At 35.1% G+C, this 72,089-nt stretch overlaps 2 protein-coding genes and 4 pseudogenes across 2 annotated transcripts; 1 reads left to right on the top strand and 5 right to left on the bottom strand.

Annotated features, from left to right (window-relative positions):
• Nucleotides 1-5,221: 5,221 nt before the first annotated feature.
• On the bottom strand, nt 5,222-7,236 carry LOC115984921 (annotated as a pseudogene).
• A 10,253-nt stretch (nt 7,237-17,489) lies between these two features.
• Nucleotides 17,490-18,123, bottom strand: LOC115987902. Its single transcript, XM_031111511.1, has one exon. The coding sequence runs from the start codon at nt 18,063-18,065 to the stop codon at nt 17,583-17,585; it is 483 nt and encodes a 160-aa protein (XP_030967371.1). The 5' UTR covers nt 18,066-18,123; the 3' UTR covers nt 17,490-17,582.
• Nucleotides 18,124-26,261: 8,138 nt separating this feature from the next.
• On the bottom strand, nt 26,262-43,973 carry LOC115987899 (annotated as a pseudogene).
• A 13,428-nt stretch (nt 43,974-57,401) lies between these two features.
• Nucleotides 57,402-58,712, top strand: LOC115984920 (F-box/kelch-repeat protein At3g06240-like). Its single transcript, XM_031107904.1, has one exon. It carries the CDS (start codon nt 57,402-57,404, stop codon nt 58,710-58,712), a length of 1,311 nt encoding a protein of 436 aa, XP_030963764.1.
• Nucleotides 58,713-60,102: 1,390 nt separating this feature from the next.
• LOC115987904 lies at nt 60,103-64,515 on the bottom strand (annotated as a pseudogene).
• Nucleotides 64,516-68,478: 3,963 nt separating this feature from the next.
• LOC115987901 lies at nt 68,479-71,565 on the bottom strand (annotated as a pseudogene).
• Between the last annotated feature and the right edge of the window lie 524 nt (nt 71,566-72,089).

The following is a 72,089-nucleotide window of genomic DNA, read 5'->3' as shown; positions in this document are numbered from 1 at the left end:
CATTACAATGTCTTCTTTCTCCCTTTTATAGCTTTGGTTGAATTTTGATTTTGGCTAATACTTAGTTTTTTTGGAAATAGGAGTTTTAGTTTATTTCAATACACATTTTACACAGCTTTGAATTTGAAAATGCCTACCAATTTTGAGTAATAAATTACTATGAAGTCTATCTTTTATTCCTTTTGTTTCATTTCAATTCTGGCCAAGATAATATTGTAATTTTGTGATAAATTTTTATTATTATGATAATCTCAATATTATGATAATCTCAATATTATGATAAATTTGAAACTTATAAAGTTTTGTTGTATATCAAATATAACACACTATAACAAAAGTTAGAAAAATATAGTTCACCTTAAAAAAATATTAATTAAATATATAAAATATAATAGTACGATATATTTGTACTTTGTTGATATAAAAAGATAAAAAGTACTTGTAGAAATCTTTTTAAAGGATACAAAATATTTAAAGTAATCATTACTTTTTATATATTACACTCCATTACAAAATATTTATATATTCTCACGTATCGCGTGGATCTACGACTAGTTTTATGTATAATAAGCAAGTGTTCTACTCATATTCAAAATAAAATTTAATGAACAAATTTTGACTTTTAATATTTGATTTATGGTTCAACACATCATGCTTTTTTCTTCTTTATTTTTATTTATTTATAATCAAACATGTAGAAACGATAGAAACATACTTGGAATTATATATTACTCCAAAAAAAAAAAAACAAAAACCTTGTAATCTATATATACTAGAAACTACATTGTAGTATCCTGTAGATTGAATTATTCAAAATATTGCAGACTAAGTGTAGCCCCTGATGTTGTGAAATGGACTATAAATTCCAATTTAAAAGAAATAATTGAGGATCATGACATGGCCAATGAGGCACCTTCAATCAACTTTAGCTAAAGACACAAAAATACTTTTAACTAAAGTTGCTAACTTCCATGCTTTTCTACTCTCAACTTCTTCTGCATGCCAACTTTCAGTCAATAAAGCAAGTTCCAGTCCTTATTTGCAACACCTTGCTCCAAAATAAATATTACTATCATCCATAGAAGAGAATTGTAACTTACAATTCTCCTATGTTCCAATAAATTATCAGTACTAGGCGTACATTACATTAAGCCAATAACATACTATTGTAAGAATCAAGAGTCAGCCCGATACATATTCTATACACTACCAAAATGGATGACTCAAGATTGTCTAAAAATATTACACAGTGCATCAAGTTCAAAAGGAGTTAGTAGTACATACTAAGATAATATAATGACATAGTAGGAATTAGCACATCATCATAACAATTTAGTTTACAACATCGTCATACTTAGCAGTACTGCAAGCACGATGAAAAACAAACACCAAGCAATGAACCTAAGCTTCACCATTTTCTTCGGTTGGTCTGAGGGGTGGACCTTGTCATGTATGACCCTCAATTCCTCTCGCAATACACATAGCTCTTCTTGTAGTTGCTGGAAATCATCCGCATATGACACTGGCGTCTTCAAGGGAATACACCATTGAAAAAACCGACATGTGTCCTTTGGGCAACATTGGAAAAGCCTGTACCGGTTCTCATTTCGTTTATCTGAAATCTTCACACTTGCTTTCAAGCCACAGAAACAATTGCAATTTCGGAACCGAAGACCATCGTCAAGATCGTCATGCATTGTGTCTGCCATCTGCAAGAAGAAGCCACAAGCCTACTCACTTACACATTACAAAATGTAATCAAGACTATTAAACAACCATTTGAACCTGGTATCCATTCGTGCAACAAACAGTAGGAGACAGTTTGGGCTCCACAATTCATTGCATGAGGTCCATTTCAGTGTATCAGATAAAATATTTATTTACAAAGCGTGGAATAAGAAAGCAACACTTTTAATTAAAAAATAATTGTAACTGCAAATCAGTATGTTTATAATTAATTAAGAAGGGAAAATGTTCACAATTTTATATACATTTTTTTTTGAAAAAAGGGTTGCCAACTTATATATATTTAATATTTGTGACGTGAACGAACAATGTTACTAAATTTGGTCAGTTGTGACAAGTCATGTTGAGCATTAGTCTATATGCAGCAAACATTTCAAAGGAGTCCTAACTCTAAAAAGCTACAACTAACATGAAGATTTCATTTTGAAGCATATGACATAAACAATCAAAACAATTAACACAGAGAGAGCTATAAAGGAAAACCAACCAAACGGGCTGTAACAAACTGGCAAAGCATGCCGATGGAAAAGAATATTCTTTGCCAAAAAGGATGTGAGTGGATTCCTCCACCATCTTATGCCTAAGATGCAGATTCGAAACTATCGAAAGAGCTTTGTGAATGCTGTGGTAATCTGCTCACTTGGCTATAAGACTAAATAAAACAAGTCACTGAAGTTATCTACATGAGAACCATATATCTAACTACTTGAGAACTGAAAGGTTCTTCCTGCTATCCTTGGTTTAAATTTGAAAATTGATTCATCACCAGTTTCATCTTGCACTGCCAGGTCACTGCCCACTGCCACTTTGGACATCTTAAGGGCTACCCATGATTGAGCACAAAGAAGATCCAAACTCACAGACTATTCCTCAAGCAAGCTTGAAACATCTAACCACTAAACTAACCTGAAGTCATTGTATTTTGCATGCATATATCAGCTTGCATAATGATACAATTGTCAGAAGGAGAGAGTTCAATTCAGACCCAATCATTTTTATCAAAGGAGTATAGTAGAGACAACACCCATGATCTCAAGAAGGAAATAAAAAAGTGATGCTCACTGCTATTTATAAGGATTGAAGACAATATCACATAATGCTCTCGGCATTTCATATCAATATTAATATGCAATCACATATACATTTCCAAGCTCAATCACTTGATGAATGCACACAACTCAAAAACAAATACTGCTATATATATATATGCATCTCTAGACATAGCTAGAAGCTTTTACAAGATATAGCAAAAAATTGTACAAAGGAAATGCCAAGTAAATATACACAATAAGTGAGCCTACTGATTCCCACACGTTAGTCCATGGGTGACCATTCCCGTCCAAGTTGTTCCCCACACACAAGTCACACTATTTTATGACATTGTGATAATTACAAAATTTAAAGGTAATTACAAAATTTAAAGGATTCGACAACCCCACCTCAAACAGTTTTTACCTCACAAGACCTTTGTTTTGCTCACTATAATTGAGGAACACAATATATCCATCATATCCAAATTCAAATCAACATAATTCAGTAAAATCTGTCACAAATTCACTCCTAATTAAACTACACCCAATCAACTAAAACTAACAGTACAAATTCACGAATGAAACTAATAATAAGCTACGGACAATTTGGTATTAGCTTCAAAATCACACTGAAAATACCCTTAAATTTCAAACAGCAAGCAAGATAAGATTCAATTTGGTTGCTGTGAAGCCCTACGGAAAACCACAACAAATTATTAATATATAGAGTTGGCAGATTTGTTAGATTTTTTTAACCCTCCTGTTTACTCTTCCGACGCTTTCTCGGCAACCAAACAGAGTGTTAAGAAAAATGGAAATCGACTGGGTTGTGAATCAAAACAAATTTACAACAGCAACAGATTTTGAGGAAACCCTTCTACATTTCGATGCAGTATGGCATGTATATTTGGATTGTAAATCAACTATTCTCTCAACAGCAAATAAAGAACTGGAAAAATGGGTTTTCCCGATTGGTGAGGAAAAACAAAGGAGAAAACCCAAAAACAAAAAACACAAACAAGTGGACACATCTGAGTCAAGAAGGGAATATTCAATCTTTACACAAAAACCCATTGAGAAGCAAGGTGGAAGTGAGATTCGAACCTGGATCTTCGAGTGATTAGTCGGCGGCGACAAAAGCTCGATCTCGGGCCCGATCTTCGAATGTTGACGGTGGAGATGAGATACGACGACCGTGAAGCCCAGCCGTGTATCTTCTTTGGCGTCAATGGAGATGAGACGGCGTGGGTTTGGCTTTTTCGTGGAGATGAGGACGGCTTGGGTTTGGCTTTTTCGTGGATCTTCTTTGGCGTCAATGGAGATGAGGACGGCGTGGGGTTGGCTTTTTGGTGGAGAGAAGATACGACGACCGCGAAGCGTAGCCGTCGATCTTCTTTGGCGGCAATGGAGCTGAGGACGGCGTGGGTTTGCTATTTGGGAACCCCTGAGCTCTGAGGAAAGACTGAAGAGAAAGGGGTAAAGACGGAAAGATCTTGGATAAAGCAGGGATAAAAATGGGATTACAAGTTGTTATTTAATATGGGTCAGCTTTTTTTTATCAAACAAAACATACATACCAAACACATATTTTACATTTTTTGAACACTGAAAAACATTGTTTAAACTATAATACCAAACACATTTTTTTGTTTTATTCACACTAAACACACATTGTTCAACAACACTTTTTAAACCACAATTTTCACATCTTTTTAAACAACAATTTTGGAAAACTATAACTAAACGAGCTCTTAATGATTGAAAATCGTTGGTTGTAAAATTGTAAAACCAGTTATAGCTTTACAGGAAGCTCACAATTTCATTTTAACTTCTTGTCGTGTCAATGGGGACATAAGGTTGTAATTAACTCAAAAAATGTGGATTTCAGTTAGCTTAACTAATAAAGTCTCCGATGGTTGTATAAGAGATTTGGGGTTCATTCCCGCCTACACCAAAAACTGATTGGTATCTTGGTCTGATGATAAAGAGCTATCAATATATTATGCACTCAATATATCCATCTTCTTTCTCACAATGAGAATACCCCGTATAACTTTGGGATTTGTACATTAAACGTTATAAGAATGAGAATCAGAGAATACATATATCCTTTTTCTCACAATGTGCATACCCCATAAAACTTTGGGATCTATACATCAAACAATATAAGAATGAGAATACATACATCCCGTGTAGAGGAAAATCATTGCAACTTGAGGGATGACAATATCTAAAACTTTAAGCCTTGGAAGGGTGAATTGACAATGTTACAAGCTCCTCAAGTGAAGTAGTCACATGCACTTGACTGTTCTGATTTTTGAGTGAGGAAGGGCTATGCTCTTGAACTAGAAGGGGAGAGAAGATCTGTCTGAGAGGAGACAAAATTGTAAATTGGAGCAGAAAAGTCACCTTTTTAACACATACCTAACATAACAGAAAGATTCTTTCAAAATAAAGGATAGACCCAAACAATTGTATTGCATATAATCACTTTTAGAATAAGAATTTGTAGTTTAGTTCACTGAAGATATGAATTTTCTAAAAATTTACCAAATGGTACATAAATCCTTTAGCAACCAACCAACCAAAAAGTGGGGCAAAGCTACAAAAGCGGACAACGAGGACTTCACAAACACGATATAATTCATAAGACATTTAATATGGGACAAAGAAGTTGGAGCTTAGGTCCACAACATGTATCAAACTGCACATCCTCCTGACTATGGTTGTGACTGCGTTGCAAATGCATTGCTAGACTTAAGATTGACATCAACCATGTCTTCTTGATTGGTCAAAAAAAGTGTTTCCATTCCAGGTAAGGCTGCTGCAATCTTTCTAAAAAGTTCCTGACAAGGGATTGATAACGAAAACTAAGTTGCATGACTATGAGGTTTTTAGAAATACAAAAACAATAAGATATTTTGCTATCATTGTGTTAATCAGATTATGGCAACATAAATAATTGATCAGACATGAAATATTTTAGGAGACCAGAAATTCAGCTAAGCATGAAATAGCTGTTGTAACCATCGAGTATGTATGAACTCTTGTCGTCTAGATATTCTCCTTTATTCAGAAGAGACCAATAAAAGAATTTTACTCTTTGAAAGAGAAAAATAGCAGAATCATTGATGGTCAGATCATTAGCATGATTCACTAAAACCTTTTCCTTTCTGAAAATGAAGTCTGTAGTGTTTGGAGTGAGCCCAAACAAAATCATGTGCATTTACATTTTATCAACAAGCCTTTAACATTTGTATATTTTGCTATCCAAGTAGAGGAAACTAATTGCTTACCTTAATATTAAAGTTGACCTTGGCACTAGTTTCAATAGACAAAACATTCAGGTCGTGATTGCTCTAGCTTCTCCTTCCTCTATAGAAACTTGCCTGCCCAAACCATTCACATGATGCCAAGGTCATAAGCTCAAAAGATTGCACCAGAGATCAACATGGTGAGTCATTATGAGATTCACTAACAATGTTCTGTGATCACCTTGCCTTAGAATCATCTAGATAATTCTACTAAATATGAGATGCAAAACCCCAAATAGCCAAAAGCATAGCAATTTCCTTGATGCCATTCATCTTATCATGGAAGACTATCATGAAAGCAATAGGAGTAATAGCCAAAGAAGCTGTACTGATAGAGATGATACAATTACAAATTAAGTCCACAATAGTACAACACCAATAGAACAAACCTACCAAGCCACAGTTGTCCAAACTAAGGTCATAACATAAGAAACTCTTCCTCCACCAAAACCTACCATTTCCATACAAAAAGTCTTCCATTTCCCACAATAGAAACACAAGTGGCAACAAGTGCCATACAGATTTGCATTTCCAGAACCACTAAATATGTTTCCCTATTCAGAACCTTTTGGAAGGGAAAATGCATCAGGGACAGGGAAAGTGAGTGAAGTGCAAAAGCTCTAAGGGTATAAAGGAAACCAATTATATTTTGCCACTTAGAAACTCCTGATGGTCCATCAGAGTCATCATTGACTACAATCAGGGAAGATGAAAATGAGAGGACAACCAAAGTTAAGAATTAAAGCAGTGAACTTCTTAGAACTGATTAAGTGTGAGAAAACTGCATTAAAAGCTGTTTGTGTTGCACATGAGGGAGTAAGTAGAGGCAGGGACAGAATACATCATGTTGTTCTATCAACAAAAACAAAACAAAAAAATAAAAACAAAAAAGGAATACATCATGTTCTCAATTGCTATGAGCACTCTAAGAGAGAAGTAGATCAAGGCAAGAATTTTAAAAGAGTGTGGGGCTGAAGAAGTTGAAGGCTTCTTGAAGGAAGGAATAAGAAAGAATGGGATCAAAAGTATTGGGAAGGCAGCAGTTTGGACAAGAGTAGCCATCCATTACTATTTCCACCTTGGTCATAATTAAACCTCTGAAGAAGAACAGCAGCAGCTTGACCCATAATGAGAAAGAAAATGTTTCAACTAAAGTGGCAAATTGCACAACATGGGACTGAGTTTCAGACTTAGATTTAAGCAAGTATACCCAAGTACATCTGGAATAATCATCCACAATTGTAAGAAAGAATTTTAAAACATCAGTGGTAGGAATGGAGAAGAGTCCCCACAAATTAGTGTATGAGTTCAAAACAAGCATGAGAAACACTAGTACTGGAACGAAAAGGAAGCCTTTTTTGCTTAGCAATTGGACCAATCATACAGAGATCATCTTTATTGCTATTTAAAATAGGAAGCACCTTATTAAGAAGGGCTAATTTCTCATTAGAGGGATGACCTAAACAATAGTGCCAAGCATTAAATGGACATGTATGTATAGAAGAAACAACTGATTTGAACATATCTGATTTGAAGTCTTGCTGCAGGAAGTAGAGACCACCATGTTCTTTACCCAGACAAATCATGCTCCAATGAGTAAGGTCCTGGATAAAGCACAGGTTAGAAATGAAGACGTAGCAGCAGAATAAAGATTTTAAAAGGTGACTAATGGAAATCAAGTTGAAAACTAAAACAAGGTACACAAAGTACACCAGTCAAGATGAGAGTTTCACTGAGTTTAACTGTGCCTATATGAGTTACTAATGCTGTTTCCAAAATAGGTAAATGAGCAACAGTATTGATGACAAAAGTAATGGTGGTAAGATGAGGGATTGAATGGACTATATGATCAGTTGCTCGTGTCCAAGATCCAATCTTTAGATGCAAAAGCTTGTCTATCAACAATACTGGCTGAAAAAATGGAATGTTTGGAATCTATGCTAGAAGGAGTAGAAGGGGAAATGGTATTACCTGTGAAATTGTTAATGAAATGGGAAGTAGCACCACCAGACTGAAATTGAGCACCAGAATTCATCATAGTAGATTCATAATCAGAAGAAGTTTAATATGCAGAATTGGTTCAATCAGTGATTGACTAAGACTTCATAAAGCTCAGAAGTTGCTCACATTGAGCTTGTGTAATAGGACATTGAGAAAGATGAAGCCCTATCATTCACCACTGGAACTAGAGGAGCAGATGGTGTGCTTGAAGAACCACCATTGGAGGAAGAATTGAAAGGAGGAGGTGAAGTGTAAACATTGTTAGCTGCAAGTACAAGCACACTTACAGGCTTGAAAATTGATTAACTGTTCTGAAAGAGACTTGAACCTGTAAGTCTCAATTGAGAGCTGGCCTTCTGTCAAAGATGATAATTCCCTTTGAAGCACAAAAATCCTTAGAGCATTGCCTGAGAAAACCTATCTCACAAATTAAGCCACACTTCTTTGACATTGTTAGTGTACATTAGACTTGAAGCAATTTCTCTTGAGATGGAATTGATGATCAATGAGAGAATTGTCATATTGCATTTCGTCCAAGAGATGTACTCTATTGGAGAAGCATCAGGAATGGCTATAGTTCCATTCAGAAAACCAATCTTGTTCTTCGCTGTTAGAGATAAAATCATAGCTCTTGGCCAAATTTGATAATTCTCAGCACCAGTTTTTGGTTAAGAAACCAATTGACTACCTAGAACATCGCTACTGCACAGAAAGAATGGATTAAGAGATGGATCTTCCATTCTTGCAAAAGCTTGACCAATAGAAGAAGAAGAATTTGTAGTGATTGGATTGGTAGAATTTTCAGTGGAAGCCATTGATCAGCTTAGAGCTCTGATACCATGTTAAGAATTTCACTCACTCACTCAGAAGCAACAAGCTAAATAAAATGGAAGTCTTATTGATGAAAAATGAGAAAAATGAAATCAGTCCCCAAATAATTAGAGAGGCACTAGCTAACGAACTATACGTATTTACAGGAACAAATGAATTAATTACATGTGGATTATCTTAACAGCTAGTTAACAAACTGTAACTAATAGCACGTGATTCATTAAGTACATTATCATTAACTAATTGAAATGGATTCACTTCTTGTCTGGACTTCTTTAAGTCTTAGCACCAGTTTTAACAAATACATACTAAATCGTGAATACACAGACATGCACACAAATGAAATCTAGAACAATAGAGAATGACATGACAGAAACAGAAACAGAAACAAAGGCGCGGTAAGAATTGATGGTCAAGAGATACCAAAGAGCAACAACTTTTAATATCTTGGATCATTAATTCATAAAGATTGAGAGATTGTAGAGGATGTGAATCATCAGAAGAGAGAGAGAGAGAGAGAGAGAGAGAGAGAGAGAGGAAAAAAGAAAAAAGAAAAAAAGATTAGTTACCATAATTAAAAAGAGTATAAGGACATTCAAACCCCTTCCCCAAGAAAAAAGGGAAAAAAAGAAATCCTAATTTTGCTTCTTTTTATTTATTATTATTTTTTTTTATAGTAATGGAAATAATTAAGATGAAGACAAAGACTCTCTCTCTCTCTCTCTCTCAATAACGTACTTTATGATGGAATTAAATCAAAGAAGCATACAAGTAGTAGACTTAAAAATTACAGATGAAAATTCATGCGATATAAAAATTCTGAAAATAGAAATTACAATAGGAAGAAGAAGAGATACAAACATCACAATAAGCTGACATCCAGTCATACAAAGTTCTCAAAAAGAGATTCTTAAGCTCAAGAGTAGAAAGATCAACAGTGTTGAAAGTCCAGTTATTCCTTACTTTCCAAATAATTGACATGAGACAAAAAGGAGTTGCAATCCACACCAGCCTACTCTTATGTCACTCAAACAATAATTTCCAATCAAAATACATGAAATTGCCTTCTTATTGTTACTGCATCATGTAAAGAACTCCAAATCATGCCAAGAAAAGAAACCACAACTTGTGAGAAATGAAGTAGAACTATAGAAGGTGATCAACTATTTACTCACAGGAATCACACATACAACACAGTTCAGTAGATTAACATTTCTTTGACAATTATCCAAAGTTCAAATTTTGTCCAGTGCAACCATCCAGACCCCCATAAAAAAGGATTTCTTAGGCACTTTATTACACCACTCCACAGGAAATTACATATCAACTAAACTCTCAAAACCTTGTAAAAAGATTAGACATCAAATGTACTATTTCGTTATGCTTCCAAAACATTTTTTTTTTTTTTTTTTTATAAATATTTAAAAAAAAAAGTGATACTTGAGGAAGGGGAGATTTGAACCCTAAATGTACAAGAGATGCCAATTGAGCTACAACTTACAAGGCTCCAAAACAGTCTATCAACAACCTCACCCACTGTAATGTTAGAATATAATAGGCCCATCAAAGAATTGAATGACTTTAATTCCTGGTCTTGAAAATCTCTAACAATCCTAAGATTTCAAGAACAAAAGCCCGTCTTCTGAGTACTCCACATAAGAATTAACGGGAACATCCTTTCTCCTTATCCATAGCTATTAAGAGCAAATCAGGAAATGATTCTCTTCACGCTATTTCACATCACATAATATGCCAAAATTAAATGCCCCTACCATCTTTACTACAAACGTCACAAACCCAGAAAACCTCTCTAACCAGTCCTAATAACACGCCTTTGACCAAGTTTGTTGTCTACTAGTCCTAAGAAACTCCATATTTAACTTGAATAACATACCCCTAAAAGTGGTCTCTTATGTTTATTTATTTATAATAAAGTGACTATTTTTTTTTTTTTTTTTCATTTTTTTCTTTCCACAATCTTGTTGAAAGGGACTTTGTTGCTTGACATAACAAGTGACTAGATAAATGATTCACTTGTCCTCAAAGTTCACAGATTAAAGGATAAGACTATTTATGGATACTTTATACAAGAAGAAAATATCTACAATATTAAGAACAGGAAAAATGGTTTGTGATAGTTTTTAGACCCCTTAAAACACAATAGATTTAACCTAGGTAATTAGCCAAATTGTTACTTAGTTCAATTTAACAAATCTACGTTATCACAATCACAAAGATCATATCATATAAAGCAGCGGAAAGATAAATAACACAAGATATGATCACCCAGGAAACCAAACCGGTAAAAACCTGGGGAGGATTTGATCTAGCTATCCTCAAGGTAACCTTGAATCAACTATCTTGAAAGAATCGAAGTTCATACAATAAGACTTACAAGCTCTCACGCTCGACTTCTTATTGCTACCAACCAGTAGAACTTACTAACATGACCACGTGCAAGCTTCGAATCCACGGACTCTTCTTTCTTGGATTCACCACCAGATACAAGCACACCCGCTTGTGTTTTCTTTAAGCTTTAATGGCAGCAACCGAGTTGATCATCAAGGTGTAGATAAAATCTTTTCCTTGAAAACCCTAAGTTTGTGTAAAGGAAAACTCCTCTAGATCTCACAAGAGATTTACACAAACAGCAATATGAGCAACACTAAAACGTGGCTAGAGTTTGCCTTTTATATTTAGGACAAATTAGAAAACCCTAAAACGTTTTAAACAACTAGGGCTGAGTTGGAAATCTGCAGAAAAAAACATTTGGCTCGAGATTCGATCGATCGAGCCTAAGCTTCGATCGATCGAGCCAGGCCGAAATGCATAATTCTTTCTGCATTAGCTCGATTCCAACTTTACATAAAATACACAACTTTGAACAAAACTAAAACACTTCTAAACACATTGTTTTGATCATGGTTTGCCAACAATACACTTAGAGTTCTAAATACATAAATATCTAAGTCTTTAGAATCTAACAGTTTGCAATGTGTAATTAATGGAGTTCATGTATATGAGATTATAACAATATTGGTAATGGTAAGGAAAAAACAGGACAGTAGTGATAAACAAGATCAAATGTTGTGTTTTTTACTTTGGGGGGTTTGAAAGACTCCCACTTGCTAACACAACTTACAAGAGGTCACCTAACCATAAAGAGAAGACAAAAATGTACCATTGTTAGCAACTACCTAAAGAATCATGAAAACTGCAATAATGGCTCATAAGTCATAATTCAATAGTAGTGTGGAACATTAACTCGTAGCACATAATTCTATAGGCATCAGAACATACCAAGAAACAAACCCTAACTTAAATTTGTGTCCTTGGACCTAGTTTTAGTGAACTTTACTTGCATTGAATTTTTACACTAATAATGGATAATTGGAAATAATGCATCCACCTTTCTTGCATATTTTCTTAGTTTTAACCTTTTTATTTGATAATATATCGCTCGTTTCTTTCTTTTTTGGGCAAGTAATGTAATATAAAGTTCGCCATAAGGGTGTGCAACACAATTACTCATGGAGTATGTGAAAGGGCACACCTAAAATGGAAAGAATGTGAAGAAAAAGTAAAAATCAAATTCTGAAGTTCAATGATTGATTGATAGATATTTGGAAGCACCCTACACAGACACACACTAAAAATGGTACCTCCAGGTTGAAAAAGGTATATAGTTAATTACTTAGAAAACAACTAAAATAAAAACATATTGTCATGATTGTACTATTTTAGAGCATCAGTTCACTTATTTCTGTAAATGTCCTCTTCATTATGATATTATATGTAAACCATTATACTATTTTTAGTTACAAAGAATGGGACGTGACAATACCTCTGCTACATGTTGGCCAAGTAATCAGGAATAAAAAAGTATGTAAAGCATGTTAAATGTTAAAAGATGCATATAGCAAGGAGGGTCAAAGAAGTTTTCCAACATAGGTCCTGTGACAAATGGCACCCAGAAGACATCATCACCTGAGTGTACTTAACACATTTGAATTGCTTTCATTGCCAATGCTATGACTTCTTGAAATCAAAAGAACTACTAATGCATCCAATAATCCGAGCTACTCTTTGACGACAAAAGTTGAAGAAAAAGCCATTTCCAAAATTACTAGTAGGTTGGCATTTTTTTAATAAGTTACTATAATTGGCATTGACAATTGCTCTGGTGTGATTAGCTTCACCAAACAAAAAAAAAATGGTAATTCAAATTAAGGCACTGGATTAATAATGCATGTGAACTAAAAATGTGTTCCAACACATATACTAATTATGGAGAAAATAATATGAATGTAATTGATCAAAAAAACTTACTTGAGGCAATTCAAACCATCCACATAAAACTTAGGAGGTTGTAATTCCATGCTTCTCTCTAAATAAATTCGCAAGCTCCTTCATCAAAAGCCGATTGCTTTTCTTCTGTTCTGGATTCAGTACCTTGGGACATATGGTCATCGTCCAAAAGGCACGAAGGCTTTGAGTTTGAGTTTCCATTTTTTACAGGTGTAGTAACATATTTTTAATTCACCTTAACATCAGATTCTCTCTCATTGAGAATTTGAGATTTTACATCAGAAGGTTGAGCACACGGTGTAGCAGGTTCATTATGAGTTGTAGTTGTAGGTAGGGTGTCAGAATCAAAAGCAGTTTTGGCATCTGGCATCAGGCACTACTTGACAACATTTAGTTTTGGAAACTGCAAAATCTGGTTCAGTGGTCTCAAGATGACATGTGGAAGATATTCTTGTTGTCATTGCTGCAATCACTGCCTGTATTACTCTTCTGAGGCAAGTCATCGAATCGGAGTACCTTCCACTGGCACAGAATGACAAGGAGACTCAGCCTTTTTTAATTGGTAAGTTACTCATGCATCCAGTGGATCTTGAACCGATGACCTCACCCTCCACCTTACAAGGGGAGGAGGTTCCAATTGAGCTACAGTTCATTGGCAGCCTTGTGGGATTCATGTTCATCAATTTGTACATTGGGATTGGGCAGAAGCTTCCCCTCATCTGAAGCAATGCCACTACCATGGCTTCATTTCCACTCTCCTCATTCTGCTTCAACTTCTCCTTGGTATCACTCACCTCCGCTTTTAAGCACACCACTAACAATAAAACCACATGTATTTCTATTCTATCTAAAATTATACTCTTTGTTACTTCCTCAACTGAAGTGCACTTTAAGCAAAAATACACTTTGCTCTTTATAACTTTGATTAATTGTCATTTTTGTCCATTAACTTTGAAAATTTGTCATTTAAGTCCATTAAGTTAAAAAAAAGTATTTTTAAGAGATTTAGAGTCCGTTTGGGAAGTGACGAAAACTTTTAGCTTATTTGATTTTGTAGCTACTTTTTGGTACTATTTATGGATTTCATTGTACTATTTAGTTGGCTTTTAACTTTTCTTTTTCTACACTTTCAGCTAAATAAATTGTTCCCAAATGGACCCTAATAGAAACTTTTTAATCACAATGTACGAAAGGACTAAAATGACTGTATCATCAAAGTTAATGGACTAAAATGGTAATTTTAGAACTTAATGGAATAAAATGACAATTGATCAAAGTTATTGGGAGTAAAGTGGAATTTTTTTTTTTTTGGCCTATTTTTACTACTTTCTATTATTTTGTAAAATAAAATAAACAGGAAAACAGAACAAGAAAAGTAAGGGTATGTTATTTACATTTTTTCACATAGCAGTTTGTTGAATTTTGACCAAACTACACAACAGTCTACTACGACGGTGAAGTAGATTGCAAATGCACAATAAATCTTAACCTATCAATTTGCATAATTATATCAATTTTCTGAATTTTTATCTTTCAAATAAAACCCTACAATTTTTTTCGTATATTTAAAAATAAAAATAAAACGTTATACATAGCAATTGAAGAAGGATACTTCCAGTTCTGAGTTGTATATCCTAAGTTCAACAAATTGTCAATTGTGAAAGGGCGTTTACTTGCCTCTTTTTTTTTTTTTTCAGTTCCAAAATAATAATAACTAGTCGCTAACCCGTGCGATGCACGGGAAAGTTGTTGATAATAACATGTCAATCAATTGACACAACTTCCCTAACATTAAAAAAAAAAAAACCAATATCAAGGTATAAATTATATACCAAAGCAATAAAATCTATCACATACAATGAGATATCGTGGTAACCAAATACTTGAGATCATAATTTAGAAAATATATAACTTGTATAAGTACACTCCAATACAATTAATTACAGATAAATTAAATTCCAAACAACACTAGCACTTAGGATATCAGCACAAAACAGCAAATTGTACAAAGCAAATATTCAATATATGGTGTATCATTAACAATAGTAATAAGAATCAAACACAGCTTACCTTGATTAGATCAACAATAGAGCATCACATTTCTTACCTATCTTCCTCCTTACGACTCTCCATGTATTATGGCTTCTAGAACTCATAAGAAATTTCATCAAACACCATGTGTACATGTAAAAGAAACAACACTTAATGAAAGTGAACATTACTAAAAATGTCCATACTCAACTTTAAAATAGTAGCATAATAGTCATAAATCAATCCAAAACTATAAATCAATCCAAGTACAAAGAACTTGGCCATTTCATTGTACTTGGATTCCAAGGCCAAGTTACAACCCACAGCTTGGTATTTGTTAATTAAGGGCAGGTAAAGAGGAGTATTATCCTCCTTATTTTTCTCCCTCAATGGTCCAGTAGAGTGATCTTGCAGCTGCTAGTAAGTCCATATGACCAAAAGTTTCACTATATGTAGATGGCCAGCATTTACTGCTTCATGAAGAGGAAGGTTGCCGCTGGAGTTCTTTTCTGTGACAAATTTTTGGCACAGTTGGATCCTGAGGATTGCTTGTACAAACTCTTCATCGTCTGAGCTTGCAGCAGCAAGATGAAGGATTGTATTCAATTCAGGGGTTTTGTCATAGAGAGGAGAAAGTTCCATATCATGCCTTCTTTTTTGGATTAAATCAATGTCCCTATCTGTTATAGCCTTGTACAAATCAGGATCCATGCTTGTTGCTATCATCAAAGTTCTGCCAGCTTTGTCTTCTGACTTGCTGAGAAATCCATCTCTCTCCACCTTAACTGTGCCTGAGTTCCCACGAATTCTCTGCATCTTAGAATTAGTAAATGCTGTATCCATCTGTGCTTGAATAACTCTGCCTGAGATCCTGGGAGCTCTCTGCATCACAACATTAATATATCCTGCTGTTGCATGAGCGGTCCGCAGTGCCTGCAATACTGTAATCAAGAGATGTTACCATTAATTTACAAAATAAGATAACCTAATCACGAAGTTTGCCCAGTATATGTATTGAGGCACAGTGAAAATGAAAAATTCACCATCAGTGGCAGTGTGAAAAGTTTATTGCCTGTCAATTAGAGAATTGTCATGGAGGAGGATAATGTTGCTTTTTTGGAGCAAAGCAATATTCTCACCTTTTTCATGCTCGCACAAGCTGGAGCTACTCACACCATTTTCAGCTATCATTGAAGGGCTGTCATCAACTTTGACTGGCTTGTGGATACCTCGATTTCTCTGCAACGTGTAGCTGCTCACACTGTGTTCTTGAGCTATGTCCAATACACGATTAATGTTTGGAGCTGTACATAATAAAGGAAAGGTAAATACTTGACTGTCCATAGAAAAATGCAAGAACCCGCAACAAAGTGAAATAAAATAGAATACCATAGAAAAATCTTAGTAGAAATAACATAAAGTAATTCACAATTGGCAAATCAACAAAGCAAATTAACAAAGGTATCTAAAAGGAACCTTCACAATTGATTGTGCTTCCATTGTTTTTTTCCTCCACACCCAAACAGATGCTCAATTTGGTTAAGTTTGTCTGATCGTGAAAATACTTTGGAAGCTTTATATCAATCAGCTACGAAATCAGAGAAAGAAATCAATTTAAAAAATAATAATAATAATTTAACAAATCCTTAGGTGTAAATTAATTGAAATCAACAATAATCAAACTGAAAGCAATTCAAACATTAACGAATTAGTAAAAATAAAGATGCGATTCATACTAACGGATTTAATCATTTTTTTTTTTTTTTTGGTTTCCCACAGTGTTTCCTCAAGAATTACCTTCTTTGGAAGAGTCGGCAGTTTTAATCAAACTGAAAAGCAATTCAAACATTAACGAATTAGTAAAAATAAATAAAAGTTAAAACGTTTCACAGATATCTAATGCGATTTGTGCTAACGGATTTAATCGTAAAGAGAGAAAAGAATTACCTTCTTTGGAAGAGTCGGCAGTTTGGGCTAATACCTTAGAGGGAATTAATCTGGAAAAGAACATATTCGATACAAACAGATGCCTAGTAAACTAAAATTAAAACAAAATCAAAAAAGACAGCAACTATTTTATTTTGCTCGTGCTATACAGAATATTCAGGAATAATCGAGATACATAGAGCACAATTCGATTCAATCAATTTTTATATTTTAAATCAATAATTACTAATTAAGAATTATCACTCAGAGATGTTAATTCAATACTAATCATAACGCACAACACATACTTTAGTCTCGAATTTCTCTGATCAATTCAAAACCCTAATTAAGAGCGAATTGAATTGGGATTTGAATTCATACCTCACTCGCTCACTCACGAAGAGGAGTGTTTACCTTCGCAATCGGGGCTCTCGTCGAAGTTCTTGGAGGGGTACTTGGCGCTGACCATGCCGACCTCGAACACCAAGTCTTCGCCGGTGGATCGGATCCCGGTGATGGACCACCACCTGAACAACGCACGGACCCGAATCCCGTCGAGCTCAACGATCTTACCCGAAACGATCTTTCCCCTGACTGTCCTGGAATAGGTGGCGAGGTAGTTGTCCGGCGGGAGAGTGATCTTGCAGTCGCCGCCGAGCTCGACGGAGAAGTCGCCGGAGGTCTTGTTTATGGAGTAGCCATGGACTAAGGAGGGTAAGAGTCCGACTGGGAAGCCATAGTTGGTGAGCTCAATGTGGGCCGCGGATAGGGATTGGGTCGGTTTCGGGTTCGGGTCGGAGATTTGGGCAGAGATGGGTATGAGGAGGATGAGAAGAGCGAGGGTGGTGGAGAAGAAGAAGAGGGATTTTGGGGTCATGGTGTTGAGTTTTGAGTTTGACTGACTGATGAGAAGAAGAACGCGGTGTTGTGTTTGCGTGTGGGGGAACGGCAAAGCGTGGTTTGGGTTTTGGAGGAAGGAGAAGGTAGAGCGTGTTAAAGGCTTAGGGTTCCTCTGATTTTGCGTTTAAGTATTTTTTTGGGTTTTAGAAAAGTTTTTTATTTTTTGGTTTATGATTTTTTTTTTTTAAATGATGTGCTGATGTGGAAAAAAGTTTCTTATTTTTTGGTTTTTTTTTTTTTAAATGATGTGCTGACGTGGAAAATTGTGGGAGCTTCAAAAGCTTCGGTTTTATATATATATATATATAGATAATAACAACAACAACAACAACATTGTAAATACAAAAAATAACAGAACAAATTCAGAGTTTACTTACGAGCAACAACACGCACTCCTCGTAGACCCCTTTTTTTTTGTTCATCAAAACAAATCAACACGAACTCCGTGAAAGTCTCGAAGACGAAGACCCCTTTTTTATTTATCTATATATATATATATATATATCTAAAAGCCGAACTGTGCATTTATTGTTTTACGCGTTCCGATTCAGCCACCTCAACAGTGACGCCATTATCTTTTATTTATTTCTAATTTTTCCTATTTATTTTTTAAAACAATTTTTCATTTAATAAGGTGACTTAAAAAATCCAATATTTAACAATTAAAATATTTTTAATCATTATTTTTATTATTAATTTTTCAAAACTCTCCCTCCCTTTTATCTCTTCATCTCCCCACTACTTTCTACCTTAATATCATTCATTCTCTACCCTTTTATCTTCCTTTATTTTGACTCTTCTTATTCTTAACATATTACTATAAATTTGACGTTATCTTTTTCATTCTATACATAGTTTTCTCACACAAAAAAAGTTACTTCTCTCTCTCTCTCTCTCAATTTGTTTTTCATTTTTTTTATTGCATTCATACTTAAGTTGATGAATTTTTGTGTTAATTAGAATTCTACTTTAGGTTGATGCAATTTAGTTTTATGTTTTAAGTTGTTATCTTTTCTATTCTCTTTCATTATTAAATATTATCCTACTACATTATACATATAGTCTATAATAATATAATGTTATTATATTACATAAAATGACTTGGATAATTTAATGTTTATTGTTATATATATATATATATTATTATTATTATTATTACTCTTTTTTCTTCTTATCTTATTTTATTCAACATTTAAATTCAATCACATCCTCCATACTTATGCAACACAAATCAAGAAAATGGCTAGACATACACTTTCCTTCCTTTACTATACATTAGGAGAATCAAAATACTTGTGTGATAAAAGGTCATATAATTTATAATTTAGATAGCACTCTTTGAATGTGTCTAGGTCTATAGATTGAGCAATTTGTAGTCTTATATGGCTATTGAGAATGGGATTTTTGAATCAAGACTAAAAAAATATGGACTACTAGATATCATTCAGATAAAAACCTTTATCATGACTATATTAATTTTTTTTGCCACAAATTTAAATCACGCAAACTTAATAATTTTATATTATGTGTTATCATCACGTCTGCTTCTTCTTCTTCTTCTCAAAAATATTATGTATTATTTTTAAAGGATGCCAACAATATTGATCTTATGAGAAAAGTTATATAAAGTATTGAGGAAAAAAAATGTTTTATATTACAATCTACTAAAAATGCTTTTTTAAAAATTTAAACCTTTCTATTTTTCATATCACTAACATGTTTTTACAGTTACCACATGTGATAACTTAAGTTTAAATATTCTTATGCTGTTTCGGCAAAAAGAAAGAAAAAAAAAGTTGTCACAAAACATGAGTTCACGTAAGGCCACCAAACTTGATAATTTGCAAATGATGGAACCATTTACAACAATATTTGCATAGTTATATAGTTCTAGGTAAAGCAATCAAGCAAATTTTTAGTCTTCAAAAAACACATATCTACCAATGGTTAAACGTTCACTTTGAGTAGTTTTAACTTTTCATATAGTTTTATCTCTACATATTCATCTATTTTAATTTATATTTTTTTAACAAAACTTTAATTTAGATATTTATAAGTAAACAATGAAATAATGATTCATGAATAATAAATAAAAAAATAAAAAAATCATCTATACATGTTTATTTTGTGCGGTCTACTATAATTTAGATGATTATAACTTAATAATGAAGTCTATAAACAAGGTAATTAAAAAAAATCATATTTCTACAATTCAAAAAGTTCCCATTTCTTTCTTTCAAAAAAAGACCTTTTACATTTCCTTGGAAATTTTTTTAATATTTTTTTAAATTTTGACATACCACTAACCTAACTGCTTCATACATTAAAAAAAAAAAAAAAAAATTTAATGCTCATTATTACTTCCGTTAAGATATTATAGATGTCTTAATTGATTGAGACCAAACTAGATAAATGCCTTTCATATTTCCTTAAAAAAAAAAAAAAAAAAAAACCTTTGATATACCATTAACGTAACTACATCTATAACTATTTAACTTATCAATAACCATAAAAATACAACTAGAGAGGGAACATACAAAGTAATCAAGAATAAATGACAGAAGAAAAAATGAAATGAAATCAAACGTCAATAGTAACCATTATTTGGAAAATAAAAAAGTGGCCAAAAGGAGTAAGAAATAAAATAAAAATGACTATATAGAGGACATTAAAAACTTTATAGTGCAATAAAATCAACCACTACATTCACTTAATTAAATCAATAATCAATAATTAAATATAATAATACTAAATTTAAACTTAAAACTAATCAAACTCTAACTAGGGAAATTATATTTCCCTTCATAACTAAAAATGAGATGTTCTTCGGTAACTTAGAAATTATATTAGAAATAAAGTTGAAAATTTTTATAACCTCATTTTTTGACATTTCATTTAACCTTTTATATATATATATACACACACACACACACACACACCATGACTTAAAAAAATCTAATGAACAAATTTCCCTCCTATTTAATGTCTATGTTGTGCAAATTATTAACCAATAAATATATAATAATGGTAATAAACGATATAAACAAGATTATAAAAAATATGATAAAACTATTTTTTTAAAATTATTTACAAAGTATAGGAACTAAAAATTTTTAGTTCCTAAAAATTATCACATGCAACACGCGAGTCTACGACAAGTATATATTAATAGCCAAAGTTAAGAGAAAATCCAATTAAATTCTAAATTGGAGTCTAATTTTGCGCCATGTGTCTCATCTAATTTTTAAATTTGTGTGTCAAGTAAATTATTAGGTGCAAAAATTAAAGAGTCTAAGTTCAATTAGATTCTAAATTGAATTTTAATTGGTGTTTAATTTTACGTATGTGTTCCATCTAATTTTTTAATTTTTGTAGCAAGTAAATTATTGAATGCAAAAATAGAAGAGTCTAGATCTAATTAGATTCTAAATTATATATATATGTAATTGTGATTGTTTTTAAATGTATCCGTGCATATGCACAGGGTTACACACTAAAAGTAGAGACCTCATGTTGGAGAGCATGGAGTTGTGCCAAGTGGCGCATTCCTTGAAGTTTTGTTTTTTTTTTTTTTATTTAGGCTTCTACTTCAAAGAGTTTGCATTTATATCAAATTATTACTTCATTGAATCAGCTAATAGAGTAAATGTATATACTAAATATCTATAGTTGTGCATTAATTATTTATATTAAATGAATTTATAAGATTATTTTTATAAACTTTATTTAAGAAATAATTTTTAGTTGGAATAATAATATTAGATTTACAACATTGACATTATTCCTCATGTTTAGTTGTTTTGACAAAAATTAACACAAAAACTAAAAAAAAAAAAATTAAAATTTGTGAATTCACTAAAAATTAATCTTAACCCTTTAAATTTCTTGATTCCTTTTAGTGACATGTGATATATATATATATATATATATATAGACACACACACACATACATATATGTATGTATGTATGTGGAACTAACATTGTAGTATTTATTCTATGTAAATAGAAAGATAATTAATAATGAATATGTTTATTTTGTTATATTAATTATTTTAAGCATAATGAAATTTTAATATCATTTTTCTAAGATTTATATGAGAAAAAAATGATTTTTTTTTATGTGATGAACAATTGATTTGAAATACGGTATTCTTACTAAAATTTTAGTTGACTTTGCAACTATTGAAACAATGTCCAACAAAAAGGGAAAAAAATAAATAAATTTACTAACACAAAATCCAAAATGTAAAAGAAATAATTTGAAGGATATTTGCATTTTTTGTAAGCATGAAACATGCCTATTTATATGACCCAATATATCATGCAATTTTCAATTTAAAAACGCATATATATACTATGATCAAATCACTACACTATTCTTAGTGTCTTTCTATATTGTCTATAAAATAACTAAAGATTACCTTTTTTTACAAAGAAAGTTATTGAAATTTTTTTATATACATCGATAGTTGAGTGTGAGGGATTTGAATTTGAATGTTTCTATTAGAAATTGAGATGTCAACCAATTAAACTAAATCTTATTGAAATATTGGCGAAAACTAATAATGAGTTGCACCACACATCGTGCAGGAACTCATGAGCTAGTTTATTCATAATAACAGAACACATACAGAAATAGCATTAAAGCAGATACTATTTAATTGGGCCAACCAAATAGGGAGGCCCAATCACAAATTGTTTTTCTTTTGAAAGCCCAATAACAAGCCCATGTCACTGCTAATCACCGTTGTTCTTAAAGTCCAACATTATTTGCGCAGCCACCAGTACTTCATCGATTTCCCTCCACAGCTTTTCTAACTTCGGCTTCACCTCTGTTTCCACCCACTCCATTCCTTGTTCATTTTTTATTTTAACAATTATTTCTTTTGCCTCAGGTGAGAATAAATCTGCAAATAAACAAGTGTCTTTGCATCCTAGTTCGTTTGACAAGGCTACTTGACATTTTGAAGCTTGCAATTCTTTCTTTTCATTCTTTGAAGAGGACGACCCTGATTGCTTTTCTTCTCCTATAGCATTGATGAAGTCACACCACTTTTGTACATGCTGTTTCTTTGCTTCCTTGGTAGTATTAGCATTATTCAACATTGCTCTCATCACTTTGACTGGGAAATGGAGTATGAGTTTCTGAAACATCTCTGTATCTTGAGGTGGAAAAAATTCTGCGAAACAACAATCATCTTTGCATCCCTTTTTCATGATCTTGCATGCAGCACACGTCATAATATCTGTTTCAGAAGCACAGAAAGACAAATACAAAGTCATTAGTGTCCATTTGCTAATCAAAATTGAGAATCTATATATTGTGTATGGAAACCTTTGCTCGATAATATTTCACTATGCACTCTTGTATGTAAAAGAGACAACCTAAGAAAATATCACAAACAACTAAGAAAGTGGGAAAACAAAAGCGATCCAGTTTGTGAGTGAAATCCCACATTGGCTAATGATGATAAAAACAAGGTTAATATAATGTTGGAGAAGAGTTGAAAGACTTTGAAACATGAGAAGAGTCTACACTACCACCGTGAGGACCACCAAAGGGAAAAATATGAGAGGCATATGTAAGAAAGGGAAAAATATGAGAATATGAAGATTAGGACTGAAATGAAGAAAGGGAAAAATATGAGAATATGGACTTCGGAACCTCATACAAGATATGGACTTCGGAACATACATAATACTGAGAGGAATATGTATGAAAGGGAAAAATATGAGAATATGGACTTCGGAACCTCATACAAAACTTTTTAAATAGGAGGTTGGCAAAATCTAACACTACCCACAAACCCAATATGACTAGTGGAAAAAATTTTGAGAAACAACAATTATCTTTGCATAAATTGATTAACTATCCAGTGCATTAACTATCAAGTGCATTCTCACATAAAAAATGAAGGAGTTTGATCAAGTTTGACTTCGGTACATATAGAAAATTCATGCCACAAAACTCTTTAAATAGGAGATTATTTTTTAAATGTGAGAAAGAGTACACATATAATCAAATAGTTTGTTCAAGTGATTTCTCACTATTTCAGAGAAAGAGTACACATTGACTAGGAGTTTACATGTATAATCAAATAGTTTGTTCACAGGAGAAAGTTTAGTGAGTGAAGGAGGTAAGATTCCTATTTCAAGTGATTTCTAGGAGAAAGAGTACACATTGACTAGGAGTTTACAAATATAATCAAATAGTTAGGTAAGATTCTCATATTTAAATATGAGAAAACTCATTCTACACATATAGAAAACTCATGCCTGTAAATCTGACATAAAAAAATCTAACATGACCCACAAACCCGATACGACTAACCTGTTTATAAATAGGTCATGACAGAGTTCAAGTCATATTCGGGTCAACACAACTGACCTATTTAATAAACGGGTCGTGTTCGAGTTCAACATGCGAACCTGTCTGACCTATTTTGCTTATAAAGATATTAGCTTTTGTTATTACTATTGCTTAGTTTTTTGTTGTAATTATATGTTTATTACTATATTTATAGTTGTAATTGTATTTTTAATTTTAGATATATAAGAATTGATAACATGTTATTCAAGTCTGGTATGACCTATTAATCAAACTGGTTATTAAACGAGTAATTTGTATTGACCTTTACATGACTTGTGAATTAAACAGGTTAACCATGCCGTGTCGGGTCAACCTATTTAATAATCAGGTTGTTTTAGGGTTGAGGTTCTTGACACGCTTACTAAACAGGTCGGATTCGGGTCAACCCATATAGCCGAATACTTATAGCTCAACATGACACAAACCTAACTCGCAAACACGAATTGCGAACCCTAATAGTACCCATAGGAGAAGAGTGAATATCCACAAGAGTGTGAAGAGTATAGGAGAATAAATAGGAGAAAACTCATTGAAAAATAGTGAAGAGTTTAGAAGAAAATTAGGAGAAAATTGAGAAGTGAGTCATCAATTAGTGTCACTTTTCTCATCAGTTAATGTGATATACATTTAAAAGTTGTTTAAATTTCTCAAGATATTATTTTTTTAGTCAACATTTCTAATTTTATAATTTTAATTAATTTATTTGTAACTCAAATAATTATCAAATTAATTATGATATTATTATAGACTGAACTTAAAAATCTTGAACCACTCATTTTTCTATTTCATTGAACAATTTTGTTTTTAAAACCATGCTCAAAAAGTTTTTTTTTTTGGTATAAGCCTAATGATAGATTGAATTTTAGACCTCTAACTTTGTGGCAAGTCTTTTAAGTCAATTGAACTCATCACTATCTTTGAATGAATTTATTTATAACAATTTCAAGCACTTTTATTATTGAAGTCTGTGTCTAACTTTTATCTTCTGGTCATCATTAGAGGGATGAGTATCCACCATCCTAAAGCCTTGGTAAAAATTGTAAAAGCTATTACAACCTTACAGGAGCCTCACAATTTTATTTTAACTTCTTATCATGCCAGTGGAGGGCATAAGGTATTTTATGAGCTCATCATGAATTTTTTGGCTTTGCATACTTCTCTTAATCTCTCCAAAAGTCAATTTTAAGAATGAACTTAACCAAAAGAAACCATTTCATGCATCTAATTTATACATCCTCCTCCTCACAACATGTGCATCTCATATAGCTTTGGAATTTGTACATTAAACATTATGAGAGTGAGAATACATACATCTTGTGCATAGGACAATCAGTGCAACTAGAGGGATGACAATAGCTAAAACTTTAAGCCTTGGAAGGGTGAATGGGTAATCAACAATGTTACAAGCTCCTCAAGTGAAGTAGTCACATGCACTTAACGGTTGTGACTTTTGGGCGAGGAAGGGCTACGCTCAAGAACTAGGTGACAAAATTGTATATTGGAGTAGGAAAAGTCACCTTTTTAACACATGCCTAAAATAACATAAAGATTCTTTCAGAATAAAGGATAGACCCAAACATTTATATTGCATATAATTACTTTTAGAATAAGAGTTTGTAGTTTAGTTCACTGAAAATGAGTATTTTCAAAAAATTTGCCAAATGGCAACTAAATCCTTTAGCAACCAAAAAAAGGGGACAAAGCTACAAAAAGAGGACAACGAGGACTTTACAGACACATGATATGATTCATAAGACATTATGGACGGGGCAAAGAAATTGGATCATAGGTCCATAGCATGTATCAACATGCACATCCTCCTGACTGTGGTTGGGACTGCGTTGCAGCTGCATTGCTAGACTTAAGATTGACATCAACCATGTCTTCTTGCTTGGTCAAAGAAAGTGTTTCCATTCCAGGTAAGGCTGCTACAATCTTCCGAAACAGTGCCTGAGAACAAGAAAGAAGATTACATAAGAGGGTTTTTTTTTGTTTTTTTGTTTTTTTGTTTTTATTTTGCTGGGAAAGAAATAATCATATGTTGTCATTGTGTTAATTAGATTATAACATAAATGATTGGTCAGACATGAAATATTTTAGGAGACCTGAAATTCGGCTAAAGCACGAAACAGCTGCTGTAACCATCGAGTATGTATGAACTTTATCTAGAATATTTTCCTTATTGAAAAGAGACCAACAAATGAATTTCACAGTTTGAAAGAGCAAATAGCAGAACCTTTGATGGTCAGATCATTAGCATAATTCACTAAAACCTGTTTCTTTCCAAAAATGAAGTCTGCAGTGAATTTGAAGTGCACCCAACCAAAATAATGTGTATTTAATTTCTTGCATCAAGCCATTAACATTTGTATAAAGTAGCTATCCAAAGTGGAGGAAACTAAATGCTTACCTTAATATTAAAGCCGGCCTTGGGCCTTGGCACTAGTTTCAATAAACATAACATTCAAGTCACGAGATTTGGCTTCTCCTTCCTCTATAGAAACTTGCCTGTCCAACCATTCACAAGATGCCCAGGTCATAAGCACAAAATAATGCAACAGACATTAACCACAATAAGCATAACTAACATTGAAAAAATATCCATTAGGAAACTTTGAACTGTAAGTGATCTCCTTAGCATCCATGTACATGAAAAAGATATTCTCCATTACCAACTTTGTAAATTGTGTATGTATGTCATTTGCCAATAGTAGTTAAGAGTTAACAATGTAGGAATTAAGGTAGACCTCAATTTGGTCAGGCAAGGATATAAAAAATGTAAGAGCAAAAATTAAACAGGCATACATATCAAGACATTCTAGAGCATAATTGCAGTAAATGTAGAGCTCAAAGTTAGCATAAAACCGTCATTTTTTCCCCTCACTTTTTGCCAGTGAAAGACTTTTATATTTTTGTCTTTCTAGCTGGCTTCACTTCTAACTGAACTGATTTTGCTACCATTCACAATGAATAATGTAAGAAGTAACCATAAATATAGTAGAGGAATTGAAGTGTCATTTCTATAGTCAGCATTTGATCATGGAACAGTCTGACCAACTGAAATTGAAAATAACACAGGAAATCAACTTTATCCAAAACAAATTGCAGCCAAGGTAATAATCAATACCTTTTCTCCACTAGATTTGTTTTGTTGCCAACAAGTACAATGATGACATCACTGCCTCGCTCTGTGTGAACCTCTTCAATCCATTTGGAAGTATTTAAGGACTGTCTGTCTAAAGAAAAAATGTGCCTAAAATCATTACAAAATTTACTAAACATATAAAACTCAATTAATCAATTTAAAAACATTAGGCGCAAAACTATTAAGCTTTTGAATGAGCAGCTATGAAGTACGGGTGCGTTTTCAGATTCGGGTTCGGGTGTAGGTGTGGGTGCGGGACTTGGCAAATTTTGAAAAAATAAGATGCAGGTGCAATGGGGTGCAGCGATTAAAAAATTATTAAAAATATTTTTATTTATATATTTTATATATTGCTAAGCATGTTTTTTTATATAATAATAATAGAAAACTCATATAATTATAAAATAAATAGATATTAATAAGTACACAAAATAGTTTGATACTTGAATTATTGATAGAAGTATTAAATAAGATGAGGCTTCCCATCAATAAATAATAGAAAAAAGATGTGGCTTAGTGGCTCACGTATTTGGTTAGCCCAAAAACAAAATAAAGGATATATGTGGCGGTATTAATAGGTGTAACTTCCCATTAAAAAAGAAAAGAAAAAGGGAAGATGTGGCTCATGTGTTTGGCTAGGCACAAAAAAAATAAAAAAATAAAGCTAGCCTTTTATGTTAAGGCATTTAACAAAACTTATTCAAAAAAGAAACAGGCTACGGCTCAGGCGAAAAAAAAAAAAAAAAAAAAAAAAAAAAAAAAAAAAAAAAAAAAAAAAAACGAAGAAGAAGAAGAAGAAAGGGGTTATGGCTGGTGAAATTGTGACGGTGACAGCGTCTATTTCCACCGATATTTTCAGTTTTTTTTTTTCTTACCGCCGATTTCCTTTTTCCGGCTGAAACACAACGATATTTGGCCAATAGGATCCGATTCGGCCCGAATCGGTGCGAATCCCCCCCCCCCAAAAAAAAAAAACTCAGACGTGGCACCGACGTGCGGGCAGCATCGTCGGTGGCCGCACCCCACATCGGACGCCGGTGTGGCACCCTTCCAGTCACGTCAGTGCTTCCCAGATAAGCAGCCTCATAAGCTTGATGTGAGCTATTATACTTGTCAAGAAAAAAAAAAGGGAGTTTGATATGAACCAGTGCCTTTGTGCAAGATGCTACAATTAACTTCAATCATTTTTTATGATGCATGAACAGAACAAGGATATGCAAATGGATGATTGAGACCCCAAAATACAAAAAAAGTTTCCACAACATAAAAAGAAATGAGTCAAAGAACATACTTGCAACATCGTACACAATAACTACCACAGAGGAATCCCTAATATAGCTCGCAATGAGACTCCTGAACCTTTCCTGTCCAGCTGTATCCCTATCAAACATTTCAAAATTTGATGTTTAATATGTGGAAATAAAGAAAACATTTCGAAAATGCAATTCAAATAAGTTCAACAATGAAAAAAATGAATGAAACAGTAATACCTCACAATCCCTTTGTTGAGGTCTAAGAAAGATCACAGTGCCTAAGCCCAAAGAAGTGAGCCAAGCCCAAAAGAAAATAAGCCAAGCCCGAGGAAGCAGGTGCAAGGGGACCACAAAAGAGAAGAAATGGCAGGCCCAAGAGGCTTGAAGCCCAAAGAAAAAGAAGAAGCATCAAGAAGGAAAAGAAACCCACGGCAAGAGATTAAAGAAAATAGCCAGGATCCTCAGCAACCACCAAGAGGCGCGGATCCTTCCAGGTGCATAAGCATAGTCAAAGGAAGATTAAGATAGTTCGAAAGAAAAGGACAAGAAAAGAAAATAAGAAACAGAGTAGAAGCCACAAGCGCCAAAAGACCCAGCAAAAAAAGAGGAAATAACCAGCGACCTCTCATGGCACAAGTGGGAAGCGCCTCTGGAACTAGAACAGAGAAGTACGAAAAGGGGAATGGCAACGGACGACTTTCAAATCAGTAGAATGGGATTCTGCCTAGATGGAAAAAAAGGCAAAAAGGGAGAACTGCCAAACGGTGAGATCTAGAAGGGCATAACCTCAGCACATCCCGAAATAGGTAACCAGCCATGGACTTTCAAAGGAATCAAAGCTGAAAAGAGGGGAAGAATGAAAAAACAGGGAATAGAACCTGCTGAGTGATGGGCACGGCACATGCTCTGTTAACCATAAGACAAAATAGGGGAACCAATGGTTCCCCTGGGATTCTAGAATTTCACTATAAAAGGGGGGAGAGGTTACGAAGAAAAGAGAGATTTTTGGGAGAGGTGAAAAACTATCGATAAAATTCTGTAAAAGAAGAGAAAAACTAAGGGAAAGTTAATAACATTGCTTCCCGGTATCCTGTAAAAGCCACTATTGCACATACTCGGATTCAAAGAAAATCAAACTTTGCAAGTTTTGAAGGTTGAAATAGCCATTCAAGACTGTAATTTTTGAGCTTGATTGAACCTTGTATCACGTCTTAGTGAGCATACTGTAACCATAACAAAGAAAATATTAATGAAATATGTCTCATTGATTTAAAGATCCTTATAACATTATTTTGTGCTCTTTTGTTGATCCTGTTATTTGCATTTACTTTGCTGTTTTGATATGTCTTTCAATACGAATATCCTTACTTGTCATTTTACGTGTATTATAGGAAGCATGCCATGTGCATTATTTGATTCTTAAACAGCCTGTTAGTTGCGGTGAATCAATGCCCGGTCCACCAAACCACAACTTATTTAGGCCCGGGATCCTTGGGCCTGAGTGTCACAAAAAAAGGCACTCTCACATTTTGGCGACTCCACTGGGGACTGGGCAAAGAAGAGGGAAGAAGCAATCCCTTCACAGAGCATGCTTTCAAGACAAAGAAACAGCAAAGGAACTAATGTGCCACCTACAGCCTCTAAGCCTGTGGGAGAAAACGAGGTAGCTTCCAGACAAAGAGGCGAGGTACCCCTGGTAGAACAGGAGGTTGTGTTAGGACAAAGACATACAAGGCAGGAACCAGACCTCATGGGCAAGATGACAGCAATGTTGAAGGATCTGGAGCAAGAAATTCGCCTTCTCAAAGAAGGCAGGACACAGGAAATCAGGGACAATGTTCCCCCTGCTGGTAACCAAGATGGAACGTAGCCAAAAGGAGGATCAGCAGTGGGAGGGAGAGCCAACCCCCAATACTTAACACTGGCAGATGTTAGTACCCTCCTGGAGCAAGAAAGGGAAGAACTCTCGAGGATCCTTAAGCAATTCTCTTGGGATCCCCCGTTTCCTTCAGAACTTCTTGGCAAACTATACCCTAAGGGGTATGAACCCCCAAAGTTCCATCCTTTCGATGGAAGAAGTGGAAGTGCTATGGAACATGTGAATAGGTTCATTCACACTATGGGCCCCTATGTAGGAGACAGAGAACTATGTCTAAGGGAATTTGCCAAATCCTTAGTGGATAGGGCATACACTTGGTACACCACGCTGAGACCCGAGTCCATCAAAACCTAGGATGAAATGATGGAAAGATTCTGTGCCAAATATTATCCCGATGAGGACAAGATCACTTTCCAGAACCTTCAGATGGTAAGGCAGAGACCTGGAGAGGATCCTGTCCAGTTCATTAAAAGATTTGAAGATGTGTCCCTAGATTGCTATGGGGACCACGAAGAGAAGGAGCTCGTGGAAACCTGTATAGCCAACATGTTTTTTGATTACAAGCTCAACCTTGAAAATCTGTGTATCATACAGTTTGCTGACTTGTTACAGAGGACCAGAAGGACAGTACAAACTATGAGGACAAAAAGGATGCCCGTGTCCCAAGTTATGACAACATCAGTAGGAGAGAAAAGGAAGAGGCCAGATGGGAAGGTGTTCGAGGAACCACAAGTAATCCCATGTACAGTTAAAGAGTTAAACCATGTCTTAGACAAATGGATCGGAGATGGAGTTGTTAGGCCATTTACTGTGTCCAGGCCACCAACTGAAGAAGAAAGGAAGAACCCTTTATTTTGCAGAATCCACAATTATGTCAAGCATTCCACCAAGGATTGCTGGACCCTTCGTAGACTCTTCCACAAAAAGCTGAGGGAAGGAACCCTGTAACTCACTCAGAAGTACAAAGAAACCCCTTGCCTAACCACAAAGGAAAAGGGGTGGTAGCAGTAGTAATCCATGGGAACCCGGCAGAAGTAGGAGAATCCGAAGGATCCTTCCACCCGAGCACAGTCAGGACCTTCCAGAAGAATCCCAAGTTCAAGTCACTATTTAACCAACTAGGATTCGGGCCAGAAGCAAGAAGGGTGGCCACAGAGTCTCTCATGAGCATAGTAGCAAATTCAAGAATGAAATACTTTACAGCAGAGTCACATGCTAGTCGAGCTTTCCTGGAGACAACCAATGCAATAACCTTCACTGATGAAGACATGGAGATTGAACACCTGGACCACCATAGGCCCCTTTATCTAATGGCCACCATAAATGGTGTCTAAATCAGAAGAGCACTGGTGGACATAGGGGCGTCACTCAATCTCATAGCCTTGAGTACCCTGAAAGCTGTGGGCTTAGTTGACAGAAGGATTCTGAGGGCTCCCATGGAAATAACAGGATTTGGAGGGTCGGTGGAATCAACAGAAGGATACGTGTAGCTAGCCTTAAGGGTAGGGCCAATAGTAGCCCTGACAAGGTTTCATGTGATTAATGCAGAAGTATCTTACCATGTGTTGTTGGGACGCCCGTGGCTTCATAAACATCGCCTTATTCCATCTACGTTCCATCAATGCATTAAAGGGAGACTGAATGGGAGGCCCATGAGAATCTTTGCCAATCGTAACTCTTTCAGTCAGGGAGAAGTAAACTTTGCAGAAACGATGTTCTATGATGAGTTAGAGCCAGATGATGAGAGCCCCGCCCTGGGGACTCCAGGGGCACCTATCCTAGAAGAAGAAGAAGGACGGAGGGGCACTCGTGACCTGAGGAACCTTCTGGAAAGAAAAAGACAAAAAAGGGAGCTCAACTCTTCAGGATCCCAAGAATGTATGGTGGTGCGAGAACCTGGAGGGAGGCTAATCTACCATTTGTGAAAGTGCGCGGGACCTGAATGCATTATGCAAAAAGGCCCCGGACCACCAAGCTGCATGATGACCTAAGAAGAAATCTCAGAAGAACTAGTCAAGAAAGCCCAGATTCAGCTTGAGGAAGAATTAAAGGAAATAGATTTAGGAACCGAGTCTGGATCCTGAAAGCCTGTCTTCATTAGCAGTCAGTTGGTGGCACAAGAAAGGGAACAATTGGTAACCTTATTTCAAAAATACAAAGATCTGTTCGCATGGACCTATGATGAAATGCCTGGTTTAAACCCAGGATTGGTAGTTCATTCTCTTAACGTGGACCCAAGAATGAGACCAGTAGTTCAACCGGCTAGGGTCTTCCACACTGAGGTAGAAGCTCAAATAGTTCAAGAGGTCAAAAAGTTGCTAACAGCTGGTTTTATCAAACCCATCCAACACCCAAAATGACTTTCCAACATTGTACCTGTGAAGAAGAAAAATGGTCAGATCCGTTGTTGCGTGGACTTTCGCAACCTGAACAAGGCGTGCCTTAAAGATGAATTCCCCTTACCTAATATCGACCTCCTTGTAGATTCAGCTACAGGAAGTTCAATGTTCTCATTTATGGATGGGTACAGTGGGTACAACCAAATCCGCATGGCTGCCAAAGATGCAGAGAAGACGGCATTCAGAACTCCAATCGGGAACTTTTACTACACTGTAATGCCCTTTGGCCTAAAAAATGCGGGGGCTACGTACCAGCGAACCATGACAGCCATTTTCCATGACATGATACATAAGGAGATGAAAGTTTTTGAAAGATGCAAGAAGTACAAACTACGCATGAACCCCATGAAATGTGCCTTCGGGGTGTCTGTTAGAAAGTTCCTTGGGTTTCTGGTACATCACAAAGGCATAAGTGTAGATCCAGCTAAGGCCATAGCCATCACCACGATGAGAAGGCCGACTACCGTGAGGGAGCTCAAAAGCTTCCCGGGAAGGGTCTCTTATATTAGGAGATTTGTGCCTGGTTTGGCCTCAGTTACGACAGGTTTATCCAAACTGTTGAAAAAGGGAACTGAGTTTACCTGGGGAACGGAACAACAGGAGGCTTTACAAAGAATTCAGTACACCATGAATCATTTGCCCACTCTCCAGGCACCAGTACGTGGGCGACCTCTGTTGTTATACTTAGCATCAAATTCCCTGGCAATAGTAGCTTTGCTGGCACAGGAAGACGACCAGAGGAATGAGCAACCTGTTTACTATGTAAGTAGGACACTCAAGGATACCGAGACCAGGTACCCCAGAATAGAGAAAGCCTGCCTAGTAATCATCTACTCATCCCAAAGGCTAAAAAGGTACTTCTCAGCTCATCAAATCCTTTTGGTGACCAAGTCCTACCCCATAAAGGCACTCCTACACCAGCCCCTTCTCATGGGAAGAATAGCACAATGACTAGTCTTGCTCTCTCAATATGAATAGGCATTCGAACTCCCAAAGCTGTCAAAAGCCAGGCTATAGCAGATTTGCTGGCTCAGTTCCTAGGAAAGGAGGAAGGCCCGCTGAGTGAAGAAATCCCTGGTGAGGTGGCAGTAACAGAGATCCCAGGAAAGAAATGGACCATAAGGTTTGACGGGTCAGCTATGACAACTTCAAATGGGGTAGGAATCGTACTAAGTTGTGAAAATGGGGACACCATACCCTTGTCTTTCAAGCTTGGTTTCTCGTGCTCTAATAACGCAGCTGAATATGAGGCATACTTAACTGGGCTGATTATAGCACTAAGTATAAGAGTAAAGCATATGAGAGTGTTGGGAGATTCCAATCTTGTAGTTTCCTAAGTGAAAGGTGACTTCGCGTTACGGGAACAAAGCTTAGCAGCCTACAGAACTTGGGCACAAAGGCTGGAGTTGGAATTCCAGACCTTTAGCATAGAATACACTCAAAGAAGTGAAAATAGGTTTGCTGATGCGCTCGCGACTCTGTGATCCCAAATACCATTCAAAGGGAGAGACACGCTGATAAAAATAGGAAGGCAGGAACATTCTATTGTAAGGATCCTCCAATGGATGTACCCCGGAGAGTCCAAACAGTGGGATTGGAGGAGCGAAGTCAAAGAAAAGATGAAAAAGGCAGGACTCGGAGGAAACATTAAAGAACTAAAGGATTACACTCAAATAGAAGGGGAATTGTATAGAAGGCTGTCAGGTGGAATCTTGTCCAGGTGTATCACCGAGAAGGAAGGAAAGCTGAAGCTAGAAGAATTACATACCCAAGCTTGTGGAGTTGCAGAAAAAATCAACCTATATAGAAGGATGCAACGCTTGGGGTATTACTGGTCAAATATGAACAGGGAGGCAGCAATTATACAGGAAAAATGTCAGGAGTGTTGGTTGGCAATAGATAAGGAAGAAAGCTATACTGTGTTTGTCGCAGAAGATTGGCGAGTTCCATTCATAGAATACCTGGCTCAGGGGATCCTGCCAACTGACAGGACACTAGCCCATAAGCTCAAGAAACTAGCGGACAAGTATTTCCTACAGAACGACATCTTATTCAAAAAAGGATACAGTGGGGATCCCCTAAGGTGCCTAGGGCCAAAAGAAGCTAGGGAAGTTGTCAGGGAAGTTCATTCCGGTGATTGTGGGAGTCACCTAGGGAAAAGAAGGCTGTACAAGTAATTATTGTTGTTGGGATACTACTGGCCAACAATGAAAAGGGACTCTGAGGAGCTAGTCAAAACATGTCACGCTTGCCAAGTCCTAGGAGATGCAATTCACACTCATCCAAATGTTCTACAGGATATGACAACACCATGGCCTTTTCACACTTGGGGGCTTGATCTCATAGGGCCTATAAACCCTCCATCCAATGGTTACATATGGATCTTGGCAGCCATCGAGTACTTTATAAAATGGGTAGAGGCCATCTCTTTGAAAAAGGCCACTGGAGCAGCCGTAACAAATTTTATTTGAGACCACATCATTACAAGGTTTGAGATCCCCAGAAGATTGATTAGTGACAATGGGACCCCATTCATAAACAAAGACATGAAAGGGTTAACTGAAGCATAACACATCAAATATGGGAGGTCTACCCCATACTACCCACAAGGAAACGGCCAAGCTGAGGCTACCAATAGAGTGATGTTGAAGATCCTTAAGAAGATGAAGCATGAGTACGGAGGGAAATGGAGTGATCATTTGGCAGATGTACTCTGGGCATGTAGGAGCTCTGCAAAGACAGCCACAAGATTCTCACCATTTTCCCTAGTCTATGGAACAGAAGCTATTAGCCTCGTGGAATTAGTTATTCCTACACCAATGGTAGTCCTTGAAGAAAGCCAAGAAGAAAATGAGAACGCAAACAATGAAAGAAGGCTGGCAAATCTGGAAGGGGTAGAAGAAGAAAGAGAGCTAGCCAAGAAAAGAAGCCAGAGGTACCAGCAAAGAATGACTAGAGCATATGCACAAGCAGTATGCCCAAGGATGTTCACTGAAGGGCAATTGGTACTAAGGATGACGGAGCACGTAAGGAGGAACCTACCAGGACCCTCCAAGTTCACCCCAAAATGGGAAGGAGCCTACATCATCAGTGCAGCCCATGAAAGTGGGTATTACTACCTTACCAAGGAAGATGGGACAGTCCTGACAGAACCCATAAACGGTAAATGGCTGAAACAATACTATACATAAGGACAAAGGGATCTCAGCATGTCAGGATCCTTTTGCCAGCTTCACAACCCGCTAAGTGTTTTTATTTTTCTCTTATTATTTCTTTTAGCTTTTGTCATGAATTCTCGTCTAAATGATTTTGTTCAGGAACCTATGATAGATTGACACTCTGTGGTCAGTACTCTATTAAATGATTTTCTCTATATTCCTTAAAAGATGACCATATTTTAATGAAGTTCATTTTCTTCAATATTTGAGTTTTTTTTTTTTTAAATACTGTAAAGTCCAAGTTTGGACAGATTTAAGGAAGGATACCTGAGTAAAAAAAAAAAAAAAAAAGGGTATGTAATACCCTTTTACACATGGCTCAGGATTCACCTCACAGATGATTTCAAATACCCCACAGACAGTTCCAAGCGCATAGGTCTAGGATCACAGGCAAAAGTAAAATGCCCAAGATACCTAGCCTAGCACTTGGCAAAAAGGGGAACCTGTCAAAGTTCACGAACTGGGACCGTATCTCAAAAATATACATAAAAAAAATAATAAAAAAAAGAAGGAAAAGATACCTAGTGTACCCAGTTCAGTATCTGCACAACAAAGTAACCACCGGGTATCTGGTCCAGAACCTACAGTGAAGTCTGTAGGAACCATGGTCCAGGACTTAGGAAAGAAAAGAGAAAAGTCATGTATAAAAAAAAAAAGAGAACATGTATCAAAAAAGAGGGCAATGTATCAAAGAGAAAAGCAAATCCACATACTAAGAAATTAGAAGCAGTCTTGAAACACAAACACAAAGCTAAAAAAAAGAGAGCAGTGTTCAAAAAAAAAAAAAAAAAGAAACTTATACAACCCCAAATTATTTATACGGGTCTAAAAAAAAAAGGAAGAAAGCTAAGGAATGAGGCCGGCCAACAAGGAGCCATCTGGAGGAATGACGGGCATAGTCGAAGAAGAAAGAATCCTCTGCCGCTTGACCTTCAAATCTCGTAAAGCCTTGTGAGCATGAGCCAAAGTTTCCTCAGCAGCAACAATCTCAACATCTATGCTCCTGGAGGTTTGCCTCTGAAACAACATGCAGGCCAACAGGCGCAAGTGATCCAGCAAAAAAGACAAATTGAACTTGGCCTCTAGAAGGTCTTGGACCACCCTTCTCCACTCCAAAAGCCTTTCTTCAGATAAAGAGTCCACAGAAGAATCCCTCAACGAAACCAGCACATAGCAACTCCATCAAAATATTACCCAGAAAAATGCCTCCCCTAAAACCACTGGTGAAATCTCTGTGACTCTTAAGCAAACTTTCTAACAGCGACAGGCCTTCAACGGCATAGAGAAACGCAGGAAGCTGCCATAAGAAGACCCAAAAGAGTAGAAGTGGCTGGCAGGAAGACTGTTGAACTCCATAAGGTCAAAACGAGCTAGGAAGGAGGAAAGCCTTGAATCAAGATCTGGGACAGCCACTCCCGGAGCATCCCCCATCGCTGTGTCCCCACCTGCAGAGACTGAAAAACTTGTAGTCTTTTATTTTGACTGAAGATCAGCAATTTGAACAGATCTCACAATTCCCTCAGGAATAGCAGGCTCAGAATCTCTAAGGCCTGTATCAACATTCGTAAAAGAAAAGAGAAAGGAAGAACAAATTTAGTCTTAAAAAAAAAGAAGGAGAGGAGTGACAAAAAAAAAAAAGAAAAGAAAAGAAAAGAAGAGCGAACCAACACCAGCTTCTTGAGGCAGAGCCTCTTCCTCCTGATCCTCTGATTTCCTCAAAGATTCTGGGAAAGGACATAAAGCAAGTTGAAGAAAGGATGAAGAACCTGTGGCAAAATGGCTAAAGGAGGGAAGAGATGCAGGGGGATTCGCCATGAAGAAGAAGAAAAAAAGAAAAGAGGGTAGGGAAAGAAAGAAAGAAAAGGGGAACACAGTGGAAACAATTCACACTCACCTTCTGAGTTTTCTGATTCCAAGGAGGAGGTAACACTAGGAGCAGACCTCACACTAAGGAGAAAGGAAAGAAGAAATTCAAAAGAACGAGGAACAAAGAGAAATAGAGATGAAACACTATTTTAAAGGGAAATATGACTCACCTATTTTTTTGGATAAAGGTGTGTCTCCCAAAGTCTCTTTAACTGACAATGTTTGAGGAAACACAGTTCTGATGGGACTAGTAGTACGCTCAAGCTGAGGACTTTGAGATGCAGGGATCTTAGAAGCTTCGGGATCCTGAAAAGCCTGGGCACCCTGCATCGGTTGCCTGGTTTCCTCAGCCAGACCACCACTAGGGGGCTCCTCCTCCATAACAGGAAATGCAATAGAAAGGGCTGTAACAGTTTCTTCTTCTAGAACTTTGCCGGTCATAGGAGGGGACACCTCCACCTAAAAAAAGAAAGAAAGGGGAAGCAGTAATAAGTGAAGACAATGGGGTGACACAACAACACAGTACCAGAACAAACGGAGAAACATGAACAAGGAAAATACATACCACGTCATCACCAGAAGATTGGCTTTTGCCCTTCTTGAAATCAAACTTGCGTTTGGACTGCAAAGGAAACAATCACTCGTCAGCAAAGAGGAAGTAACTGCAACAATATGAACAAATGAAAAAGAGAGAAGAAGGAAAGAGGTCTTGCCCTTCTCTCTCTCTCTATAGATTCTCTGGAGGTTTTTTGCTTACTACGAGTACACCCAGAGGGTCCTAAGGGGGGCTGGGATACAAAATCAGAAGATCCTAAAGAACCATGGACTGAAGCAGTCACAGGAACCTGGGAAAAAGAAGACTCTACCTTGGTCTTCTTCCGAGTCCTTGAAGCCAAAGGTTGTCCGACCTCCTTGTCTTCTTGGGATACCAAATGTGTCTGAAACTTCCCAGTTTTTCTTCTTTTCGTCTCAGGACTAGTCTTCACACCCTCTGTACTTTCCTCAACATCAACTGTTTTCGTCTTTTTCGGCTTGACATCCTTGCCTTTACCCGAAGTGGTAACAGCACCTATTGTCTCCACTGCACCTTTCTTAATAGGTACTCCAGAGGAAGTACCAATAATGAGACTGCAACCCAACCAAGTTCCAAGAAAATCTTGTGCATAAGTCACCCAACCTCCCCTGGAGGCATGCCATTCTGCAAACCCAGTCTTGCTGCTTACGGCAGCAGAAACAATCCCAGCAGTAGGAAGGGATAAACACCTATGGGATGTCGGAGCAGAGGCAATACCAAGACTTGGGTTTTCCCGAACTAAACCAGAGCCAACATAATCGACAAAAGACTTCTGTATTCTTCTCCAATAACCAGTATAGCCGCTAGAAGCAAAAACTCCTCTCTGGGAGTTAGGTACTACAAATTGGGGGCTCCTCCGTGACCAATAAGAAAAGGCTTGCAGCCTTAAGAAAGGATCCAAAGAAGGAAGGGACGGCACTATGTCCTTAAAAATTGGAGGAATGTCTTGGTCAAAACCAAACTGCCGGAGCACTCGGTGTGCTGAATAATGGGTATATCTTGGACCACTCAAAGAAGGCACAGGAAGCCAAGAGGGGCTAATGCAAGCAAGATAAGCCAGAATGCCCTCATCACCACGACGCAGGTCAAAAGTATTACCTATAGAAGATAAAAAGGAAGACAACACAGAATCACACGCAAAGCCAGGACCAAACTCACGAGGAGATCTCCAACATAAGTTCCCTGCTTGATCAAATAACTCAACAAGATTGAGGCCACCACCTTTCAAGCTAATCCAACGAAAAATAATGGGAAAAGTATCAGTCAAATTACCACAAAGACCCTTCACTATGTCAGGGGATCCTTGGAATTTATCCTTTACAAACTTCAAGTTCCTACACTTAGCCAAAGTGGCTGCAGAACGGTCCCACATAAAAATCTAAAGAATAGCACAGTGAAGAGACGAGGTAATCACATAACAAGAATCACTCTCAGCCTCATCTCCATGAAGTTGATCCAATTGAGAATAAACATAGCCTAAAAACAAAGGGGCTAAAGGATATTGGGTACCTCGAGCCAACTTGATTGCTAACGGAAAAAATGAAGACTTAACCCCATACCCAGGGAACTCGCTGAACAAGAACTTGCTAAGCCAAAATGCCAGAAAACCAGCCCACCTAACTTCCTTATTCTTCTCACAGGAAAAGGTCATCATCCATCTCCCTATTCTAGCCGGTTTACCATCGAAAGAGGCAGTACGACCACCAAAATGGCCAAACAACTTATCTTACACTACAAGATCCTCATTAGAAAGGTTAATATCAAAGGGACTCTCATCACCAAACATCGGGAGAAGGAAGTTATTAACCACATCCTCCAGGGTAATCGTCAACTCACCAACAGAAAAGAAAAAAGCAGGAAGGGAAGGGCACCAACGGCGTACCAGATGCCTGAGCCCCTTGGGGTCTCTGAAACCCTCAAGATTTCTGGAAATTGCCACTGCTTTTAGGATACCAGCGTGTTCCAGGCGACCCACAAACTCCACATTAGACAATTCCTTGTCTACCTAGATGGGCCAGCCTTGGATTTTTTCCGGGACAAAATCAAAAAAGATAGGCACCACCTCTCGAATTCCTTGTCTAATTTGAAGGTCAAAAATCTCTCTAGGGTCTGGAACCTGGGCGGAACCAGCAAAACCCGCTTGACCAAAAAACATCCAGGCATGAGGAGACGGAGGAGCCTCACCATGAGATACCTGAGGAAAAAATGGACTGGGAGAGTACCAGGGGTCCCGTAAAGGGAAGGCCGGACGTTCAGTAACTTCGTGAGAATCACTCAGAGCGGAACCAGAAGAACCTTCGCCCTCAGAAGGGCTTGGGGTGCACTCTCTTCTTTTTTGGGAAGAAGAAGAAGCCATTGGAACATTGTGAATAATGAGAAGAAAAAAGGATTGAAAGAACGAAAAAGGGGAAGACGAGAATAACAGAGAAAAAAAAAAGAGACCCAAGAATGAAAGACTCAAAGAAGCAAAGTGATAATGTGAAACAGCCACAATAAAGGCGCAAAGAGCAGTTGGAGAGTGTATGGAAAGACACGCCAGTTTCCAAAAAAATTTAATTTTGAAGAAGAGATTAATTAGCGGTTATTAATGGAAGTTACGGGAAACGAGAAAAGTGGGTAAAGGAATTCTACCCCAAATACTCAACTGCCACGTCCCGTGCAAAGAGGAAACTGTAAAATGAGAGAACACGACACATAGTAAAGGACTAAGGTGACCAAAAAGCAGCAGGAAAGGCCAGGATCCTGAGTAAGAAAGAACGGAACCCAGGGGAAATTAAAAAGAAGATCCTACGAAAATCTTAGAAAACCTGAATTACTCATGCTGGGCTTTAGGCAACCCACGAGCTCGGGGGGCTAAATGTTGAGGTCTAAAAAAGATCACAGTGCCTAAGCCCAAAGAAGTGAACCAAGCCCAAAAGAAAATAAACAAAGCTCGAGGAAGTAGGTGCAAGGGGACCACGAAAGAGAAGAAATGGCAGGCCCAAGAGGCTTGAAGCCCAAAGAAAAAGAAGAAGCATCAAGAAGGAAAAGAAACCCACGGCAAGAGATTAAAGAAAATAGCCAGGATCCTCAGCAACCACCAAGAGGCGCGGATCCTTCCAGGCGCATAAGCACAGTCAAAGGAAGATTAAGATAGTTCGAAAGAAAAGGACAAGAAAAGAAAATAAGAAACAGAGTAGAAGCCACAAGCACCAAAAAACCTAGCAAAAAAAGAGGAAATAACCAGCGACCTCTCATGGCGCAAGTGGGAAGCGCCTCGGGGAACCAGAACGGAGAAGTACGAAAAGGGGAATGGCAATGGACGACTTTCAAATCAGCAGAATGGGATTCCGCCGGGATGGGAAAAAAGGCAAAAAGGGAGAATTGCCAAATGGTGAGATCGAGAAGGGCATGACCTCAGCACATCCCGAAATAGGTAACCAGCCATGGACTTTCAAAGGAATCAAAGCTAAAAAGAGGGGAAGAATGAAAAAACAGGGAATAGAACCTGCTGAGTGATGGGCACGGCACATGCTCTGTTAACCATAAGACAAAATAGGGGAACCAATGTTTCCCCTGGGATTCCAGAATTTCACTATAAAAGGAGGGAGAGGTTACGAAGAAAAGAGAGATTTTTGGGAGAGGTGAAAAACTATCGATAAAATTCTGTAAAAGAAGAGAAAAACTGAGGGAAAGTTAATAACATTGCTTCCTGGTATCCTGTAAAAGCCACTATTGCACATACTCGGATTCAAAGAGGATCAAACTTTGCAAGTTTTGAAGGTTGAAATAGCCATTCAAGACTGTAATTTTTGAGCATGATTGAACCTTGTATCACGTCTTAGTGAGCATACTGTAACCATAACAAAGAAAATATTAATGAAATATGTCTCACTGATTTAAAGATCCTTATAACATTATTTTGTGCTCTTTTGTTGATCCTGTTCTCTGCATTTAACTTTCTGTTTTGATATGTCTTTCAATACGAATATCCTTGCTTGTCATTTTACGTGTATTATAGGAAGCATGCCCTGTGCATTACTTGATTCTTAAACAGCCTGTTAGTTGCGGTGAATCAAGGCCCGGTCCACCAAACCACAACTTATTTAGGCCCGGGATCCTTGGGCCTGAGTCTCATAAAAAAGGCACTCTCACACCCTTTAAATTAAGAATCTTACCAAAGCTGCAATCGGACGGTTCGATCTTCAAGGTACATAGTCTTTGAAAGGAAATCAATACCAATGGTAGCCTGGTTATCAATTAATAACACATATAAGATAACAAACAATAAACAAGTCTAACCTGTTTGGATGGAGGGGGGGAAGGAGGGGGAGTAAAGGGGAGTAGAGTAGAGTTAGTTAAAAATAAGCTAATTTTGTGCTAAATATACTCTACTCTACTCTACTCTACTCCCCCTTCCTCCCCCTCAATCCAAACGGACCATGATGAAACTCATTATCCTTTCTTGAATGATATTATTTTTCCTTAAATAAAAAAATTAATAGCAAAATTAGGATCGCAAGAGACGTGTCATCTCGCAATTCTTAAAGCAAGTTTTGAAAAGCTAATGTCTGCTAAATTCACTCACAACAAATGTCCAAAGATCACAAATCTTACATTAATTTCAACATCATTATATGGTTCAAGCTATTGAGATGGCCCCCTCACTTTGTACTACATCGTCCTCTCACATAAGGATGCACCCCAATTATAGATCCCGCATTTTTGGCAGAAATTTATTCGATGCTCTAGGAGCAATGCTCCCTCCTCCCCCATGAATTAAATTAGTCGAACCCTCTATTACGCAAGAAGAGGAAGCATCAAAATACTCATTTCTAGTTGAAGTATTTAGCATCATTTAAATTCTAATTTGAATTTTGAACAAGTCAAGTAAAAATCTCAATGCCAATGCAATTTTGCTCAATGAATTTGATTTGTAGCATTGCCCTCACAACACCACCTAGATCATAGCATCATACATAACACACACAAAATTGTAACATCACGAAGAATCTAAAAATTCAATTCAACCACTATTACATCACATTCATTCAAAAAAAAAAAAAAAAAAATTGCAAAATGGACCAAATAGGTGTTGTCGAACTTGTCGTACATGAAGCGAGTGATGATACTGGTTTTGCTGATGGACTTGTCTCCCAAAAACACCAGCTTGTATTTCGCTAAAGCTGATACCGGAGCCATCTTTTTCATTCCAATTTTCGATCTATCTTTATTACTGTTATTCTACTACCACTCCGAGATTTTTCAAATTTCGGTCTTCAAAATCAGGGATCTCGTATCGTATTGCTGCGCTGAGCTGAGCTGAGTATTCATATCGGAAAATTCGAGTGTGTTGTTTTGCGCGTGAAATGGTTATATATGGTCTCTTCTCTTGGTTGCGAATTTGTGATCGCAATGATGCTGTCCGTTTCGAACTTTCCTTTTTAGTTTTTATAATTTTATTTGAGGGACCTCCACTTTTGGCAATAGTGATTTTGTCTGGGTTCAGTTGAATGCGCGGTTTGATCAATGCGTGAATCTAGTGATTATTTGATTTGATTTTACTAATTTAATTCTGGAGATTTGTTAAAAAAAAATGGTGGGTTTTTATTTTTATTTTTTTTTATTTTATAAACTTTTTATATGAAAATAAACAAATAATTGCCTTTTTTTTTACACATTTTTTATATTTTGCATGAAAGTGATATTAATTTTTTTTAAATAGTTAATTACAAAATGATCTAATGGCATCCATTAATAAAAGTTTTTTTTTTTTTTTTAAATAATTCAATAGGTAAAAGTTACAATATTGGAAAATGAGGGATATATATGTGCGTGTCAATGTTTGGCAACACAAAACGAATACGATTTAGGTTTTTATGAGTTAGGATTAGGTTTCAACAGGTTTGGATCATAAATGGATTGACCTAAAAGTAATATGATAAGAATCGTGTCATAAGTAGGTCAATTCACATGACCTGCAATTATGTTAACACCCAATTTTGCAACTCGTATTTAACTTCATAAAAGGACAAAATAGTAATTTTATACCCGGAATTAGCATCTTAATTTGAGTTGTTAGATCATTAATGTCATATCATCAAAGTGATCATGATGTCGTAACAATCCAAATGACTAGTCACGAGCCTTAATCGTACCATCGGATTAAAAGTTATTGTCATATTAAGTTTTAATGGCCAAGATGTACTCTCACAAATTAAGTTCGACTATATGTGATTATAAATAATTAATTCTGATTTGGTTATAATTATAATCAATTTGAAATTAATGATATGTTATAATTCGATTGGCTAAGACTACAACTTATGATAAGGTTGTACACATTTGATTAATTAGATTGTTAAATATTAATTATTCAATGAATAATTTGTGTAATTATCTTTTAAATTTGAATAATTAGATCATGATTTGGGGTTGATCAATTTTGAAATGAAAGTAGTTAGGGCTTATTAATGTTAATTAGCTTGTAACCTCATGCATATGCATGGATATATTTAAAAGATACACATTAAAATGCATAGTATAATAATCTTTTTAAATTATTGATAGGCATTCTTATATATTTTTTTAACTCTTTTAAAAAGTTTTGTAAAAATGTTATTAGGTAGAAAGTGTAAATTGTCTATTTTTTAAATATTTTTATGTTCATTAATTCTATACTCTTTGGTTTTTGTACACAATAACTTACTTGAATGGATATTTATGATATGGTCTAACATTTGATTCCAAAATTAATAAATAAAACTCTCTCTAAAAATAAATGTAAGGACGCGATTCGCGGCGGACCGTAACAGTGTCGGGTTCGCACGTAAAAAGGCCCCTAACAATATCATTTGTAGAGCGTGGGTTTGGAAGGCTAGGCCTTGATCGACAGGCGGTGGGTTTTTCGTGGTGTTCGTACAAGTTTCGGTTTTCCTTCATCCCTGGAGTCTTTCTCCTGGAGGTGGGCTGGGAGGCTCTGGTTTTTGGCCATTTTTCCCAACCCCCCTTTTTGGCGCACCTTCCTTTTTATTATATAGTCCGTCTTGGTTGATCCTGACCCTCCACCTGTAGGTCAGGCAGGAGCTTATTTCTGTATCCATCCCATCAATTGTCCCGTCTAACTTTCTATTAGTTGCATGGATCGAAGTTTACACCGTCCAAATGTCTTTTCTCATTAACCAGCTCTGGGTATTGGCAGGTGCATTTACTGAAGGGGGGACGCATTTTCCGTGGTCCGATTTCACACCCTGCTTCCCTATGGGGCCCATTCCGTTCACATCCCCTTGAGGGGGCTGTTTAGGGATTGCCTACGCCAGGGTGTTGGTCTTCCCGTTGAAGCTCTGGAATGCCGAGGACAGGATAAGTTCTCAGCCGTTCCCCTTGCTACCTCGGCCACTGATCATTCGTCCTCGGTAAGATACCTCCTCGGCACGGGCCCTGGGCCCAGATAGAGTTTGGGCCGGACTGCAGAACTCTCGGACCCACAATAAATAATTTAGGACACATGGCACAAATTTGGACTTTAATTATAGAATCTAATTGGATTTTCTCTAAACTTTACCTATTAATATATATATAATTTTTGTGTCAAATGAATTGGTTTTAGTTATAAAAAAAAAAATAAAAAAAAAACTCATAAATATAAAATCATTCAAACTCTCTCTTCCTCTAATTTTATATATAGTGTTAGATATATGAATATGTTTTTTATGATTTATTTATATTGGACTCATCATTTTCTACTCTAAATTAACTCATTTGGCACAAAAATTAAAAAAATTTGATTAGATAGAACACATGCCGTAAAATTAAACTCTAATTGAAATCCAATTTTTACACTGAACTAACTAACTTAGTTCAAAATTTTAAATTTTTTGATTAGATGGCACACGTGACGAAAAATTAGACTCTAATTGAATTTCAATTTAAAATCTAATTGGATTTTCTCTCGGCTTTGCTTATTAATATATATATATATATAGATGACTTATAAACTTGAATTTTTTTTAGTTCTACAAAGAAAAATGCTCATAAATATAAAATCATTCAAAAATTGGGTCCGGCTCTTCTCCCATTAGAAACCCTCCAGTTCTCTCCATTTTTTGTATAGATGAAGGACACGTGGCAATTAAATGATCTAATGGTTGAAAAAAAGCCACTTCAAGCTATCCTATTTCTTTCAATCTCCTATTCTTCACCTCTCCCTTCTCTCTGCAACAACCCATTCTCTCCTTGGTTTTTTTTTTTTTTAAGTGGCACAACAATGAGTGGGTAGGAAGGCTTCCGGCGGGATCTCGATGGCAGCACGATACTTCGTGGAGTGGCTTGACTGGATTGAGGGTAATTGTTCACTTTATCTGGGTTTCTCTACCGAAGATGGCTTAAATAGTGATTTTGGGTTGAGGGATGCGTAACCTGTGTTTGTGATTTCTGATGTGAGTAATTTCTTTGTGGTGTCAATGGTAACAGAAAGGTATGGCAATGGTTATGAAGATGGGATTACGATAGAGAAGTAATTTTTCTGTTTTTGTTTTGTATTTGTTTGTGGGTTTCTGATGGGTAGTAGTGTTAAGAATATGAATCCTAGTAAATCACCATTTGTTGAAGCTATTGAAGATAAAATTAGAGAAAAAGATAAAGTTGCACATAACATCAGATAACTAGAGTTTATCCCTTTTTGTTGTAGTCTTTTTATTTTTCAAATGCTTGTAATTATCCTTATAAATGAAATCCATATGGAAGCCTGGAGATTGATTTGGCTACTAGCTTTCTTTACACTCTGTTTTTCAAACTAGAAGAACACTATGGCAGGGAATGATTTTATTATTATTTTTTTTAGAACCCAATTTACTGCTACTTGGGTATTTTTGCTTCTTAGGATGCAAAATGGTGAAAAGATTAAAGACTTCATTATTCATATTCATATTTTGACAGTAAAAGTTAGCCAAATGGGCTGAATTTCTGTAAAATTTTCTGGCTGTGATTATAACAAGTCTTAAGTTTTTTAAAGTGGTATTAAACCTTTATACTTGCATTCTTATAGTAAAAAAAGGATCTTTTTGTTGATTCCTTTGAAAAGCTCAAGTTCATAAGTGATGAAGTTTGAAACGATGATGAGTTTGTAAGAAAACAAGGAGAGAATGGGTCCAGAGGTGGTGATGTTTTAGAGAGTAGAGGGAGGCGAAGGGTAGAAGATTACAGAAATAAAGATAGTTTGAGTTGGCTTATTTTGAACCATTAGATCATTTAATTACCACGTGTCCTTTATCTATACAAAAAAGGGAGAGAACGGGATGGTTTCTAACGAGAGAGGAGCCTAACCCTATGCTTTTTATGGTTTACTTATATTAGACTTCTCATTTTTTACACTAAATTAACTCATTTGGTACAAAAATTAAAAAAAAAAACTTAGATTAGATGGGATACATGTCGCAAAATTAAACTCTAATTGAAATCTAATTTCTACATTGAATTGACTCACTTGGCACAAAAATTTTAAAACTTAGATTAGATGAGACACATGGCACAAAATTAGACTCTAATTGAATTTCAATTTGAAATCTAATTGGATTTTCTCTCAGTTTTACCTATTATTATACATATAGATTAGAAGCTAATTTGGGGCCTATTAATATTAGTTGTGCTAAAACTATTTTTCAACAAATGACCTTTACTCACTATTTCATTGATATCTCTTAGAGCATTTTGAATTTGTAAGTGGGGTTAATTTTGTAGAAACGAGACATTTGGGGATTCAATTTGAACACAAGAATGAGACAATTTCGATTAAAAATGAGTAAGATATAATTTTTAGAAGTTGGCTTTAAGGGCTATTATAGAAGTTATGGGGTTTTTCAAAGTTTTAGTAATTTTGCTTGCTTACCACTCTCACCAACCTCCAAATTAATGCACCAATTTTCCCTAAACTTTGAATTTGGGTCTAGGTTCATGATTTTCTCTCATCCTTTGTCAACCTTCATTGAATGCCTCCCATTTATATTTTCTTCACCACTAATACATAAGCCCCCCTCTCCCACGTTCCAAAGCACACAAAAACATCCTCTCTTCTCGCTCTCTAGAGTTTTGGTGAAGTAGAGCTAGTCTTGTCATATCTTGATCTTCCTGAGACTCAAGATATTGAGTAAGCCTCACTTTCCCTCTCCTAGTTCTTCATCTCTACTCCACCTCTAGAACCTCCACCAAAAGCCTCCTCCTCCACTGTGTGGATCTTGCATGCATGTATAATCCTTTTCCCTAGTTTGTTTTCCATTTTCCTATAATGTTGATTTAAGATTAAATCATGCTAGTTGATCATTTAAATTCCTTGAATATGCTTAAATGGTCTTGATATTCTTGAATGTTGTTTATATGTGTTCTTCGCATGTTCTTGGTTATTTATCACATCTTCATGTATAGTACTACCTTTGATCTAAAGTTCATATGCAAAATATGAAAAAAAAAAAAAAAAAAATCTTAATTTCATAATTCCCTTAAATCCTTGAATCTAAAATATCACCATTCACACACATTCACTAAAATTTATTTTTTAATCCAAATGTGATGATTAATAAATGGAATTAGGGTTTATCACATGCACACACATTTAAATTCAAGCAAGTAACATGTCAATTAATTAAATTAAAGCAATAAATATGCAATTGATTGATTGGATGATATGACATGAACATTGGCTACCATAGTCTAGAAGACCAGTTTCATTGAGCAAGGTGGTGCCTAACACCTTCCCATCTTATAACATAGCCTTTGAATTTAGATCAATGGTTAGTAGATTAGATGCTTCTCCATGTAATTTTCGATCTCTAGATTGTAACTAGGAAATAAAGTTATGTACTTTGTCTTAGAATTTATTTGGGATTAAAGTCATGTAATTTCCTATGAACAATGGGCATTGAGTCTCAAATCAATAAAATGATGAGTTTTTTAGTTGTGGTTTTTTTTTTTTTTTTTTTTTTTTTTTTTTTTCCAATAATTATATATGGAGACTCCACTGTAATACCCTTAATCTAAAGGGAAAATGTAGTCAATCAAACCTCCATATTGAGAAGCATCAACATGAACCTATTCATTCACATGGGTTTGGCCCAAACTAAATAATTCAAAATGGACTGGGGGCACAACCTCTCAAATATTGACACATTTAACATACCAATTTATTCATGTCAACTCGAAATGACCCATTTATCACAACTCATTTAACTTGTATAACAAATAAATATTCTTTTTTATATTAAATTTGTCAAATACCTTTTATATCCAACCTATATTTTAAACTTAAAAAGAAAATAAGAAAGACATAAACTATGTTGTATTTTTTTATATTTATTGTTTGGTGAGTTTTATAGATGTTATATTTTGGTTGAACTATATTATTTTGAATTTGGATTGAAGAGTATGAACTTATTTTGGGATGTAAAGGACATATTTTGTTGAAATACACACACACACACATATATATATATATATGGAGAGAGAGAGAGAGAGAGAGAGAGAGAGAGAGGTTTCTTTTCAAAGTATATCATTAGCTTCTATTTAACAAAGAGGTAGTATATGGCGTACCTGATATATATGCCGGGTACAAGATATAATTTTTCAACAAGAAGAGTGAATTTTGGGCTTGACTTCCTTCTACTTTTTGAACCTAAGTTTTTTTTTTTTTTTTTTTTTTTAAATAAAAAAAATACCTTGAACTTTCATTAAAAAATTAGCCATAATCAATGAAAAGCACACTATAGAAGTGTGAAGGAATATCTTTCATCCACATTGAAAAATCATTAACGTGTCTCTCATGATCAGCTAAATTATGAATTATAGCATTATATGTTTTTTAAAAAATTAGCCATAATCAGTGAGAAGCACACTGTGGAAGTGTGAAGGAACATCCTTCATCCACACTGAAAAATCACTAACGTGTCTCTCATGTTTAGCTAGATTATGAACTATAACATTATATGTTCCACAACTATGGGAAAAAAGACGTAAAACAGAAGGAATATTTAGTAGGTTCAATGGAAGAAAGTAAATGACCAAAGGTAGCAAAAGACTCATCTTTCACTTCTCAGAGCTTTGATAACAATTTCAGAATCCCCCTCAAGCATAATAAAAGAAAATCCATAGTCATGAGCAAAGAGGATAGTTTAGCTGCCGCCAAAGCTTTGACAACATCTGTGGAGGGTGGTAATCTGACTTTCTTGGTTAAGGAAGCTAAGATCTGCCCTTGGTAGTTGCGAACCACCGCCCCCAACCTGGCTTCATTAGTATCTCTGAAAACAGCACCTAGGTTGATTGGTCCAATTTCCTCTATATTTTTGCTTTTCCAAAAATTGATATCGAGAGAAGTAATGTTGATCTTTCTGAACACTAAGCTTGTAATACTTCTAAAAGAGATACTTTCTCATTCGGGCCACCTCTAAGCCTAGGCAGAAGGCTTCCACTAAAAAATACCAATATCCCAATAAAAAGAAAAAGTCCCAAAATAGTCCTTTATCAATAGAAGCCTAAAATAGGCTTCATCCAAATAATTGTTTTGGCATAAATTACTTTTCAAAAAAATTATAATGGATAAAATACTAATTTAAATTATTTTATTTAACAATATTACTCAATGAAAATAACAAGTTAGTAATATTTAAATAGAAAAACTTAATTAGTAATTTTGTATATTTAGAAAAAAAAAAAAAACAAGTATTTAAATAATGTATTGAGACGTAATATTATTAATTAAATATTTTTAATTAATTAATCCTTTTTTAACATTATTTCTTTAAACTTCAATGAATTTATAGAATCTTATTGAATTAATTAACCTACATCTATGTAGTGCATTCAATAGCATATTGAATTAATTACTCATTAATTTTACCAACCCAATTTACGAAAATATTGAAAAATTTTACACATGTTGACTTCGGTACACATTTTGAGGGCAGGAGAAAAGTGAGATTCTCATATTTAAATATGAGAAAACTCATTATGTGTGATTTAGAAATGATATCATATGGATAATGTATTTGTTAAATTTTAACTCTATATTTCTCTTCGATCTCTGTCATTTGTTGATGGATCAGTAAATTGTTGATTTGTTATGTATTGGAATTGTGATAGAATTTTTGGGGAGGTCTGGTTATTAATCTATGAGTAGTTTTTCCTGCAATAACATCTCAGCTATTGTTTGCTTTGGTGTCTTTTTGTTTTAGGGAAATTCACACAGACTTGGTCACTTGAGGGTCCGTACCACTTGCTAATTTGATAAATTAAGTTTCCTTTACTTTGGTGGAAACCATATTTACTGTAGCTAGATGACTGTATTATAGTTTTTGTGGTCTCTTAGCATTTCAATGTTGTAAAAGTTCCTAGATGGGTTGGTTTAACCTCAGTGATTGCTAGTTTTTGTGAAATTGTTCATGTTGTTGAGCTTTTTACTTACAGATTTAGAAAGATAGTTTTCATGTTCTGATATTCATCATGATGTGCTTCTTTTAGCCAAGCCACAGGTTTGTGTTCTGTTCAACCTTTATATTTAGGCTGGGGATTCACCTAATGAATTGTGTGGTTAGTACACTGTACCAAGAGCATTCTATCACTTTCTTGACATAATTTATTTTTTCTTCTCAATCCCCTTAGCATGATGTTCCTTATTATCCTTGTCCATTGCATGCCCAAAATTCCAAATAAGAATAATCCACCTCTTTCATTCCATTCTTTTCTTTCGCCTAGGAATCATATCCCAAATTTTAGGGTTTTAGGCCCGGTTGTGATTAAGTTAATCAATTCTTTTTTTGATGGGAAGTTAATCAATTATTTGGCAAGTGATTAATTAGATTTATTAATGGTGGGCAGGTTACGGGTTAATGCAATGTGGAGGTTTTTTTACTGATTGTTTTCTGTACTCATAAGTTAGGCTATTTAGTTATTCCACTCATGTTTTGTTATACCCATCTTCCTCATCCTATAGGTTATGCCTTGCTTAGGAAGAATAATGCGGAGATAACATATTAAAATTGATGTTCGCTGTCATTGTACGTAGTTGTTTTTTGACTTCACGTTTCAAATTCTTCTGTAATATTATCTGGCATAATGGTTGTCCTACATCTTAAAATTGCTTTATTTATTAAAAAAGAAGAAGAAGAAGAAGAAGAAGTTTTTAGTATACTGCTATATCGTGAGAGAAAAAAATAGTTTGAAATTATCTAAAATTTGAGGTGATTCTAATAATAATAATAATAATAATAAAAAATCTAAAAAAGAACTGTTTTAGTTCTTAAAAAAAAATTTTTGATTTTTAAATTTGAATTTGACAAAAAAAAAATGGAAAATGGAGAAATTTGCTTTTTAAAATTTAGGAATTTTTAAAATAATAATTTTACATGTCTATCCATATTATTTAAACTTCTTAAACCGGAGAATTTGAGGGTATTTTGGACATTCAAAAGTAGGAATCTAAACCTGGAAAGCCTCTTAAATAGTACTCATGAGCCATGTCCAAATTGTCATGATCCAACTTTTTAAGGGAATATCATTTAATGCATTGTTTGTCAAGTAAAAAAAAAAAAAAAAAAAACTATCCTCATTAATTTAAACAAATAATAACATTGACTTTTTAAATAAAGCAAATGGTAAGATAATACTTTTATTTATAAATTTTGTGTAAAGAACTTTATTTTGGGACATTTTCAAATGGAATAGATAGATATAGAAGTATAGATAGAAATAGATATATATTAGATCTTTTTATTCATTTATTTATTTATTTTGGGTTTAGTATTATAATTTTCCATTCCTTCATTTCTTTTAACACAATGCAAAATCCATATTAACTGTTGATAGTTCTTGAAAAGGAAAGAAGTGAATACACCAAACCAAATCAACAAGGAAAATTACACTTTATCACCCTAAACTATATCTTAAATTACACTTTGCACTCTTAGCTTTTCGAATACACATTTTGTACCTTAAACTATGTCATTTGTTACACTTTGCACCTTGATGTTAAGTTTTCTTTTATGTTAGACTGAAATTTCAAGCATGTGACTCCACTTAGTCTTGCCTAAGTGGCACAGAATAAAAAGACCAAATGCCCCTCTTCCCAATCATGAATCAAAGAAAAAAAAAATTAATTCTTCACTTCTTACCCATCTCTCCTCTCTTGCGTTGCAGCTTCTCCTCTGTCTTGGCCAACAACTCTTCTCGCTCACACAAAAATAAAATAAAATAAAATAATAGAACCCTAAATAGTAAGTACCCAAAACAAAAGTATCCAGGGCACCACCTCTCTTCTCCGACAGGTTGATAAGTTTCAACGTATTTTACATGTGGGTTTAGTTTCTCTTCTCTACTACACAAGCTTGGCTCTTTTTGGATTATGTGTCGTTAGATCCCACAGCTTAATGGATTGAATTAGCATTAGGCCCACCAATTTTGCAAACCACCTCCTTCATTCATATTTTTAAACACTAGTTTTCCATGTATTTTTTGCTTTCTCTGTGCAAGTTCCAAGATTCTATGTGCAAGTTTTTGCTTCAAAAGATTTGAAGAAAAAAAAAATCAATATAAAATTTAATAACATTTGACAATATGAATGTTGGAAATTTTGGGATTGGGATGAAGAAATGAGTTGGGAATGGGGGCATTTGGTCTTTTTTTTTTGTACCATTTAAGGAAGACTCACAAGTCACGTGCTTCAGTGCTTGAGATTTCCATCCAAAATAACAGCAAACTTAATGTCGAGGTGCAGAATGTAACAAGGGTCATAGTTGAAAGTGTAAAATGTGCATTTGAAAAGTTTAGAGTGCAAAGTGTAATTTGGGGTATAGTTTAGGGTAGTAAAGTTTAATTTTCCCAAATCAACATGTATCTAAATATAAATACAATCACATTGGTGGTAATGATTCCTCTTCTACATTTGAATTTAGAATCATCAATGTAGAAGAGAAATGCAAACTTTTAAACCAAATCAAGTAATAAAATAAAATATAACCCAAAAAAAAAAAAACCTACCCAAGCATACCCCAAACCCTCACATTCTCATCTTTACTCCCTGATTAGCGTATTGGACTCCAATGACAACAATAGTTGACTTTTTAATTTTTAAATTTTTTGACTTTTTTCACATTTCTAACTTTTAGATCATACAATAATTGCAAGGGATCTAATCATCTAAATCCAAGCAAATTTAGGTTTTGTAAACTCTAAAATTAAAAAAAAAAAAATGTAAAAAAAGACTTTGAGTTGGTTCATTATTCTGTCATATCAAAATTTCACAATATTTTTCAATAGATAAAAACTTACCATAGATTAACGATTATATTGACACTCACCGTAACTCAAAGGAAATTGTGAAAATATTGTAAAACTTTGTTGTGCATATAGACTTTCTCAACTAGAATATCTTTGATTCCATAATAATATTTCCTTCAAATTAATCTAACTATATTCCCCCCCCCTTCCCCCCCCAAAAAAAAAAAAAAAAGCTTACTTTGTCATTATGAGAATGATTTAAGTCAAATATTTACTGGGGATGTTTTGCTTGAGATAATTTATTTTATTGGTTTATATAATTTTGAAAATAAGCTAGATAAAAAGAACAATTATATTTTTTTTTAAAAGGGTAAAATTTCCAAAAGGTTGTCTAACAAATTAAATTTAAAAATAAGGGAATAGTTTTTCCTTTTTAGAAACAAAATAAGGGATTTAAATGAAAATACAACTAAAATTTTAAGTTGAATTATTCTCAAATAAATTTTGAAATGTATGGTTAAAAAAAAAAAGATGAAATGGTTTTTGTGTGATGAATATGTAGAGTAAAAGATGAGTTCAAGTCACATCTAGTGTAACTTTATATAAGTTACACATTTTTTCTAGCCATTGATTTTTATTAAATTTAATTGTAAAAAACACCAATAGCCAAAGTCATAAACTTATAGAAATTAATGAATAAAAGCAATATCTCTCTACAGTTTTAGGGGCTATGGTCATACAACATGCATAAATAGAGATGCTCTACTAGTATAATGCATTTAAAAAAATAGGTTTACGTGGTCAAATAAAATATAGGGTAAACATAACATTAAAGAATGAATTGATAGAGACCAAAGGGCGCGTAAACATATTTAATTTGACCATGTAAACCTATTTTTAATGTGATGACATTAAAGAATGTCATTTGGGCCTTAGAGATCAATTATTTGGGCCATGGGCTAAACTAGGCCCAATACGTACTCCTTCTAGGTGAAAACCTACCCAAAAGACCCATACCTCGGACCACAAACCAAAGGGCGTGTCATCATGGGTCCAATGGTAAATTACCGTGGACCCATCCAAAGTAAATATCTACACCGGGCAAGCAAAGTCAACGTGTTTCCTAACCTTCCGAGAAAGAATTTCAGAACTTATGAAATTATCTGAGGACGCCTTCTAAAGCTTCTTGATAGATCTATAATAATTTGTCTGATACATTTGCATTTAATGTTGGATAATTGATTAGAATAAGACAAAGAGCCCCAAAAGTTTCCATTCATCATAGTGTTGAGGAAGGAAGAGCCTGATGAGATAGCCCAACTGTATAAGGACAACTCATGCTGGAGCTTATGCTGAAGAAGAAAACAGGTCAAATGAAGGAAATGATAAGAATGAAGGAGGAGTAGGGGGAATATAAAAGGGAGGAAGCTAATATAAACAGGGGATTTCTTGGAAAAACAAGAGGGAGAAACTCTGTAAAAAAACCGTTCCAACAAACCTTATGAAGAAATATTTCTATGTTATTTTATTCTCAAAGATGCATAGTTCTTGTTCAAATTTTTCAATGTGGATTATTGTTTACCCATAATACAAATTAATTGTGATCCTAAGCCCAGGTTGAACCAAATTTGTGCTGCCACAGTTCCTAAAAGGACTTAAATATATATATATATATATATATATAAATATTACCATAATCAATTCTCACTAATTTGAATATTTTAAATATTACCCAATATACATATATATAGACACACACATGGAACACATATTACATGTTTTATTAAGTTTAAATATTATATAAGTTTTGAATTGTAGCAAATTTTTCTTCTCTTTAAAAATATAAACATAATGACTAGAATTTTAAGGTATTGTTTTGAATATTTTTTATCATTTTTATTACTTTCTAGCACCATGTCTCTAATTTCTGATGTCTATCTTATTTATATGTTTTAGCCCAAAACTAAAGAGTCAATTAATTTTATTTATTTATTTTTGTTGTTGAGAAGAAACTAAGGAGTCTAAGTGAATGTTTGGATTCCCACGTCCAAAATTTTTTCTTAAATAAATTTTACTTTTTGACCCAAAAATTGAATTTTTGAGCCCAAAAAAAAAAAAAAAAAAAAAAAAACTTAAAAAAAGAACCCAATTATTCCAACTCAAAAATCCAACCAAAGTTAACACCACCACACTGCCAAATCAATATGAAAAAAATTTCTCAACAAAAAAAAAAAAAAAAAAAAAATTTAAGAAACGTGTGCGAATATAAAAATACCGAGTACCAAACGGACTAGGGAGTAATAAAGGAGTATATATTAGGAATAGGGATTTCAATCAAGCACTAGTAGTAGTAGTAGTAGTCAATCGACAATAATGTCGAGTTCGATGAGTTCGAAGTGGAGGTGGGGGCGAAGGTATTCGACGTGGGGGTGGAGGTGGGGGCGAAGGTCGAGAAGGTCCAAATTAAGGTTAAGCTCCAATAATAATAATAATTTATATTTACCGGAGGAGTTGTTGGAAGAGATCCTGTCATGGCTTCCAGTTAAATCATTATTTCGTTTCATGTGCGTTCAAAAGTCATGGTCTACTCTTTTCCGAAACCCAACTTTCATTGCCAAACACCTTCTTCACCATCAAACAAAAACAGAAAATCCAAGTATTTTGGTCATGAGCTCTGATTCAACAGGATATGGCTTCTCTCAGCACCCTTATCCTGATGATGATGCTGTACGTATTGTGGACTTTTCAAAGGACTTGTGCTTGACCGTACTTCGTCGACATACATATATCAACCTGTTTAGTTGCATCAATGGTATTATTTGCATTGGTTGCTCCGATGTATTTGCCTTATGGAATCCAGCAATCAGAGAACGTAAGATCATTCGTTGTCCCCCACTTCCCCAGCGTCCTTTTTTTCCTCCATATAACTATACAACACTTTTTGCATTTGGTTATGATCAATATTCTAGTGATTACAAGGTGGTTAGAATTGTCACTTACAAAAAGAATTCTCCACCTACCCAGAATTCACTCTTCACAGACTACTACAATTTTTTTCATGTTTACTCCCTAAATGCTGATTCCTGGACCCAAGTAATTGACACCACTATTCATCGTTCAAACCTTTGGTTGCTTTCTAATTATGCAATTTACTTCAATGGTGTTAATCATTGGCTCGGTTTCTTTGACAACGGCCACATAAATGAACTTGGGCGGAATCGTGATTTTGAGATAATTCTATCCTTCGACATGAGTCGTGTGGTGTTTCGAATAATGAAGTTGCCAGATGAGGTGTTTCGAAAACTAAGGTACCCTGTGGACAGTGTTTCAAGTATGCAGAGACACAAAGTTTTTTCTGTGTTCAATGATTGCCTTGCTTTTATTTTTTATAAGATGGGTACTATGACAGAGAAATACTTTGATATATGGGTGATGCGTGAATATGGGGTTGAGGATTCTTGGACCAAACAACTTGTTGTGGGACCCTTGTTAGGAATTCACAGGCCCCTAAAATTTTCCAAGAATGGAATGCTTCTCCTTCTTGGTGACGATGGCGCAATAGTCTTGTATAACATTGGTTCTAAAGAAATTAGGAACCTTCAAATTCCAGAGTTTCCGAGATCATTCATCCCAAGAGAAGCTATGGTGTATGTTGAGAGCCTAGTTTCACTCAAGGGTGCCTGAGCTCCTAATTATGTATATCAAAAATAATTTTTCAATAAGTTATGTGTGATTTAGAGATGATATCATATGGATGATGTATTTGTTAAATTTTAATTCTATATTCCTCTTCAATCTCTGTCATTTGTTGATGGATCAATTAATTGTTGATTTGTTATGAGTTGGAATTGTGATAGAATTTTGGGGGAGGTTTGGTTATTAATCTATGTAGAGTGAGAGCTAGATAAGGGTTTGAGCAAATTTTTCTGCAATAACATCTCAGCTATTATTTGCTTTGGTGTCTATTTGTTTTAGTGAAATTCACAGACTTGGTCACTTTAGGATAGGGAGGGTCCGTACCCCTGGGTAATGTGACAAACTAAGTTTCATATAATTTGTTGGAAACTATTGTTAGTGTAAGTAGATGAATATTTATAGAGAAAATTTCAAGAGGGTATTTCACCTTATTCTAGGATTTGTGGTTTGATTTCTTCCAAGCTTCATAAAATCTTTATCTGGTCTTTATTTCTTATACTAGTAGCAGTGATTTTGATTTGCCTGATTCTTACTATTATTAATTTATACTTCCCATATATGATATATGCTCTCTGTTTTGCCAATGTTATTCATGGATATGAAATTCCTTGGTAATTTTTCTTTTAGGTCCTAATCTTACCTCTTTTCATATACTCATCTAATCGCATTTGAATTCTTAGAGGATCAGCTGTAATAACTCAAGCTGGAGTAACTCCATAACCAAGAGAAATAGAGAAATATTATTGTTTTTTCTTTGTCTTTGCCAACTTAATGATTGAAAATCATTGGTTGTAAAATTGTAAAACCAGTTATAGCTTTACGAGAAGCTCACAATTTCTTTTCAACTTCTTGTCATGTCAATGGGGGCATAAGGTGTCTCTCTTAGTCTCTCCAATAGTCAATTTTAAGATTGTAATTAACTTAGAAAATATATTATGCATTCAATATATCCATCTTCTTTCTCACAATGAGAATACTCGTATAACTTTGGGATCTGTACACTAAACATTATAAGAGTGAGAATCAAAGAATACATATATTCTTTTTCTCACAATGTGCATAACCATATAACTTTGGGATCTGTACATTAAACAATATAAGAATGAGAATACATACATCCCGTGCAGAGGAAAATCAGTGCAACTATAGGGATGACAATATCTAAAACTTTAAGCCTTGGAAGGGTGAATTGATAATGTTACAAGCTCCTCAAGTGAAGTAGTCACATGCACTTAACTGTTTAGATTTTTGAGTGAGGAAGGGCTATGCTCTTGAACTAGAAGGGGAGAGGAGATCTGTCTGACAGGAGACAGAATTGTAAATTAGAGCAAAAAAGTCACCTTTTTAACGCATACCTAACATAACAGAAAGATTCTTTCAAAATAAAGGATAGACCCAAATAAATTGTATTGCATATAATCACTTTTAGAATAAGAATTTGAAGTTTAGTTCACTGAAGATACGAATTTTCCAAAAATTTACCAAATGTTACATAAATCCTTTAGCAACCAACCAAAAAGAGGGGCAAAGCTACAAAAGAGGACAACGAGGACTTTACAAACACGATATAATTCTTAAGACATTTAGGATGGGACAAAGATGTTGGAGCTTAGGTCCACAACATGTATCAAAATGCACATCCTCATGACTGTGGTTGTGACCGCGTTGCAAATGCATTGCTAGACTTAAGATTGACATCAACCATGTCTTCTTGATTGGTCAAAAAAAGTGTTTCCATTCCAAGTAAGGCTGCTGCAATCTTTCTAAAAAGTCCTGACAAGGAATTGATAATGAAAACTAAGTTGCATGACTATGAGGTTTTTAGAAATACAAAAACAATAAGAAGCTTACACGAGGTTTTTTTTTTTTTTTTTTTTTTTTGGGGAAAGAAATAATCATATGCTGTCACTGTGTTAATTAGATTATGGCAACATAAATGATTGATTAGACATGAAATATTTTAGGAGACCAGAAATTCAGCTAGGCATGAAACAACTGTTGTAACCATCAAGTATGTATGAACTCTTGTCATCTAGATATTCTCCTTTATTCAAAAGAGACCAATAAACGAATTTTACCCTTTGAAAGAGAAAAATAGCAGAATCATTGATGGTCAGATCATTAGCATGATTCACTAAAACCTTTTTCTTTCTGAAAATGAAGTCTATAGTGTTTGGAGTGAGCCCAAACAAAATCATGTGCATTTACATTTTATCAACAAGCGTTTAACATTTGTGTAGTTAGCTATCCAAGTAGAGGAAACTAATTGCTTACCTTAATATTAAAGCTGGCCTTGGCACTGGTTTCAATAGACAAAACATTCAGGTCATGATTGCTTTGGCTTCTCCTTCCTCTACAGAAACTTGCCTGCCCAAACCATTCACATGATGCCAAGGTCATAAGCACAAAAGATTGCACCAGAGATCAACATGGTGAGTCATTATGAGATTCACTAACAATGTTCTGCGATCACCTTGCCTTAGAATCATCAAGATAATTCTACTAAATATGAGATGCAAAACCCCAAATAGCCAAAAGCATAGCTATTTCCTTGATGCCATTCATCTTATCATGGAAGACTATCATGGAAGCAATGGGAGTAATAGCCAAAGAAGCAGTACTGATAAAGATGATACAATTACAAAATAAGTCCACAACAGAACAACACCAACAGAACAAACCTGCCAAGCCACAGCTGTCCAAACTAAGGTCATAACATAAGAAACTCCTCCCCCAGCAAAACCTACCATTTCCATACAAAAAGTCTTCCATTTCCCACAATAGAAACACAAGTGGCAACAAGTGCTGTACAGATTTGCATTTCCAGAACCACTGAATATGTTTCCCTTTTAGGAACCTTTTGGAAGGGAAAATGCATCAGGGACAGAGAAAGAGAGTGAAGTGCAAAAGCTCTAAGGCTATAAAGGAAACCAATTATATATTGCCACTTAGAAACTCCTGATGGTCCATCAGAGTCATCATTGACTACAATCAGGGAAGATGAAAATGAGAGGACAACCAGAGTTAAGAATTAAAGTAGTGAACTTCTTCGAACTGATTAAGTAAGAGAAAACCGCATTAAAAGCTGTTTGTGTTGCACATGAGGGAGTAAGTAGAGGCAGGGAGGTAGAAGAGTCCAACAGAATACATCATGTTGTTTTATAAAAAAAAAAACAAATAAAATAAAATAAAACAAACCAAAAAAGGAATACATCATGTTATCACTTGCTATGAGCACTCTAAGAGAGAAGTAGATCAAGGCAAGAATTTTAAAAGAGCATGGGGCTGAAGAAGTTGAAGGCTCCTTGAAATAAGAAGGAATGGGATCAAAAGGATTGGGAAGGCAGCAGTTTGGACAAGAGTAGCCATCCATTTACTATTTCCACCCTGGTCATAATTAAACCTCCAAAGAAGAACAGCAGCAGCTTGACCCACAATGAGAAAGAAAATGTTTCAACTAAAGTGGCAAATTGCACAACATGGGACTGAGTTTCAGACTTAGATTTAAGCAAGTATACCCAAGTACATTTGGAGTAATCATCCACAATAGTAAGAAAGAATTTGAAAACATCAGTGGTAGGAATGGAGAAGAGTCCCCACAAATCAGTGTAAGAGTTCAAAACAAGCATGAGAAACATTAGTACTGGAATGAAAAGGAAGCCATTTTTGCTTAGCAATTAGACCAATCATATGAAGATCATCTTTATTGCTATTTACGACAGGAAGCACCTTATTAAGAAGGGCTAATTTCTCATTAGAGGGATGACCTAAACAATAGTGCCAAGCATTAAATGGACATGTATGTACAAAAGAAACAAATGATTTGAACATATCTGACTTGAAGTCTTGCTGCAGGAAGTAGAGACCACCATGTTCTTTACCCAAACCAATCATGCTCCAATGAGTAAGGTCCTAGATAAAGCACATGCTAGAAATGAAGACGAAGCAGAAAAATAAATATTTTGTAAGATGACTAATGGAAATCAAGTTGAAATCTAAAACAAGGTACACAAAGTACACCAGTCAAGATAAGAGTTTCACTGAGTTTAACTGTGCCTATATGAGTTACTAATGCTGTTTCCAAAATAGGTAAATGAGCAACAATATTGATGACAAAAGTAATGGTGGTAATATGAGGGATTGAATGGACTATATGATCAGTTGCCCCTGTGTCCAAGATCCAATCTTTAGATGCAAAAGCTTGTCTATCAACAATACTGGCTGAAAAAAATGGAATGTTTGGAATCTATGCTAGGAGGAGTAGAAGGGGAAATGGTATTACCTGTGAAATTGTTAATGAAATGGGAAGTAGCACCACCAGACTGAAATTGAGCACCAGAATTCTCCATAGCAGATTCATAAGCAAAAGAAGTTTGAGCAGAATTGGTTCAATCAGTGATTGACTGAGACTTCATAAAGCGAAGAAGTTACTCACATTGAGCTTGTGTAATAGGACATTGAGAAGGATGAAGCCCTATCATTCACCACTGGAACCAGAGGAGCAGATGGTGGGCTTGAAGAACCAACATTGGAGGAAGAATTGGAAGGAGGAGGTGAAGTGTAAACATTGTTAGCTGCAAGTACAAGCACACTTACAATCTGGAACAGCTTGAAAATTGATTAACTGTTCTGAAAGAGCCTTGAACTTGTAAGTCATAATTGAGAGCTGGCCTTCTGTCAAAGATGATAATTCCCTTTGAAGCACAAAAATCCTTAGAGCATTGCCTTGAGAAAACCTATCTCACAAATTAAGCCACACTTCTCTGACATTGTTAGTGTACATTAGACTTGAAGCAATTTCTCTCAAGATGGAATTGATGATCAATGAGAAAATTGTCATATTGCTTTTCGTCCAAGAGATGTACTCTATTGAAGAAGCATCAGGAATGGCTATAGTTCCATTCATAAACCCAATCTTGTTCTGGTTGATAGAGATAAAATCTTAGCTCTTGACCAACTTTGATAATTCTCAGCACCAGTTAATGGTTGAGAAACCAATTGACTACCTAGAACATCACTACTGCTCAGAAAGAATGGATTAAGAGATGGATCTTCCATTCCTGCAAAAGCTTGACCGGTAGAATAAGAAGAATTTGTAGTGATTGGATTGGTGGAATTTTCAGTGGAAGTCATTGATTTGATACCATGTTAAGAATTTCACTCTCTCACTCAGAAGCAACAAGCTAAATAAAATGGAAGTCTTATTGATGAAAAATGAGAAAAATGAAATCAGTCCCCAAATAATTGGAGAGGCACTAGCTAACTAACTATCCATATTTACAGGAACAAATGAATTAATTACACATGGATTATATTAACAGCTAATTAACAAACTGTAACTAATAGCACGTGAATAGCTTGTGATTCATTAAGTCCATTATCATTAACTAATTGAAATGGAGTCACTTTCTTGTATGGACTTCTTATAAGACCTAGCATCATTCACACTAGTCTTAGCACCAGTTTTAAAGATACTAAATCAGGAATACACAGACAAGCACAAAAATGAAATCTAGAACAACAAAAGATGATATGACAGAAACAGGAACAAAGGCGCGATAAGAATTGATGGTCAAGAGATACCAAAGAGCAACAACTTGAAATATCTTGGATCATTAATTCATAAAGATTGAGAGATTCTAGAGGATGTGAATCATAGGATTGGAGAGAGAGAGAGAGAGAGGAAAAAAGAAAAAGATTAGTTACCATAATTAAAAAGAGTATAAGGCCATTCAAATCCCTACCCCAAGAAAAAAGGGAAAAAAAGAAATCCTAATTTTGCTTCTTTTTTTTATTTTATTTTATTTTATACTAACGGAAATAATTAAGATGAAGACAAAGACTAAGGTACTTTATGATGGAATTAAATCAAAGAAGCATACAAGCAGTAAACTTTAAAATTACAAATGAAAATTCATGGGATAAAACAATTCTGAAAATAGAAATTATAATTAAAAGAAGAAGAGATACTAACATCACAATAAGCCGACATCCAGTGATACAAAGTTCTCAAAAATAGATTCTTAAGCTCAAGAGTAGAAAGATCAACAGCATTGAAACTCCAGTTATTCCTTTACTTTCCAAATAATTGACATGAGACAAAAAGGAGTTGCAATCCACACCAGCCTACTCTTATCTTATGTCACTTAAACAATAATTTCCAATCAAAATACAAGAAATTACCTTCTTATCGTTACTGCATAATGTAAAGAACTCCAAATCATGCCAAGAAAACAAACCACAACTCCTGAGCAATGAAGTAGAACTGTAGAAGATGTTCAACTATTTACTCACAAGAATCACACATACAACACAGTTCAGTAGATTAACATTTCTTTGACAATTATCCAAAGTTCGAATTTTGTCCAATGCAACCATCTAGACCCCCATAAAAAAGGATTTCTTAGGCACTTTATTACACCACTCCATAGGAAATTGCATATCACCTAAACTCTCAAAACCTCGTAAAAAGATTAGACATCAAATATACTATTTCTTTAGGCTTCCAAAACAATTCAAAAAAAAAATATTTTTTAAATAATTTGATAGTTGGAGAAGGGGAGATTTGAACCCTAAATGTACAAGAGATGCCAATTGAGCTACAACTTACAAGGCTTCAAAACAGTCTATCAACAACCTCACCCACTGTAATATTAGAATATAATAGGCCCAACAAAGAATTGAATGACTCTAATTCCTAGTCTTGCAAATCTCTAACAAACCTAAGATTTTAGAACAAAAGCCCGTCTTCTGAGTTCTCACATAAGAATTAACGGGAACATACAACGGGAACATACTTTCTCCTTATCTGCTGCTATTAGGAGCAAATCAAGAAATGATTCTTTTCATGCTATTTCACATCACATAATATGCCAAAATTAAATGCCCCTACCATCTTTACCACGAATGTCACAAACCTAGAAAACCTCTCTAACTATTTATGGATTCGACTGTACTATTCAGCTAGCTTTTAACCTTTCTTTTTTTTTTTTTAACAAAAAGTTTTCAGTTTCAGCTAAATAGATTGTTCCCAAATGGACCCTAATAGAAACTTTTTAATCACAATGGATGAAAGGACTAAAATGACCATATTATCAAAGTTAATGGACTAAAATAATAATTTTAAAACTTAATGGAATAAAATGACAATTGATCAAAGTTATTGGGAGTAAAGTGGATTTTTTTTTTTTGCCTATTTTTACTACTTTCTATTATTTTGTAAAATAAAATAAACAGGAAAACAGAACAAGAAAAGTAAGGGTATGTTATTTACATTTTTCACATAACAGTTCGTTGAATTTTGACCAAACTACACAACAGCCTACTACGACGGTGAAACAGATTGCAAATGCACAATAAATCTTAACCTATCAATTTGCATAATTACATCAATTTTCTGGATTTTATGAATTTTTATTTTTCAAATAAAACCCTACAATTTTTTTGGTACATTTAAAAATAAAAATAAAACGCTATACATGGCAATTGAAGAAGGATAGGATACTTCCAGTTCTGAGTTGTATATCGTGAGCTCAACAAATTGCCAATCGTGAAAGGGCGTTTACTTGTCTCATTTTTTTCAGTTCCAAAATAATAATAACAATAATAATAACAACATTGTAAACACAAAAAATAACAGAACAAATTCAGAGTTTACTTACGAGCAACAACACGCACTCCTCGTAGACCCTTTTTTTTTTTTTTTTGTTCATCAAAACAAATCAACATGAACTCCGTGAAAGTCTCGAAGAAGAAGACCCCTTTTTATTTTTTTATTCATAATAACAGAACACATACAAAAATAGCATTAAAGCAGATAGTATTTAATTGGGCCGACCAAATATGGAGGCCCATTTACAATTTATTCACATACGGAAATAGCATTAAGCAGATACTATTTAATCGGTAGGCCCAATCATAAATTGTTTTCTTTTGAAAGCCCAATAACAAGCCCATGTCATTTCACTTCTGATCTCCCTTTTTCAATTCTAACAAAGTTTGCGCGGCTTCCTGTGCTTCATCATCTGTTTTCCTGCACAGCTTTTCTAACATCAGCTTCACCTCTGTTTTCACCATCTCCATTCCTTGTTCATTTATGATTTCAACAATTGTTTCTTTTGCCCCAGGTGGGAATAAATCTGCGAATAAACAAGTGTCTCTGCAGACATACCACCTTTCTATAAGCCCTTTCTTGTGTTCGTCACTAACATCATCATCGCTCAACTTTGCTCTCATAAATTCGACTGAGTAATTATTTTTTCTGATCTTCTGAAACTTCTCTACATCTTGAGGTCCAAAATATTTTTCGAAGCAGCAATTATCTTTGCATCTTTCGTGTATGATTCTGCATACAGTACACGCCATGATATCTGTTTCAGAAGCACAGAAGGACAAATAAAAAGTCATTAGTGTCCATTTGCTAATCAAAATTGAGAATCTATATATTGTGTATGGGAAACTCTGCTCAATAATATTTCACTAAAGCAATACAGTTTGTAAATGAAATCCCACATTGACTAATGATGATAAAAACAAGGTTAATATAATGTTGGAGAAGACAAAGAGAAACATACGAAATAAGAGTTGAAAGACTTTGAAACGTGAGAAGAGTTTGCAGTACCACCGTGAGATCCACCAGAGGCAGATGATGAAAACCCCCGAGTTCAATTTAGAAGAGAAGATGATACACAAACATAACACAAGAAGTGATTATATAGAGAGAGAGGGATCAATTTACAAGTGAACCAAAGAGGGATGATAAATATGCAACTGATAGTGACAAGAAGTGAACCAAAGAGGGATCAATTTAGAAGACATTATGCAACTGATAGTGACAACAAGTGAACCAAAGAGGGGAGGGATGATAAATATGCAACTGATAGTGACAACAAGTGAACCAAAGAGGGATCAATTTAGAAGACATTATGCAACTGATAGTGACAACAAGTGAACCAAAGAGGGGAGGGATGATAAATATGCAACTGATAGTGACAAGAAGTGAACCAAAGAGGGATCAATTTAGGAGACATTATGCAACTGATAGTGACAACAAGTGAACCAAAGAGGGGATCAATTTAGAAGACATTTTGCAACTGATAAATATAAATATGCAACTGATAGTGACAAGAAGTGAACCAAAGAGGGATCAATTTAGAAGACATTATGCAACTGATAGTGACAACAAATACATACTATTTATTTATTTTCCTATACTACAAAGTGGTGATCATTCTACAAATGAAGTGATGGATGAGTTATTTTCCTATACTACAAGTGATTCAGTTTACTATACCATTTATTTAGAAGGATGAGTTTAGTTTCCTATACTATTTATTTAAATATGAGAAAACTCATTCTACACATATAGAAAACTCATGCCACAAAACTCTTTAAATAGGAGATTCATATTTAAATATGAGAAAATTCATTGAGAAAAAATCTCACACTCCACGATACCTAGTGAAAATCTCACATAAAAAATCTTGGGTGGCAAAATCTGACATGACCCACAAACCCGATACGACTAACCCATTTATAAACAAGTTATGGGTTGAACCTAAATGAGTTCGGATCATATTCGGGTCAACATAACTGACACATTTAATAAATGGGTTGTGTTCAAGTTCAACATGTGAACCCATTTGACCCGTTTAGCTTATAAGGGTATTAGCTTATTACTATTGCTCAAAATGATATGATTCATAAGACATTATGGATGGGGCAAAGAAGTTGGATCATAGGTCCATAGCATGTATCAACATGCACATCCTCCTGACTGTGGTTGCGACTGCGTTGCAGCTGCATTGCTAGACTTAAGATTGACATCAACCATGTCTTCTTGCTTGGTCGAGGAAAGTGTTTCCATTCCAGGTAAGGCTGCTGCAATCTTCCGAAACAGTGCCTGACAACAAGAAAGAAGCTTACATAAGAGGATTTTATTTTTATTTTTATTTTTATTTTTTGCTGGGAAAGAAATAATCATATGCTGTCATTGTGTTAATTAGATTATAACATAAATGATTGGTCAAACATGAAATATTTTAGGAGACCTGAAATTCGGCTAAAGCATGAAACAGCTGATGTAACCATCGAGTATGTATGAACTCTATCTAGAATATTTTCCTTATTGAAAAGAGACCAACAAATGAATTTCACGGTTTGAAAGAGCAAAATAGCAGAACCTTTGATGGTCAGATCATTAGCATAATTCACTAAAACCCGTTTCTTTCCAAAAATGAAGTCTGCAGTGTTTGAAGTGCACCAAACCAAAATCATGTGTATTTGATTTCTTGCATCAAGCCATTAACAGTTATATAAAGTAGCTATCCAAAGTGGAGGAAATTAATTGCTTACCTTAATATTAAAGCCGCCTTGGCACTGGTTTCAATAAACATAACATTCAGGTCACAAGCTTTGGCTTTTCCTTCCTCTAGAGAAACTTGCCTATCCAACCATTCACAAGATGCCCAGGTCATAAGCACAAAATAATGCACCAGACATTAACCACAATAAGCATAACTAACATTGAAAAAATATCCATTGGGAACTTTGAACTGTAAGTGATCTCCTAAGCATCCATGTAAATGAACATAATATTCTCAATTACCAACTTTGTAAATTGTGTATGTATGCCGTTTGCCAATAGTAGTTAAGAGTTAACAATGTAGGAATTAAGGTAGACCTCAATTTGGTCAAGCAAGGATATAAAAATGTAAGAGCAAAAATTAAACAGGCATACATATCAAGACATTCTAGAGCATAATTGCAGTAAATGTAGAGCTCAAAGTTAGCATAAAACCGTCATTTTTTCCCCCCAAAGTGAGCATATTTTTGTCTTTCTAGCTGGCTTCACTTCTAACTCAATTGATTCTGCTACCGTTCATAATGAATAATGTAAGAGGTAACCATAAATCTAGCAGAGGAATTGAAGTGTCATTTCTATAGTCAGCATTTGATCAGGGAACAGTCTAACCAACTAAAAACGAAAATAACACAAGGAATCAACTTTATCCAAAACAAATTGCAGCCAAGGCAATAATCAATACATTTTCTCCACTAGATCTGTTTTGTTGCCAACAAGTACAATGATAACATCACTGCCTCGCTCTGTGCGAACCTCTTCAATCTATTTGGAAGTATTTAAGAAGGACTGTCTGCCTAAAGAAAAAATGTGCCTAAAATCATTAGGAAATTTACTAAACATATAAAACTCGACTAATCAATTTAAAAACATTAGGCGCCAAACTATTAAGCTTCTGAATGAGCAGCCTCATAAGTTTGATATGAGCTATTATACTTGTCAAGAAAAAAAAAAGAAAAAGAAAAAAAGAAAAGGAGTTTGATATGAACCAGTGCATTTGTGCAAGACGCTACAATTAACTTCAATCATTTTTTAGGATGCATGAACAGAGCAAGGATATGCAAATGGAAAATTGAGACCCCAAAATACAAAAAAGTTTCCACAGCATAAAAAGAAATGAGTCAAAAAACATACTTGCAATGTCTTACACAATGACTACCACAGAGGAATCCCTAATATAGCTCATAATGAGACTCTTGAACTGTAACGACCCAAGGAAAAGCGCTAGCCACATCTGCGCTATACCTCAAAAGGACTAGTCACAATTGAGGCTCCTTGTAGTTGTTAATAAAGCCCAGTTCAACCCAGTAAATATCCGATGTGGGACTCATCACACACCCACACACATTACACAATCAATCAAATTGGGGTATCACATGAACCTTTCCTGTCCAGCTGTATCCCTATCAAACATTTCAAAATTTGATGTTTAATATGTGTAAATGAATAAAATTAGAAAAAAAAAATTGAAAATGCAATTTAAATATGTTCAACAGTGAAAAAATGAATGTAATAGTAATACCTTACAACCCCTTTAAATTAAGAATCTTACCAAAGCTGCAATCGAACAGTTCGATCTTCAAGGTACATAGTCTTTGACAAGAAATCGATACCAATGGTAGCCTGGTTATCAATTAATAACACATATAAGATAACAAAGAATAAACAAGTCTAAATGATGAAACTTATTATCCTTTCTTGAATGATATTATTTTTTACTTAAATAAAAAATTAATAACAAAATTACATCCACAGCAAAATTAAGATTGCAAGAGACGTGTCATCTCGCAATTCTTAAAGCAAGTTTTGAAAAGCTAATGTCTATTAAATTCACTCCAAAATGTCCAAAGATCACATATCTTACATTAATTTCAACATCATTATATGGTTCAAGCTATTGAGATGGCCCCCTCACTTTGTACTACATCGTCCTCTCACACAAGGATGGTCCCCAATTATAGATCCTGCATTTTTGGCAGAAAATTATTCGATGCTCTAGGAGCAATGCTCCCCCCTCTCACATGAATTAAATTAGTCGAACCCTCTATTACGCGAGACACGGAAGCATCAAAATACTCATTTCTAGTTAAGTATTTAGCATTATGTAAATTCTAATTTGAATTTTGAACAAGTCAAGTAAAAATCTCAATGCCAATGCAATTTTGCTCAATGAATTTGATTTGTAGCATTGCCCTCATAACACCTAGATCATAGTATCATACATAACACACACAAAATTGTAACATCATGAAAAAACTAAAAATTCAATCCAACCACAATTTCATTACATTCATTCAAACGCAACAAAAGGCCAATCAGATCCAAAAACAAAACCAGGAAATTTTTTTTTTTTGTGAAATGGACCTGATAGGTGTTGTCGAACTAGTCGTACATGAAGTGAGTGATGATACTGGTTTTGCCGACGGACTGGTCTACCAAAAACACCAGCTTGTATTTTGCTAAAGCCGATACCAGAGCCATCTTTTTCGTTCCGATTTTCGATCTATCTATATACTGGTATTCTACTACCACTCTGAGATTTTTCGAATTTCGGGCTTCAAAATCGGGGATTTCGTATCGTATCGCCGCGTTGAGCAGAGTTGAGTTTTCGTATCGGAAAATTCGAGTGTGTTGTTTTGCACATGAAATGGTTATGGTCTCTTGGTTGTGAATTTGCGATCGCAAAGATGCTCTATTACGGGCTTTCCTTTATTATTTTTTTGGTTTTTATAATTTTATCTAAGGGACCTCCACTTTTGGCAATAGTGATTTTGTTGAATGCGTGGTTTGATCAATGCGTGAATCTACTGATTATTTGATTTGATTTCACTAATTTAATTCTGGAGATTTGTTAAAAAAAATGGTGGGGTTTATTTTATTTTATTTTATAAACTTTTTATATGAAAATAAAAAAAGTAATTGCCTTTTTTTTACACAATTTTTTATATTTTGCATGAGAGTGATATTAATTTTTTTTTTAAATAGTTAATTACAAAATGATCTAA

Source organism: Quercus lobata, chromosome 4 (assembly GCF_001633185.2).
Source record: "Quercus lobata isolate SW786 chromosome 4, ValleyOak3.0 Primary Assembly, whole genome shotgun sequence".
NCBI classification, from domain to species: Eukaryota; Viridiplantae; Streptophyta; class Magnoliopsida; order Fagales; family Fagaceae; genus Quercus; species Quercus lobata.
This window is presented reverse-complemented; position numbering and strand designations above follow the sequence as displayed.

Excerpts from the sequence above, each read along its gene's own strand:
- LOC115987902 (XM_031111511.1), bottom strand. The coding sequence starts at position 18,065 with ATGACCCCAAAATCCCTCTTCTTCTTCTCCACCACCCTCGCTCTTCTC.
- LOC115984920 (XM_031107904.1), top strand. The coding sequence starts at position 57,402 with ATGTCGAGTTCGATGAGTTCGAAGTGGAGGTGGGGGCGAAGGTATTCG.